Source organism: Thalassophryne amazonica, chromosome 6 (assembly GCF_902500255.1).
Source record: "Thalassophryne amazonica chromosome 6, fThaAma1.1, whole genome shotgun sequence".
In the NCBI taxonomy this organism is placed as follows: domain Eukaryota; kingdom Metazoa; phylum Chordata; class Actinopteri; order Batrachoidiformes; family Batrachoididae; genus Thalassophryne; species Thalassophryne amazonica.
In genome coordinates, this window is record NC_047108.1 from 103367383 (window position 1) to 103439471 (window position 72089).

General features: G+C 41.6%; 1 protein-coding gene and 1 long non-coding RNA gene across 2 annotated transcripts; one reads left to right on the forward strand and one right to left on the reverse strand.

Annotated features, from left to right (window-relative positions):
• Nucleotides 1-10096: 10096 nt before the first annotated feature.
• LOC117511699 lies at nt 10097-23885 on the reverse strand. The gene is made up of 3 exons (XR_004561047.1): nt 23873-23885; nt 21755-21760; nt 10097-10212 (listed from the first exon to the last, which is right to left on the reverse strand). It is a non-coding gene; the product is annotated as an uncharacterized LOC117511699 (long non-coding RNA).
• A 2159-nt stretch (nt 23886-26044) lies between these two features.
• slc52a3 (solute carrier family 52 member 3) lies at nt 26045-31122 on the forward strand. The gene is made up of 4 exons (XM_034171620.1): nt 26045-26130; nt 27320-28362; nt 28866-28989; nt 30799-31122. Exons 2-4 carry the CDS (start codon nt 27365-27367, stop codon nt 31009-31011), a joined length of 1335 nt encoding a protein of 444 aa, XP_034027511.1. The 5' UTR covers nt 26045-26130; nt 27320-27364; the 3' UTR covers nt 31012-31122.
• Nucleotides 31123-72089: the final 40967 nt, after the last annotated feature.

Sequence of the window (72089 nt, forward strand, 5' to 3'; positions counted from 1 at the left end):
GCACCTGTTGAACATGCTTTTCTCTTTGAAAGCCTGAGGAAAATGGGATGTTCAAGACATTGTTCAGAAGAACAGCGTAGTTTGATTAAAAAGTTGATTGGAGAGGGGAAAACTTATACGCAGGTGCAAAAAAATTATAGGCTGCTCATCTACAATGCTTTAAAATGGACAAAAATACCAGAGACGTGTGGAAGAAAACAACCATCAGAATGGATAGAAGAATAACCAGAATGGCGAAGGCTCACCCATTGATCAGCTCCAGGATGATCAAAGACAGTCTGGAGTTATCTGTAAGTGCTGTGACAGAAGACGCCTGTGTGAAGCTAATTTATTTGCAAGAATCCCCTGCAAAGTCCCTCTGTTAAATAAAAGACGTGCAAAAGTGGTCACAATTTGTCAACGCATCAACTGGCCTAAAGAGAAATGGAGGAATATTTTGTGGACTGATGAGAGTAAAACTTATTTTTGGGTCCTGATGAGAGTAAAACTTATTTTTGGGTCCAAGGGCCACAGACAGCTTGTGAGACGACCCCCAAACTCTGAATTCAAGCCACAGTTCACAGTGCAGACTGTGAAACGTGGTGCAAGCATCATGATGTGGGCATGTTTCTCCTACTATGGTGTTGGCCTATATATCGCATACCAGGTATCATGGATCAGTTTGGATATGTCAAAATACTTGAAGAGGTCATGTTGCCTTATGCTGAAGAGGACATGCCCTTGAAATGGGTGTTTCAACAAGACAATGACCCCAAGCACACTAGTAAACCAGCAAAATCTTGGTTCCAAACCAACAAAATGAATGCCTCGCAGATGTGAAGAAATCATGAAAAACTGTGGTTATACAACTAAATACTAGTTTAGTGATTCACAGGATTGCTAAAAAAAAAAGCAGTTTGAACATAACAGTTTTGAGTTTGTAGCATCAACAGTAGATGCTACTATTATTGTGAACACCCCCTTTTTTACTTTTTTTTTTTACTAATAGCCCAATTTCATAGCCTTAAGAGTGTGCATATCATGAATGCTTTGTCTTGTTAGATTTGTGAGAATCTACTGAATCTACTGTTTCCTTGTTTACCATGTAACAAGAAATATACTCAAAACCTGGATTAATCTTTTTAGTCACATAGCATTAATATTATTCTGAACACTACTGTAAGTGCTGTTTCTGAGGGAAAACCAAGAAATAGAGGAATTGTGGAATGTAGTCCAGTCGTCCTGAGCTGGAAAACCTGTTCACAGGTGCCAGATGTTGGTTGACTCCATTCAACACAGATGTGAAGCAGTTCTCAGAAACAGTGGTAACAACTAAATATTAGTTCAGTGATTCAAGGGAAAGATAAATCTTCAAGCATATTTCAATCTATATAGTAAAAGTTTGTTTGTAAAGAAAAACACACTTTTAACTGCCTAATATTCCTTTTTATTCACTTTTTGTAAAGTAATACATTTGTCATAGCCACCATTGTTACCGTGATATCTCAAGAACCACTTGACCAATTTCTTTCATATTTAGCATAAGGGTGCACCTCCGACACCAGTCAATTACAGTGACCTTGGGGTCAATTTCAAGGTCACAGCGAAATATTCAAGATATTGTCATTGCTAGTCTTGTTAGCGCAATATCTCAAGAACCAGTTGACCAATTTCATTCATATGTAGCATAACTGTGTACTTGTTTGATTCCTGACACTTTGTATTATTGATTGGTGTAGACGGGGGGGGGGGTGTGTCATCTCCTTATGACTGTTTAACACACTGCTATTGCGTTGAACTGTAATTTGATCTGAAAGTTAAAATCCTAACTCACATTGAGGAATAACTACCTGAATTGCAATGGATTACAGTTTTGAAATTGACCCCTAAAAAATGAATCTGACAGTGAAATATATTCTGTAAAGTTGGTGGACACATTTTGATTGAACACTTCAGTTGTCACGTGCACGTCATTGTAATTATTTGGTAATTACTGTTTAAGTTGTGTAAAGACCCACAAATTGCTGAAGGGCCCCACCTTTAATTCCCTTCATGTTAATGTGTGTCAATATTTTGATGAGAGAACAAAGCAGAACTGTTCATGAAAAGAAAAAGAGGGGGAAAAGATGAACTGTTCGAACATAAATCAAATAAATAAGTATTTTCTCCAAGTTTGATGCCAGCAAAAAAAAAACAAAAAACACATTAAGTTGATGTGCTTGTTAGTGAGACAGTCTACTCATTAGAGCCACAGGTGGAGCAAACGATTTTAAAGAAGGGATGGACTGTAGCAGCAGTACAGGGGTGTCAGGTGTGCTTACGTTGTCTTTGACTTGAGCTGAATTGTTCTGCACTTGAAAGTCACTTTAGATCAAAGTGTATTTTTGTTACGTGCACGGAGATGCAAAGTAAACGATATAGTGAAACGAAGCAGGATGCTCTGTTCTGATTTGTGCATATTATCAAGGAGAAACAAAACAATAGAAAATAGACAAATGGATAAAAACATACCATTAAAAGTAGGACAATGGAGCTGAGTGTAGGATCTTCACTGCAACGTTACGAGTTAAATATATAAAAGCTATGTAAAGTCAAGTATGACGTTCAATTGGAGATTATTACAACCCCTGGCAAAAATTATGGAATCACCGGCCTCAGAGGATGTTCATTCAGTTGTTTAATTTTGTAGAAAAAAAGCAGATCACAGACATGACACAAAACTAAAGTCATTTCAAATGGCAACTTTCTGGCTTTAAGAAACACTATAAGAAATCAAGAAAAAAAGATTGTGGCAGTCAGTAACGGTTACTTTTTTAGACCAAGCAGAGGAAAAAAATATGGAATCACTCAATTCTGAGGAAAGAATTATGGAATCACCCTGTAAATTTTCATCCCCCAAATTAACACCTGCATCAAATCAGATCTGCTCATTGACATTGACCCTATGTGTCTTTTTGCAAGGAATGTTTTTGCAGTTTTTGCTCTATGGCAAGATGCATTATCATCTTGAAAAATGATTTCATCATCCCCAAACATCCTTTCAATTGATGGGATAAGAAAAGTGTCCAAAATATCAACGTAAACTTGTGCATTTATTGATGATGTAATGACAGCCATCTCCCCAGTGCCTTTACCTGACATGCAGCCCCATATCATCAATGACTGTGGAAATTTACATGTTCTCTTCAGGCAGTCATCTTTATAAATCTCATTGGAACGGCACCAAACAAAAGTTCCAGCATCATCACCTTGCCCAATGCAGATTCGAGATTCATCACTGAATATGACTTTCATCCAGTCATCCACAGTCCACGATTGCTTTTCCTTAGCCCATTGTAACCTTGTTTTTTTCTGTTTAGGTGTTAATGATGCCTTTCGTTTAGCTTTTCTGTATGTAAATCCCATTTCCTTTAGGCGGTTTCTTACAGTTCAGTCACAGACGTTGACTCCAGTTTCCTCCCATTCGTTCCTCATTTGTTTTGATGTACATTTTTCGATTTTTGAGACATATTGCTTTAAGTTTTCTGTCTTGATGCTTTGATGTCTTCCTTGGTCTACCAGTATGTTTGCCTTTAACAACCTTCCCATGTTGTTTGTATTTGGTCCAGAGTTTAGACACAGCTGACTGTGAACAACCAACATCTTCTGCAACATTGCGTGATGATTTACCCTCTTTTAAGAGTTTGATAATCCTCTCCTTTGTTTCAATTGACATCTCTCGTGTTGGAGCCATGATTCATGTCAGTCCACTTGGTGCAACAGCTCTCCAAGGTGTGTTCACTCCTTTTTAGATGCAGACTAACGAGCAGATCTGATATGATGCAGGTGTTAGTTTTGGGGAAGAAAATTTACAGGGTGATTCCATAATTATTTCCTCAGAATTGAGTGATTCCATATTTTTTTCCTCTGCTTGGTTTAAAAAAGTAACCGTTACTGACTGCCACAATCTTTTTTTCTTGATTTCCTATAGTGTTTCTTAAAGCCAGAAAGTTGCCATTTGAAATGACTTTAGTTTTGTGTCATGTCTGTGATCTGCTTTTTTTCTACAAAATTAAACAACTGAATGAACATCCTCCGAGGCCGGTGATTCCATAATTTTTGCCAGGGGTTGTAATAACCTGATGATCAAGTGACAGTAGTATGAATAAGAACAAGTATTCACATAAATTTTTTTTTTTTTTTTATTGATTTAAAAAAAAACATTCAAAACAAAATGAACAAAAACATTTCTCTGCAAACTACAGGGTCAAAAACAATGGAAGTAATGCAGAAAGAAAAATAAACACAATAAGAAGACAGTAAAATATACCATCAGAGGTCATGAGCATGGCTGTCAAAATTTCAGTTGGCTAGCTGAGCGAGCTCAAAGATACATCAGTCCACATAGGCCCCTGTAAAGGGCCTGAATCTCTTCATTCCCAATGTCGTCAATAAAGGGGTTCCAAATGTTGAGAAATGTGAGGGGCTTGTCCTTCAGCCAAAAGTTTATTGCCTCATAAGGGATGAAGCCCATGATGGTTCTTTTTTTTTTTTTTTTTTTTAACTTTATGTTTATTTAAGTTTTAGTTTTTTTCAAACATAAAAAAAACACAAATTATAATTAAACAACATAATAGACCGACTCGACCAAAAATGAGATACATTCAGAATTGAAGCTATTGAAAGCCACAATGCATTGCGTCTTCTCTATGTATGTATGTGTATTTAAACAAATGCTTACATCAAGAATAAATATATGATGTCCATTTTTCCCAAAACAGTTTCCCTTTGTCCGAAGATTGTCTCAAAGAAAAAGTTATTTGTTCCATCTCGTATATTTCGTTAACAATGTTTGTCCATTCTATAAGGGGGGGGGGGTTCTTCTCATAGCCATTTTCAGGTTATTGCTTTTTTGCTGGCTGCCTGTAATATTTGAAGGAGGTAACGGTCCTTTTTTCTCATCCCGGTAGGTATATTTCCTAAGTAAAATACACTGAAACTTTCATGTATTTGAAGTCTGGTTACAGTCTTGATTGTTTTTATTATGTACCAGTAGGTGGCGATTTTGGGGCATTTCCAAAATATGTGATAATGTCGAGCTGATGACTGTCCACATTTCCTCCAACAATTGCCCTGTGTATGGCTTTTGGTCTGATGTTCTTTGATTTTAGGTGTTGTAAAGTTTATCACTGTGTTCTTTCATATATAAATTCTCTCCACAAATCTGAACTTGAGGTTGTTGTGATAGTTTTACATATATTTAACCAATCATCTTCTGTTAAATTAATTCCGGCTTCTTTTTCCCATTTCTGTTTTATGTATATAGTTGAATTTGCTCGTCTTATTTGCAGAACAGAATATGTGGAAGAGACATACTTTTTAGTAAGTTTCCCTTTACATACATCCAAAATAAGCCCAACCAAGTCATCAATTTCTTGTTTTGTATTTTTGATATTGTCATTGAAGTGATGTCATCCTTCTCCAAGGCGTAATCAATTGCTAGTTGTTGAAAGCTTTTTATATTGCCATCTGATATTTTCCAATATGCAGTTATCCCTTTGTTACACCAGTATTAGAATTTGCTATCAATTTTGGAGGGAGTAAACTGTGTATCATAAGCAGGCCAGCACAAAATTCATGCAGCTTTTTCAAAGGCCTCTTTTCTAAATTCTTTAAACCAAATATTTAATGGTGTTCTTATGTAAACATTTACACTGTTTAAGAGTGATTTAATTTTCTGTCTCCCAAAATAGAGGGAAGAGGAACACCAATCTCTGCTTGACCATTTGGCATTCTCAGTTGAGTCACACCAGAAGACCAAACCTCTAAGCTGTGCGGCTTTATAGTAACTTTCGAGACAAGGGAGAGCCATGCCTCCTTCGCTCTTACTTAATTGCATGGTTTCGTATTTTATTCGTGGACGTTGTTTATTCCAAATGAAATTAGAAATCATTCTGTTCCATTCAACAAATTGCCTGGAGGACATTTCAATTGGTAATGCCAAAAATAGATATAGTAATTTAGGTAATATGGTCAATTTTATCATTTCAATTCTGTGATAAATGTTCATAGGGAGGAGCAACCATCTCTTTAAATCTGCTTTAATACTGTTTGTCAGCGGGTCATAGTTGTATTTAAAAAGATCATTTGAATCCTTGGATATTTGGACCCCTAGGTATTTAATTATACAGTTGTTCCAATTACACTGTAAGCATTTTAGGACATTTTTACTCAGTTTATAATTGTAAGTGAGGATTTGAGTTTTGTGGAAATTTAATTTGTAACCAGTGTATGAGCCAAATGTGTCAAGTAGGGTTATTAATGTGGTTAGGCTGGTTTCAGGTTTGGTAAGTGTAAGCAAAACATCGTCAGCGTATAGACAAATTTTATATTCTGTGTCTTTTACAAAGACGCCTTTGATATTATCTGTTTCTCTGATTGCTTGGGCTAGGGGCTCAATGTACAATGCGAATAGGGTTGCGCTGAGGGTGCATCCTTGCCTGCATTCCCTTTTCAGTGAAATTTCAGCAGAGAGATCCCCATTCATATTTATCCTGGCTGTGGGGGAGTGATATAGTGATTTGAGACACTGGATAAATTGATCATTAAAACCAAAACGTTTTAAGGTCAGAAATAAAAACTCCCATCGGACAGAGTCAAAAGCCTTTTCGGCATCAAGGCTTAGGACAACTGACTCTGTATTTGTCATGTATTTTACAAGGTGAAGGGCTCTGCGGATGTTGTCGTGTGTCTATCTCCTTTTCACAAATCCCGTCTGATCAGTATCTATTAGTTCTGGGATAATGTGTTCTAGTCTTTGCCAGGATTGTTTTAAATATTTTATAATATGAGCCACATTCAGTTGCATTTTTCCCTGTTTTAGGTATTACAGAGATAAGGGCTTGATTCCAGGATTTAGGTATTGTACCTCCTGTAAGCACATAATTAAAGCAAGATTTAAGCAAAGGTATAATTTTTTGTCTAAAATATTTGTACCACTCTGAAACCCATCAGAGCCAGACATTTTGTTTCCCTTTAGGTTTGAAATTGCTTTATCGATTTCTTTTTCTGTTATTATTTGTGTAAGTTTTTTGTTTTGTTCTCTTCCTATTGAGGGTAAGTCTAATTTTGTAAGAAAATTCTCTACTATGGTTACATCTGCTGCAGGTGGCTGAGAGTATAAATTTATATAATAAGTAATGATGGATGTCTGAATCTCTTCTAAATTATATTGTACTGTGTTATTAGCTGGGTTTCTTATCTTGTGAATATTGCGGTTGGCTTGTAGTTTTCATGTCCTCCAGGCAAGTAATTTTTTTAGCTCTTGGACCATTCTCATAGTAATTTTGTTTGATAAATTTTGCTTTCCTTTCTATGTGATCATCATATAAATTGTTTATTTGCTTAACTGAAAGAATTTTTTGCAGCGTATCATTGTCGTTTCACGTGTTCTAAGAATTTTAGCTCAGCAATCTTGTCTCAAATTAGTTTCTCTTTCTCTTTCTTTTTAATTGATGACCACATTATGAGCTTTCCTCTCAAAACTGCTTTTGCAGCGTCCCATATCACACTAGGTGAAGTTTCTTCATTATCTTTATGATATATGTAATCTGTTAATTGTTCTTCTACATATTTTTTAAGGTCTATATCATTGAGGAGGCTATTGTTAAGTCTCCAAAGGGTTTCTTTTCGCTTAGTATCTAAATGTAATGTCAAATATACTCCTGCATGGTCTGAAACATCTCGTGCTCCAATTTCAAATTGAATAATTCTGTGCCTGTCTGAGCTGAGCATGAAAAAATAGTCTAGTCTGGATAACATAGTATGTGAATGGGGAAAAAAAAAGGTAAAGCATTTCTCATGTGGATGGAAATCTCGCCATACATCTTTCATACCCACTTCTTTAAGCAATTTGTTAATCAGTATTGCTGGAGGTTGTATCCTCTTATTTGTAGAAGAGTCAAGAGAAGGAAGTAAATGAGCGTTCCAGTCTCCAGCACACACTAGTACTCCAGATATTTCAGTACATATTAGGTTGAATATTTTTTTAACAAACTGCTTATCATTTCCTGGAGGGTGATAAACATTAAGTAATGTCACTTTTTATGATCAATCAAACCCTTTACTAGCACATATCTTCCTTCAGTGTCAGAAATTTGCGAAGTGAACTCAAAATTGATTTTGTTTGACATAAGAATTGCCACTCCTCTCGCATTTCCTTTTTTAAAAGAAGAATAGTAAGTATGTTTGAACCATTTTTTTATTTTTTTCATGCTCAGTGTCATTAAGATGCGTTTCTTGCCAAAATATCACATCTTGTTTCTCACGTTTAATTTTACTGATTATTTTACGACGTTTTATTGGGTTATGTAAGCCGTTTACGTTAAGGGTAATGAAATTATACTTTTGTCTATTAATTTTACTTAATCAAGTCAACACAATATACATTATAGAGTGTATGGCTAAGCATAAATAAAAGGGTCGGTCTGGAAGAACAGTAACAACAGTAATAACAGTGATAAACAACATAATATAACAGTGACTTCCACAAGTGAAGTGAATTATCCACTTCGGAGTTCAGAGGAGAGTCCCTAAGGAACAAGGGAGCCCCTGACAGCGTGGGCTGAAGGTCAATAGCAGTGCGCATAACAGAAAACAAGCAATCGCTATCCAGTGTCTGGGTCAAGATTGCCGTATAGATGAGGAAAGTGTCGTGTTGTTTCACGTCGAATAAAGAAAAAACTCTTAAGAAGCATCTGCGTCACGTTCAAATTCCTTTAATCTTTCTTGGATACTTTTGATTCTTGATTCCTGTGTGCGTCGTGGAGAATCAACTTTTTGCCAGTGTGGTTTGGACATCCTTGTGCCCGCTGGTCTTCCCGTCGTTGTTTGGGTCGTGACGCCTCCGTCTATCACTCCTTTTTGCTTCAGGTCTTCTGCCGCGTCTCCTGTGTTGTTGTAGATCTCGGTGCCGGTTTGAAGGTGAACATGTAGTCGTGCAGGGTGCAGTGTCTGGAAACGGATGTTTTTTTCTTTCAGCGCTATGGGGATGGGGATTTTCTTTCCGTATGGGGATGTATGCTTTTCTCTTTGACAGAGTATCTCCTGTATAGTCATGTTCAAAGAAAACACGTCTTTCCTTGAACATAATGATTTTCTTGTTCCATGCTGATCGAAGTACAAGTTCTTTAGTCTTGAACTCGAGGAAGCACATTACTATAGATCTTGGGTTGGAGTCCCCAGGAGGCTGAGGGGCATTGGAGCGGTGGCAATGTTGTATTCCCAGAGTGGTATGGAGAAGAGACAGCTCAGTTTTAATGAAATTCTCGATGAATCCCAACATATCAGTCCCTTCAGCTTGCTCGTTTATTCTGTGGATCCGGATGTTGTTTCTGCGAGAAAATGCTTCAAGTGATTCAAGATGAGTTTGAAGCTCGTCCTGAAGATCAAGTGTGTAGGATAAGGAATCTTTCACATCCGCGCTGAATTCCTCCATCTCTTACTCGCTCCTCAGTTGCTTCGATTCTGTCTTTCATTTGGTTAACATTGTTCTCCACAGTGTTAAGTCTAGAGTTCATTTCTTCTCTGAACTCAGAGAGGTCATTCTTGAGTTGTCCGGTTTTGTGACTGAGCTCTTGGACCTCCGTGTGTACTTTTTGGATTTCGGTGATAATGCTAGCTCTCATAGCCTCCATATTATCGGTGCTTAGCTTGTTAGCTTGCGTGCTATGCTCGCCTAGCTTGTTGCTATCACTCTGGTCTCCGTCACTTTCACTCGGTGAAAAAGTCTCTTCGTCTTTGTCAACTTGGATATTTCCTCTTGTCTTTTGTTGCCCCCTGGCATACTTGTTAAGCTACTTTCTGATTATAATTTAAGTATATAGATGCCAGGGGAAGTTGGACCCACTGGAAGATGTAAAATTAAGCGGCCGCTCATCTATCCGTCATACCAGAAGTCCCAGCCCATGATGGTTCTTATCCATAATGGAACAGGGACAGACCCCCATGAAATTTTGTGGAGTTTCTTAGTTAGGGTTTTGCAAGATCCTTTCAACTAATGAAATGGAGAACCTGTTGGGGTGCAATTTAACTACGGAGGTACGCACCTGCAAATGTCTTTAAAGAAAAAAAGAAGTGATGTTGAGGAAGATTGTATTTCTTAAGCTATTCAAAAAGACTTCACGATGTCATTCTCCACTACATCTCCTACAGTCTTAATCTCTTTAATGGCCCACAGGGAAAAGGGATGATCTTCTAAACCAGGAGGGACAACAGAATTTTAGTGGACTGGAGTGAGGAGAGAGAGGAAGCCCCTCTTAATTTTCTTACTTCTTTGTCAGCCTCCAGGTTTTAAGGGAATTTGACAAAAGAAAGTTCTTTTTAACATTCAGACTAACCTATTTCTTAGAGATGTATAAAATGCTATGGAGAGGGATGGGAACACTGGGGCAGCCTCCAAGGTAAGCCAAGTTGAATGAGGGTCCTCTATAAACCAGTGCCAAAAATGGCTGCACAGGTATGCAATTTGATAATGTTTAATATCGGGTGCTCCGAGACCTTGCCCACAATATCTGGACTTGTCATCATATAACGGGTCCAGTTAGGTCTGAGCATGTGCCACTGTTGTGCATCATCATATACGCCACGCAACAAAATGTTACAGTCCTGGATGACAACCACCCAGGCAGGCAACTGCCTCTCGAAAGTAGCCATCTATTATTTGCATCCTGGTGAAGTGAAGGTGTCCCCTTGACCTCCTCCAGTTGCTGGGATTCTCCACCCTGAGGCGCATGTGCTGGATTATGCCAAGTACATGGCCAAAATTCTTAGCTGAGGTTCTTCATTAGGCAAGTGGTACTCTTCATATGAATCGAAGTTTGGCACAAAGTCTTTCAAGTGGTAGCCGAGGATCCACTGAAAAGACAAAGTACAAAATACATCCAGTTATCTTTGGTCACTGGCTGCTGTCGAAGTCTCACAACTGTACAGTAAGACAGGATGCACAAGGACCTTCAAGACTTGGATCTTCGTTCTCATGTAAAGGTATCAGGATGACCAAACATGTTGGGAGACCTCATGATCCATAAGCTCTTCCCAGGCAACTCTAGATCTCAGAGACAGAAGACGCACAGATATACAACCCCTGACAAAAATTATGGAATCACCGGCCTCGGAGGATGTTCATTCAGTTGTTTAATTTTGTAGAAAAAAAGCAGATCACAGACATGACACAAAACTAAAGTCATTTCAAATGGCAACTTTCTGGCTTTAAGAAACACTATAAGAAATCAGGAAAAATAATTGTGGCAGTCAGTAATAGTTACTGTTTCAGACCAAGCAGAGGGAAAAAAATATGGAATCACTCAATTCTGAGTAAAAAATTATGGAATCATGAAAAACAAAAGAACGCTCCAACACAACACTAGTATTTTGTTGCACCACCTCTGGCTTTTATAACAACTTGCAGTCTCTGAGGCATGGACTTAATGAGCGACAAACAGTACTCTTCATCAATCTGGCTCCAACTTTCTTTGACTGCTGTTGCCAGATCAGCTTTGCAGGTTGGAGCCTTGTCATGGACCATTTTCTTCAACTTCCACCAAAGATTTTCAATTGGATTAAGATCCGGACTATTTGCAGGCCATGACATTGACCCTATGTGTCTTTTTGCAAGGAATGTTTTCACAGTTTTTGCTCTATGGCAAGATGCATTATCATCTTGAAAAATGATTTCATCATCCCCAAACATCCTTTCAATTGATGGGATAAGAAAAGTGTCCAAAATATCAACGTAAACTTGTGCATTTATTGATGATGTAATGACAGCCATCAATCAATCAATCAATCAATCAATTTTTTTTATATAGCGCCAAATCACAACAAACAGTTGCCCCAAGGCGCTTTATATTGTAAGGCAAGGCCATACAATAATTATGTAAAACCCCAACGGTCAAAACGACCCCCTGTGAGCAAGCACTTGGCTACAGTGGGAAGGAAAAACTCCCTTTTAACAGGAAGAAACCTCCAGCAGAACCAGGCTCAGGGAGGGGCAGTCTTCTGCTGGGACTGGTTGGGGCTGAGGGAGAGAACCAGGAAAAAGACATGCTGTGGAGGGGAGCAGAGATCGATCACTAATGATTAAATGCAGAGTGGTGCATACAGAGCAAAAAGAAAAGAAACAGTGCATCATGGGAACCCCCCAGCAGTCTACGTCTATAGCAGCATAACTAAGGGATGGTTCAGGGTCACCTGATCCAGCCCTAACTATAAGCTTTAGCAAAAGGAAAGTTTTAAGCCTAATCTTAAAAGTAGAGAGGGTGTCTGTCTCCCTGATCTGAATTGGGAGCTGGTTCCACAGGAGAGGAGCCTGAAAGCTGAAGGCTCTGCCTCCCATTCTACTCTTACAAACCCTAGGAACTACAAGTAAGCCTGCAGTCTGAGAGCGAAGCGCTCTATTGGGGTAATATGGTACTACGAGGTCCCTAAGATAAGATGGGACCTGATTATTCAAAACCTTATAAGTAAGAAGAAGAATTTTAAATTCTATTCTAGAATTAACAGGAAGCCAATGAAGAGAGGCCAATATGGGTGAGATATGCTCTCTCCTTCTAGTCCCCGTCAGTACCCTAGCTGCAGCATTTTGAATTAACTGAAGGCTTTTTAGGGAACTTTTAGGACAACCTGATAATAATGAATTACAATAGTCCAGCCTAGAGGAAATAAATGCATGAATTAGTTTTTCAGCATCACTCTGAGACAAGACCTTTCTGATTTTAGAGATATTGCGTAAATGCAAAAAAGCAGTCCTACATATTTGTTTAATATGCACTTTGAATGACATATCCTGATCAAAAATGACTCCAAGATTTCTCACAGTATTACTAGAGGTCAGGGTAATGCCATCCAGAGTAAGGATCTGGTTAGACACCATGTTTCTAAGATTTGTGGGGCCAAGTACAATAACTTCAGTTTATCTGAGTTTAAAAGCAGGAAATTAGAGGTCATCCATGTCTTTATGTCTGTAAGACAATCCTGCAGTTTAGCTAATTGGTGTGTGTCCTCTGGCTTCATGGATAGATAAAGCTGGGTATCATCTGCGTAACAATGAAAATTTAAGCAATACCGTCTAATAATACTGCCTAAGGGAAGCATGTATAAAGTGAATAAAATTGGTCCTAGCACAGAACCTTGTGGAACTCCATAATTAACTTTAGTCTGTGAAGAAGATTCCCCATTTACATGAACAAATTGTAATCTATTAGACAAATATGATTCAAACCACCGCAGCGCAGTGCCTTTAATACCTATGGCATGCTCTAATCTCTGTAATAAAATTTTATGGTCAACAGTATCAAAAGCAGCACTGAGATCTAACAGAACAAGCACAGAGATGAGTCCACTGTCCGAGGCCATAAGAAGATCATTTGTAACCTTCACTAATGCTGTTTCTGTACTATGATGAATTCTAAAACCTGACTGAAACTCTTCAAATAGACCATTCCTCTGCAGATGATCAGTTAGCTGTTTTACAACTACCCTTTCAAGAATTTTTGAGAGAAAAGGAAGGTTGGAGATTGGCCTATAATTAGCTAAGATAGCTGGGTCAAGTGATGGCTTTTTAAGTAATGGTTTAATTACTGCCACCTTAAAAGCCTGTGGTACATAGCCAACTAACAAAGATAGATTGATCATATTTAAGATCGAAGCATTAAATAATGGTAGGGCTTCCTTGAGCAGCCTGGTAGGAATGGGGTCTAATAAACATGTTGATGGTTTGGATGAAGTAACTAATGAGAATAACTCAGACAGAACAATCGGAGAGAAAGAGTCTAATCTCCCCAGTGCCTTTACCTGACATGCAGCCCCATATCATCAATGACTGTGGAAATTTACATGTTCTCTTCAGGCAGTCATCTTTATAAATCTCATTGGAACGGCACCAAACAAAAGTTCCAGCATCATCACCTTGCCCAATGCAGATTCAAGATTCATCACTGAATATGACTTTCATCCAGTCATCCACAGTCCACGATTGCTTTTCCTTAGCCCATTGTAACCTTGTTTTTTTCTGTTTAGGCGTTAATGATGGCTTTCATTTAGCTTTTCTGTATGTAAATCCCATTTCCTTTAGGCGGTTTCTTACAGTTTGGTCACAGACATTGACTCCAGTTTCCTCCCACTCGTTCCTCATTTGTTTTGTTGTGCATTTTCGATTTTTGAGGCATATTGCTTTAAGTTTTCTGTCTTGATGCTTTGATGTCTTCCTTGGTCTACCAGTATGTTTGCCTTTAACAACCTTCCCATGTTGTTTGTATTTGGTCCAGAGTTTAGACACAGCTGACTGTGAACAACCAACATCTTTTGCAACATTACGTGATGATTTACCCTCTTTTAAGAGTTTGATAATCCTCTCCTTTGTTTCAATTGACATCTCTCGTGTTGGAGCCATGATTCATGTCAGTCCACTTGGTGCAACAGCTCTCCAAGGTGTGATCATTCCTTTTTAGATGCAGACTAATGAGAAGATCTGATTTGATGCAGGTGTTAGTTTTGGGGATGAAAATTTACAGGGTGATTCAATAATTTTTTCCTCAGAATTGAGTGACTCCATATTTTTCCCTCTGCTTGGTCTAAAAAAAGTAACTGTTACTGACTGCCACAATTTTTTTTTCCCTGATTTCTTATAGTGTTTCTTAAAGCCAGAAAGTTGCCATTTGAAATGACTTTAGTTTTGTGTCATGTCTGTGATCTGCTTTTTTTCTGCAAAATTAAACAACTGAATGAACATCCTCCGAGGCTGGTGATTCCATAATTATTGCCAGGGGTTGTACTACTTCATCTTAGTCTAACATCTTGATCAACATTCTGAAGAAAGGTTTGGGTGGGCTCCAGACAGTTTTCAAATTTCAAAGTTGGCCCCCAGTATACTTACAGTACATCCATAAAGTATTGACAGTGCTTCACCATCAGATTTTATGTTACAGCCTTATTTCAAAATGATTTTTTTTACCCTCAAACATCTACACACAATACCCCATAATGAGAATGTGAAAAGTTTTTTTTTGTTGTTGTTTTGTTTTTAGATTTCTGCAAATTCATTAAAAAACACTAATGTAGCAGAATGAAGGTCCTGGGTCCTGATTAAAAAGACGTTCCCACTAGCTTGGGAATTCCCCTTTGGCTGACCTGGTAGATGAATGGTCTTTAGTGCAAACCATCCGGGGTTCGATCCCACTGCCGTCCCGGCCACAAAGGTCCTACGGTCACAACTGGTGTTGTCAGCAGGATGTGGGTAGTCACAGAGCATGCTTAAATGCACCTGTGACTTCGGGATGAAGTAAAAAATGGTGGGGAGATATGTAGCAGGATGAAGGTCTTGGGCACACTCTCACGAGTGCAACTAGTTTAGATTATGGCAAGCTAAAACTCTACTGGTGGTTGACTCTCACTGCGGTATTGTATCACTTCCTGTTCTGGAGCACAGCGGTGTTTTGCTGTATCTGTTAGCTGTTTAATCTGCGCAGTTAGATTGATCTAGTTACCTAGATAACGATTTGTTTCATAGTGTTATCTTCACGTGCCTTAACTAAAGCACTCCCTCTGCTAAATCACCTCTAAATTATTTACACGTTATTCACTTTGCGTGTTTTTAGGAATCCGCTAGCTTAGCGCAGCTACTAGCTCTTAGCCGGCTTAGCATGGCGGCTTCTCCTGTCTCTCCCGCACTTTTCTGCTCTGGGTGTGAAATGTTTAGTTATTCCTCGGCCTCCTTTAGCAGTAATGGTACTTGTAATAAGTGTAGCTTATTCGTAGCTTTGGAGGCCAGGCTGGGCGAATTGGAGACTCGGCTCCGCACCGTGGAAAATTCTACAGCTAGCCAGGCCCCTGTAGTTGGTGCGGACCAAGGTAGCTTAGCCGCCGTTAGTTTCCCTCTGGCAGATCCCGAGCAGCCGGGAAAGCAGGCCGACTGGGTGACTGTGAGGAGGAAGCGTAGCCCTAAACAGAAGCCCCATGTACACCGCCAACCTGTTCACATTTCTAACCGTTTTTCCCCACTCGGCGACACACCCGCCGAGGAACAAACTCTGGTTATTGGCGACTCTGTTTTGAGAAATGTGAAGTTAGCGACACCAGCAACCATAGTCAATTGTCTTCCGGGGGCCAGAGCAGGCAACATTGAAGGAAATTTGAAACTGCTGGCTAAGGCTAAGTGTAAATTTGGTAAGATTGTAATTCACGTCGGCAGTAATGACACCCGGTTACGCCAATCGGAGGTCACTAAAATTAACATTGAATTGGTGTGTAACTTTGCAAAAACAATGTCGGACTCTGTAGTTTTCTCTGGGCCCCTCCCCAATTGGACCGGGAGTGACATGTTTAGCCGCATGTTCTCCTTGAATTGCTGGCTGTCTGAGTGGTGTCCAAAAAATGAGGTGGACTTCATAGATAATTGGCAAAGCTTCTGGGGAAAACCTGGTCTTGTTAGGAGAGACGGCATCCATTCCACTTTGGATGGAGCAGCTCTCATTTCTAGAAATCTGGCCAATTTTCTTAAATCCTCCAAACCGTGACTATCCAGGGTTGGGACCAGGAAGCAGAGTTGTAATCTTACACACCTTTCTGCAGCTTCTCTCCCCCTGCCATCCCCTCATTACCCCATCCCTGTAGAGACGGTGCCTGCTCCCAGACCACCAATAACCAGCAAAAATCTATTTAAGCATAAAAGTTCAAAAAGAAAAAATAATATAGCACCTTCAACTGCACCACAGACTAAAACAGTTAAATGTGGTCTATTAAACATTAGGTCGCTCTCTTCTAAGTCCCTGTTAATAAATGATATAATAATTGATCAACATATTGATTTATTCTGCCTTACAGAAACCTGGTTACAGCAGGATGAATATGTTAGTTTAAATGAGTCAACACCCCCGAGTCACACTAACTGCCAGAACGCTCGTAGCACTGGCCGAGGCGGAGGATTAGCAGCAATCTTCCATTCCAGCTTATTAATTAATCAAAAACCCAGACAGAGCTTTAATTCATTTGAAAGCTTGACTCTTAGTCTTGTCCATCCAAATTGGAAGTCCCAAAAAACAGTTTTATTTGTTGTTATCTATCGTCCTCCTGGTCGTTACTGTGAGTTTCTCTGTGAATTTTCAGAACTTTTGTCTGACTTAGTGCTTAGCTCAGATAAGATAATTATAGTGGGCGATTTTAACATCCACACAGATGCTGAGAATGACAGCCTCAACACTGCATTTAATCTATTATTAGACTCTATTGGCTTTGCTCAAAATGTAAATGAGTCCACCTATCACTTTAATCATATCTTAGATCTTGTTCTGACTTATGGTATGGAAATTGAAGACTTAACAGTATTCCCTGAAAACTCCCTTCTGTCTGATCATTTCTTAATAACATTTACATTTACTCTGATGGACTACCCAGCAGTGGGGAATAAGTTTCATTACACTAGAAGTCTTTCAGAAAGCACTGTAACTAGGTTTAAGGATATGTTTCCTTCTTTATGTTCCCTAATGCCATATACCAACACAGTGCAGAGTAGCTACCTAAACTCTGTAAGTGAGATAGAGTATCTCGTCAATAGTTTTACATCCTCATTGAAGACAACTTTGGATGCTGTAGCTCCTCTGAAAAAGAGAGCTTTAAATCAGAAGTGCCTGACTCTGTGGTATAACTCACAAACTCGCAGCTTAAAGCAGATAACCCGTACGTTGGAGAGGAAATGGCGTCTCACTAATTTAGAAGATCTTCACTTAGCCTGGAAAAAGAGTCTGTTGCTCTATAAAAAAGCCCTCCGTAAAGCTAGGACATCTTACTACTCATCACTAATTGAAGAAAATAAGAACAACCCCAGGTTTCTTTTCAGCACTGTAGCCAGGCTGACAAAGAGTCAGAGCTCTATTGAGCTGAGTATTCCTTTAACTTTAACTAGTAATGACTTCATGACTTTCTTTGCTAATAAAATTTTAACTATTAGAGAAAAAATTACTCATAACCATCCCAAAGACGTATCGTTATCTTTGGCTGCTTTCAGTGATGCCGGTATTTGGTTAGAATCTTTCTCTCAGATTGTTCTGTCTGAGTTATTTTCATTAGTTACTTCATCCAAACCATCAACATGTCTATTGGACCCCATTCCTACCAGGCTGCTCAAGGAAGCCCTACCATTATTTAATGCTTCGATCTTAAATATGATCAATCTATCTTTATTAGTTGGCTATGTACCACAGGCTTTTAAGGTGGCAGTAATTAAACCATTACTTAAAAAGCCATCACTTGACCCAGCTATCTTAGCTAATTATAGGCCAATCTCCAACCTTCCTTTTCTCTCAAAAATTCTTGAAAGGGTAGTTGTAAAACAGCTAACTGATCATCTGCAGAGGAATGGTCTATTTGAAGAGTTTCAGTCAGGTTTTAGAATTCATCATAGTACAGAAACAGCATTAGTGAAGGTTACAAATGATCTTCTTATGGCCTCAGACAGTGGACTCATCTCTGTGCTTGTTCTGTTAGACCTCAGTGCTGCTTTTGATACTGTTGACCATAAAATTTTATTACAGAGATTAGCGCATGCCATAGGTATTAAAGGCACTGCGCTGCGGTGGTTTGAATCATATTTATCTAATAGATTACAATTTGTTCATGTAAATGGGGAATCTTCTTCACAGACTAAGGTTAATTATGGAGTTCCACAAGGTTCTGTGCTAGGACCAATTTTATTCACTTTATACATGCTTCCCTTAGGCAGTATTATTAGACGGCATTGCTTAAATTTTCATTGTTACACAGATGATACCCAGCTTTATCTATCCATGAAGCCAGAGGACACACACCAATTAGCTAAACTGCAGGATTGTCTTACAGACATAAGGACATGGATGACCTCTAATTTCCTGCTTTTAAACTCAGATAAAACTGAAGTTATTGTACTTTGCCCCACAAATCTTAGAAACATGGTGTCTAACCAGATCCTTACTCTGGATGGCATTACCCTGACCTCTAGTAATACTGTGAGAAATCTTGGAGTCATTTTTGATCAGGATATGTCATTCAAAGCGCATATTAAACAAATATGTAAGACTGCTTTTTTGCATTTACGCAATATCTCTAAAATTAGAAAGGTCTTGTCTCAGAGTGATGCTGAAAAACTAATTCATGCATTTATTTCCTCTAGGCTGGACTATTGTAATTCATTATTATCAGGTTGTCCTAAAAGTTCCCTGAAAAGCCTTCAGTTAATTCAAAATGCTGCAGCTAGAGTACTGACGGGGACTAGAAGGAGAGAGCATATCTCACCCATATTGGCCTCTCTTCATTGGCTTCCTGTTAATTCTAGAATAGAATTTAAAATTCTTCTTCTTACTTATAAGGTTTTGAATAATCAGGTCCCTTCTTATCTTAGGGACCTCTTCGTACCATATCACCCCAATAGAGCGCTTCGTTCTCAGACTGCAGGCTTACTTGTAGTTCCTAGGGTTTGTAAGAGTAGAATGGGAGGCAGAGCCTTCAGCTTTCATGCTCCTCTCCTGTGGAACCAGCTCCCAATTCGGATCAGGGAGACAGACACCCTCTCTACCTTTAAGATTAGGCTTAAAACTTTCCTTTTTGCTAAAGCTTATAGTTAGGGCTGGATCAGGTGACCCTGAACCATCCCTTAGTTATGCTGCTATAGACTTAGACTGCTGGGGGGTTCCCATAATGCACTGAGTGTTTCTTTCTCTTTTTGCTCTGTATGCACCACTCTGCATTTAATCATTAGTGATTGATCTCTGCTCCCCTCCACAGCATGTCTTTTTCCTGGTTCTCTCCCTCGGCCCCAACCAGTCCCAGCAGAAGACTGCCCCTCCCTGAGCCTGGTTCTGCTGGAGGTTTCTTCCTGTTAAAAGGGAGTTTTTCCTTCCCACTGTCGCCAAGTGCTTGCTCACAGGGGGTCGTTTTGACCTTTGGGGTTTTTACGTAATTATTGTATGGCCTTGCCTTACAATATAAAGCGCCTTGGGGCAACTGTTTGTTGTGATTTGGCGCTATATAAATAAAATTGAATTGAATTGACTTAAAAGTGGACGCTCTCATTTTGGCCGAACTTCTAGCCAGTTTCTGGGTATTCTGTGTTAGTACGTGCCCGCGGCTGACGTGCTTGATGAATTCCTACTCAAAAAGTAGATCCCAGACCTGTGATGACAGTGTATTTTCATGGGTAACAAAAACATCAGGAGTATATTTAGCACAAGAACTTGTGTATCTCGTGTGTTTTTACGCCTAAATGATCGTAAGTCAGTACTCACACACTCATCCAGCAACAACCGCAAACTGGGTCAGGCAAAAGTAGTCCAGCGAGCTCAAGCTGTGTGCGAGCTATCCCACAATTCCATAATAGCAGAGATGTTGGTCCAATGGGAGCGGCACTCTGAGCAGGGTGGGTCCTGATTGAAAAGACGTTCCCGCTAGCTTGGCTAATGGGGAATTCCCCCCGGTAGAGGAATGGTCTTTAGTGCAAGCCGTCCGGGGTTCGATCCCACCGCCGTCCCGGCCACAAAGGTCTTACGGTCACACTAAGAAATCTCATGTACATAACTATTCACAGCCTTTGCCATGAAGCTCAAAATTGAGCTCACATTTCCACTGATCTACCTTAAGATGTTTACAGCTTAATTGGAGTCTATCTGTGATAAATTCAGTTGGTTGGACATGATTTGAAAAGGCACACACCTGTCTACATATTTCATCTTTCAGCAGGTCAATGACCCTAAGCACAAAGCCAAGATATCAAAGGAGTGGCTTCTGGACAACTCTGTGAATGTCCTTGAGTGGCCTACCCAGAGTCCAGACCTGAACCCAATTGAACATCTCTGGAGAGATCTGAAAATGGCTGTGCACCGACCGACACTCCACATCCAACCTGATGGAGCTTGAGAGGTGCTGCAGAGAGGAATGGACAAAACTGCCCAAAGATAGGTGCACCAAGCTTGTGGCATCATATTCGAGAAGACTTGAGGCTGTAATTGCTGCCAAATTATTGAACAAATACTTATGTACATAGTATTTCTCTTTTTTTTTTAAGTTTTAACAAATCTACAAAAAACAAACAAACAAAAAAGTTTATGTTATCATTATGGACTGTTGTTAGTAGAACTTTTAGGGATTTTTTTTCTCCATTATGGAATAAGGCTGTACAGTGAGGCAAATGTGGATCAAACACTGTATATGTATATGTAAACATTGTATATGTAGCTGCAGCTTTTTCTTTCACACACATACACACCCCAACATATTTATTGCCGCAATTTCTTGCAGATGATAGCCGACAGCAGCATGCATGCACACACACACACACATATATATATATACATATATATATATATATATATATATATATATATATATATACATATACATATATACGAGGGCTGTCCGTAAAGTATAGGTCCTTTTTATTTTTTTCAAAAACTAGATTTTTTTAATGAAACACGTGCGGACGGGTCCGCGCGTTGGGACACAGCCGACGCGGTGCGGCGGCACAGGAAAAACACCTCCGTGTTGATAACCATTTGTTAAAATCCAGTTGGCTTTTGATGGCTTTCAGTGGAGTGAGTATATGAGAAATTGTTTCTCAGCTGGAGATGTTCCAACTTGTCCTCAAGGCTTCCAACAGAGGTGTTTTTCCTGTGGCGGAGCGTCGCGGCGGCTGTGAGCCGACGCTGCAATCCGCCCGCACATCTTTCATTAAAAAAATCTCCTTTAACAGTGGAATATCCGGATAAAATGCTGAAACCGACTTCTTCTGAAACTTCTCTGTTCTCTCACGACGTCCTGGATCAACAGAGCCTGAAATGTGGAGGTTTTAAGCTTGAAACAGGCTGACGACGGCGCCTGAGAGCGCTGCGCAACGTCTCGCACCGTGAAAAGTCCTTAAAGCAACAGAATCACCTCAAAATCTCTCATCAGCTGTTAAAATTTTCACTGAAGACCAGCTTAATTTTTCGAACCATGTCCACTTCGATGTGTCTCACAGGTTTAGAAAAAATTTTGATCAAACAAAGCGCCAGTCTCTCAGCAACTTCTCAGACAAAGGAATTCCGACAAGGGGCTGGACGACTCCTCCCACAAGGAGTGCTCACAGGCGAATGACGTCACCGACAGGCGTGGAAAAACTCACGCATGCGCACGAGGGTTCAAGCATGTCTGACGTAAAAACATATGAATGAAATCCATATAGTTTTTGAAAAAAATAAAAAGGACCTATACTTTACGGACAGACCTCGTATACATATACATATACATATATATACATACGTATATATACATATATACATATATACATACGTATATATATATATATATATATATATATATATATATATATATATATATATATATATATATATATATATATATATATATATATATATATATGTATTTGATCCATTGTCGATTTTGCAAGTTTATAATTTGCAAAATTTGCAGGTCTGTATTTTTTTTTATCGTAGGTACACTTCAGCTGTGAGAAACAGAATCTTAAAAACAATTCAGAAAATCACATTGTAGGATTTTTAAAATAATTAAATTGTATTTTATTGCATGAAATAAGTATTTGATACAACAGAAAAACGGACCTTAATATTCGGTACAGAAACCTTTGTTTGTGATCACAGAGGTCCGACGTTTCCTGTAGTTCTTGACCACGTTTGCACACTGCAGCTGGGATTTTGTTCCACTCCTCCATACAGATCTTCTCCAGATCTTTCAGGTTTTGAGTTTTAACTCTCCAAAGATTTTCTATTAAGATCAGGTCTTGGGATTGTCTAGGCCACTCCAGGATCTTGAAATGCATCTTACCAAACCACCAGGTCCCCCTGTGTAGTTTTGGGCTTTCTCAGAATCATCATTACCCCACAAGGTGAGATCTTGCGTGGAGCCCCAGACCGAGGAAGATGACAGTCATCTTGTGTTTCTTCCATTTTCTAATTAATGAAGTTGTTGCTTTCTCACCAAGCTGCTTGCCTGTTGTCCTGTAGCCCATCCCAGCCTTGTGCAGGTCTACATTTTTGTCCCGTGGTGTAGACAGCCCTTTGATCTTGGCCATGTTGGATAGGTTGGAGTTTGTTATTTATATTTATCTGTTTAAAATGTAGGACTTTGGACCGGGCTGTGGAAGGAGGCCCTGCTGCTTTGCTCTGGTGCTCTGCTGGAAGATTTCGTCCTGTGAGACCAGTGGATGTGCCGTTTGCTTTGGCTGCTTTTTTATACACTCAGTGTGGTTTGGTTGTCCATTCGGCTGCTCCCGTTTTGTGTTCGGGGTCGCCACAGCGGATACAACCAGATCCGCATTGATATTTGGCACAGGTTTTACGCTGGGATGCCCTTCCTGACGCAACTCCAGTGCTACCTGGAGAAACACACACAGCCGTTGGTGTTCCAAAGAGGTCTCCCATCCAAGTACTAACCAGGTCCCGCACTGCTTAGCTTCTGAAATCTGACGGGATCAGGCTTACGCATTGTGTGTGCTGCCGCTTGATGCAAGGGCGCCCTCATGTGGATATGAACAGTGGTGTTTTAAATTAGTATTTATAAATTTGTCTTTTTAATTAGAAAGCTCATTGTTAATAAATTCCTTTTTTTTGTATTTGGGAACCACTCCTCTGTCTCATTTGCAACAAACCGGTGTGTCTTGAGTTGAAATTATTCAAATTGTCAAATTCCCTGGGTGAAACTCCCAGGGTGGTGTCAGAAGTCTGACATATCATGTTTATTCATGATTTTTAATTGTTTTGACGATCTGGAGTAACTTGTCAGCTTTGCTACACACACACACACACACACACACACACACACACACACACACACACACACACACACACACACACACACACACACACACATATATATATACTATATATATATATATATATATATATATATAGTAGTGTTCAGAATAATAGTAGTGCTATGTGAATAAAAAGACTAATCCTGGTTTTGAGTATATTTCTTATTGTTACATGGGAAACAAGGCACCAGTAGATTCTCACAAATCCAACAAGACCAAGCATTCATGATATGCACACTCTTAAGGCTATGAAATTGGGCTATTAGTAAAAAAAAAAGTAGGAAAGGGGGTGTTCACAATAATAGTAGCATCTGCTGTTGACGCTACAAACTCAATATGTTCAAACTGCTTTTTTAGCAATCTTGTGAATCACTAAACTAGTATTTAGTTGTATAACCACAGTTTTTCATGATTTCTTCACATCTGCGAGGCATTAATTTTGTTGGTTTGGAACCAAGATTTTGCTGGTTTACTAGTGTGCTTGGGGTCATTGTCTTGTTGAAACACCCATTTCAAGGGCATGACCTCTTCAAGTATTTTGACATATCCAAACTGATCCATGATACCTGGTATGCGATATATAGGCCCAACACCATAGTAGGAGAAACATGCCCATATCATGATGCTTGCACCACCATGCTTCACTGTCTTCACTGTGAACTGTGGCTTGAATTCAGAGTTTGGGGGTCGTCTCACAAACTGTCTGCGGCCCTTGGACCCAAAAAGAACAATTTTGCTCTCATCAGTCCACAAAATATTCCTCCATTTCTCTTTAGGCCAGTTGATGTGTTCTTTGGCAAATTGTAACCTCTTCTGCACATGTCTTAATTTGCGGGGGATTCTTGCAAATAAATTAGCTTCACACAGGCGTCTTCTAACTGTCACAGCACTTACAGGTAACTCCAGACTGTCTTTGATCATCCTGGAGCTGATCAATGGGTGAGCCTTTGCCATTCTGGTTATTCTTCTATCCATTTTGATCATTGTTTTCTGTTTTCTTCCACGTGTCTCTGTTTTTGTTTTTGTCCATTTTAAAGCATTGGAGAACATTGTAGATGAACAGCCTATAATTTTTTGCACCTGCGTATAAGTTTTCTCCTCTCCAATCAACTTTTTAATCAAACTACGCTGTTCTTCTGAACAATGTCTTGAACGTCCCATTTTCCTCAGACTTTCAAAGAGAAAAGCATGTTCAACAGGTGCTGGCTTCATCCTTAAATAGGGGACACCTGATTCACACCTGTTTGTTCCACAAAATTATATATATATATATATATATATATATATATATATATATATATATATATATATATATATATATATATATATATATATATATATATATATCAGTTGTCAGTAAGTAGATGAGTAGCCAAAAAGTAATCATGGTTGTTTGAGTCCCAGCATTCCTGATAAGGTCACACCAACTTATGTAACAATTTAACAATGTCATTTGTCAGTGAGTGGGTGAGTTAGTCCATCCCAGCTGGGTAAGGAATAACTCAAACAATAAATGCTATGCTTTCAACTCAACACTTTAAAAAAGTACATTAAAGGATGAAGTGATTACACTGCGGTTCACTGATGTACCAAATCAAATCAGCTGCAAGACCAACTTTGCAACTTTTGTATGCAATATCCTGTACATGCGAGTGCCACCTGCAGGATGGTTTGTGAATGCGTGATGGATTGTAGAAAATTAGGAACAGCTACTGTTGAATTTTCTTGTAGATTGTAAACTGCCACGTGCTGAACGCTGGGCACGTAGGTGCACAGGTCAGAGTGCTTTGTGCACTGGTGCCCTCCTTTGTGTCACTTAACAAGTTAACTTTGCCACTGTTGGGGAGAATTGTGACGCTCACTAGAAAATATACAACAGAACAAGAAAGTGGTTAATGAACAATCAAACTGACTACTTCACTGCCAAGATGTTCTGTTCTGACATGTGCTGCTGCCTTTCTTGACCAGGTCACCCTTGTAAAAGAGGTTTCGATCTCAATAGGATTTTATCTGGTTAAATAAAGGTTATTATAAAGCTGTAGGGGGCACTGCAAAGAGAACTTCCAGCCCACTACAACCACAACACATTTTTTTTCCCTGCTGGAGTGGTTCAAAACAATGTACCTGCCAACATCTGGAGGTGTGATTTGTTTGCTGACTGAACAGACTGAACACTTGATCCAAGTGAACAAACTGGATAGAAAGTTATCAGCTTTCTGCAGTGGACTTTAACCTTCCAAGGAACCTTGCAGTGTGTGTGTGTGTGTGTGTGTGTCTTCTGTGTAAGACTTCACATCCAAGGAATCCAAACACTGAACACACTTGTAAGTATTTGCACACACCTCTAACACCTTTTAACTCCTGTGTAATTACACCTGCTTGTATGTGTTTTATTCCCTCTTGTAAACTTTAGGAATGGGCTCTGCAGGCATACAGCATGTGCTGTTTACACATCTTCAAACTTGTTTTATCATCATGGGATCAGTGTGGAAGCGTGTACCAGAGTGAGAATGAGGCCCTTATGGTTTGTTGGACTGATCAATGGTGTGAACAGGATGTGAAAATGGTATCATCTGCTTGAAGCCTGAGCAACACACAGTGGGCTTGAATGAAAGTTTTGGTATTTTGATGGCTTCTTGTTGCACGGCTGTCTTGATTTGTGAAGAAAGGCTAGTGTCTGGATTAGTATTTTCACAGCAGCAGTGCTAACAGCACTTTAAAAATACAAATTTGTCAGGTTACAGGCAGTCAGTCATGCATCATATCACTTGTGAGCAAATTAACTTCATCTATACAGGCTGAATTGTCACTAATCATATATGCATTAGGCATAATGACCACAAGAAGCGTACTGGTTTGGGGTCAAAAGGTCACATTCACTGGCGCGTACTTTGTAAAAAATCTTATGAGCAGAATAACTTTTTTTGTAACTGCCAGATTATCACTAAACCTGGCCTGTGTGTTCCGTATATTCACCACAAGAAGACTCTTGGCCTTGGGATCCAAAGTCCAAAGGTCAAAGGCCCTGAATTGTATTTTTGTAAAAGCCTTCTACAGAAACTTGTCAATAGTAAGCTCATCACCGTTTGTCCACGCCGTCATGGCTCAGTGCAGACTGCGCACTTGTTTGCAGTAATTATTCCATAAAATGCTCAGTAAAAATCACAGCGTATCCTGTGAAAAGCTGCTCAGCTGTGCCTTAAAAACATGCTTGGTGTGCTCGTGAAAGTTCCTACATCTGGTGGGTATTTGTTCAGTGTCCTATTAATATGAATAATTAACTGCAGATCGGATGCCAGCTGAAGGTTTCAAAGAGTTATGAGTATTTCAGAAGAAAAATGGGAAATGGCTGCAAGAGGAATTGAAAACAAAAATAACAGGGTACAGAAATACATACTTCTCAATTATGAAGTGAAACTCGTGTCAGGAATTTTACTAAATATAAGTTCTTAAAATCTGCTGTTTCTATAGTATTTAAAGACCCGATCCTTGTTTTGTTGTTTGTTTCCCAAGGAGTAACAGCAGAAGCGGAACGATTGGAAGACCTGGTTTGGCGTCATGGCTCTGCTCGTCCACATGTTGGCCTGTGCCTTTGGGGTTGGATCTTGGGTGGTGGTGAACGGCTTGTGGGTGCAGCTGCCTCTCATCGTCAACACTCTCCCAGAGGGATGGGACCTCCCGTCTTACCTGACAGTTATCATCCAGCTTGCTAACGTGGGACCGCTGGTGGTCACTCTCATGCACAAGCTGTGCCCACACCGTCTCAATGAGCGTTTTGTCATTTATGCCATCCTCTCCATCGGTGTCCTGTCCTGCGTCTTGCTTGCTCTCTTCTGGGATAAGACTACAACTGTGGCTGGAGCATCACGTAGCACTGCATTCTTCGTCATCTCCTTTTTTCTCTCTCTGGTGGACTGCACTTCCTCAGTTACATTCCTGCCTTTCATGATGCAGCTTCCTGCCAAATACGTCACTTCCTACTATATTGGTGAAGGCTTGAGTGGTTTCCTTCCTGGTGTAGTGGCTTTGGCACAAGGTGTTGGCATGTCCAAATGCGTCAACTCCTCTGAGACCTCTGGAAACCATACAGGCAACGAGGATTTGCACACCGAGTATCTGCCTCCGAACTTCTCCATTCAGGGGTTTTTCTTCTTTTTAACAGCCTTGATGTGTGTAAGCCTGATTGCTTTTATTGCACTCAACAGGCTTATTCCAAAATTCAAGCACACCAGTGAAAACCTTGTCGCAGACACCGTGGAATCTTCCAGATCTGGTGTGGATAATCCCGGAGTAGAGAAGGATGGAGAAGGAACGGAGTGCCAGGGTGAAGGGAGCACAAGGAAAAGGCTTCCACTGGCCATAACACACCACGTGCACCAGCTAACCTTTATCTACATTTTGATTTTTTGGGTTAACGCTGCAAGCAATGGCCTGTTGCCATCTGTGCAGACATACTCTTGTATGCCATATGGCAACCTCGCCTATCACCTGTCTGCTGCCCTGGCATCAGTGGCCAACCCACTGGCTTGCACCATTGCAATATTCTTCCAAAATAGGTAAAAAAAAAAAATGCTCAAATTTAGTAAAGGAAAAATAAAGTTGCATATGTGGGCTGTTCCACAACACTGCTGCTCAAAAAGAAAACGCAGGATCACAAAGAATGCGGCGGTACACATGGCTCATTGTTCTAGACATTGGTGATGCACCAGAACAATCCAAAAACCAACTTATTTTGCTAATGTAATATAACCATATAACATTGTCTCTTACGTGCTGAACATTGCCATCTGCTGGATGGCTGGTGGAAATTAAGAGCATAAGAGTGTATTTGAACTTGAATTTTTTTTTCTTTCTTTCATTTCCAAAGCCTAGGTTTGGTCACCAACAATGCCACTAGTGCTCGTTTTAATAACAAACAGCTAGAAACGTGTATACGGTATCTTCATTCTGCTCATTTGTAGCTTTTCATGTCATTTTTTATCATCAAATTTAAAAATATATAATTTTTTAAAAATGGATAAACTTCTTTTTACAACAAGTTCTGCTGTTTGATTATCAGGTCGCTGGCCTTTCTTGGTGTGCTGACTGTTATTGGGACAGGATTTGGCAGCTATAACATGGCTATGGCTGCTATGAGTCCATGTCCTTTGCTGCAAGGATCTACAGCAGGAGAGGCCATCATTGTGAGTGACACAAAAACATCCTGTCAGAGACATGGCAGAAAAATAATTTTAAAAATATTGGTAATAGTACCTGTGGGCATGAGGACAGTAACTGCTATGGCAATCTGACATTTGACCCCGGTGACCATGACTTTCACATAAATGTTTGACCTCTTCCTGACCATATCAGGGCAATTCTGAAATCAACTTAAGTATGTGTCACATTGGTCCAAATTATGTTAAAAGTCAAATTCCTTGACCTTGATGTTTGCCACAATGAATTTCTTAACAGCAGTTTTGGGAGCAACATTCACTGATATATCAAATTTGATAGAAATCAGCAAAAGGACCTGGGAGGTGTCACCAAACAGATAGGCAAACATGCTCTTGACCCCAGTGATTGGCCTTTGGCAAATTTGATCTTGCTAGGCAACTCTGGAACCCACTTCTATATGTTGGCCAAGTTCAGTGCAAATTGGACTGAAAAACTTAAATTTGAGTCATTGACTTCAATGACCTCACTCCCAATGATTGACCTTTGACAAATGTGACCTCATCTGGGCAATTCCAGAACCCACCTACACGTGTGTCCCAGGTTTGGTGACACACGTGTCACCAAAACATCAATTCTGACCTTTGAACCCAAATGTTCTTGACCCCAATGATTGACCTTTGGTAAATTTGAGGTCAATTGCCAACACCCACCTACAACTACATATGTGTGCTATGACACTGGAATGGGGGAAGAATCACAGTTCTGACTTTGAAATTTGACCCCAAATGACTCTGACCTTCACCAAAACAAACCCTTTCAGGGCAGTTCTGGGGTTGACAGTCATCCACTTGTTAACCCAGATCTTAAATAGTGCTGTTCTAAATGGTTAAAAAAAACTCTAAGTACAAAAGATACAGTATATTTAAAATCACTTGTGAAGTCAGACAGATCTGGGTTCTTAATGAACTCTTTCAAAAGAACCCCGAACACAGAATACAGTAATGTTTTATAGACAGTCGGAGACTGTTCTCATTACAATGGGTGGACCCACTCTTGCAGCCGTTTTCTATTGGCTCACAGCAACAAAGAGCTGGTCCTCCCATGCCGTGTGCTTAGTGCGTGATCAAAAAAAGGTTATGTCATGTTAGGCTATGTGCTAACCAGGTCAAACTGGAAAGACGCAAAAGCAGGACCTTGGGTTGGTGGCTGAATGGTGAACCACTACGCCTGTTGTTATGCCTTTCACATAATAACAAGATAGCAGTTAAATTGTGCTTTTCTGAGCAGATAAAAACTCTAAACAAGAACACAGTGACTAACTGTGCAGACAGAGATTTTAGCAAGAACGTACTGACCCAGTGAAACTTGACCTCATTTAACCTTATTAGGAATGCATGACTTGATATGACTTGACTCGACTAAAAGATCTGGGAAGCATAAGGGAAGAGACACATAAACTTATTTTGACCATTGACTCTAATGACCTTGATCTTTGCCAAATCAAACCCCTTAATGACAAATCTGGGATCACTGTACATGTGCACAGCAAGTTTGGTGGATACTTGGCAAAGCACCTCAGATGAGTAGTGGAACAAACAAATGTTTCTCAAATTATAGTATTATCAGTCCAATTTAATTCATTCATACAGTGCTCAGTCTAAACAGAAGTTATTGGAGCGATATCTACAAAGTGTTTTAAGCTACTCTGCTCCATGCTGGCATGCACCCGAGGTATTGCTTGATGATGCATGAAATTATGTTTCATCTGCAAATCTGAACATTTATCATTGCACAGATGCACTGCTGAGTCTTATTTATTGTTTTGCATTCACCAGGTGCTCTCCTGGCTCTTCTTCATTGGAACTCTGTCGTATGTGAAAGTAATGGCGGGAGTGATCCTGAGGGACCGGAGTCACAGCGCCCTGGTCTGGTGTGGAGCTGCAACACAGATGGGGTCATTAGTTGGCTCAGTCACCATGTTCCCACTGGTTAACGTCTACCGGCTGTTTAAGTCGGCAGACTTCTGCAACACCAAATGCCCCTTGTGAAGGTTAATTTGACAGCTGAGAGGCTGCAGATATTCTTTTGGATCAGAATTCTGTGCTTGAATCCTTAATAATATTTTACATGTTTTTTTCATTTAATTGTTTTTGTGACCATTAGCCCTTATAAGCACAACATGGGCCTTTTTGAATGGCATCAGTACTTTTAATGGTTGTGGATCTGTGAGGGGGTTTGTTGAGACTATACGGGAAAGTATTCTTAATTAGCGACATGCAAAATAACCTCTGCTGATCACAAGGATGGATGGATCCGGTCGAGCTTGTGGTTGTTTGTAGACAAAACATCAGTCTTTCCATTGGTACCAAGTATTAGCTTATTTGTGCTGATTACGAGAAACGGTGGCGCAAATACTGCAGCAGTGATCTGGAACTGGGCAAGTGACTGTATATGTAGCACCAATTCAAATAAAGCACATCCATACCAGATAATGTAATTTAATTTAGTTGGGAGTACATATATCTATTAGATGGAAATTCAATCCAATGAGGCAGTTTTTTTTAGTGTATCACTCAAACAAATGATTCATTGGATGAACTAATAAATATATGTAGTCCCAACTAAATTCAGTTAAATTATCTTGCATGGATGTGGTTTATTTGAGCTGGGACTACATATTTTTTTTAGATGCAATCTGCTCATAATTGAATTAAGTTCATCCAATGCATCAGTTTTTTGAGTGCAGTTTGCTTTAGAATGCAGTATAAAGGCGATACAGATTTTTTAAATACAGTATTCCAGTATTCACCTGAACCTACATCCACCACTTGTTTAATGCACTATTACTGAAATTCATTTTATTTATTTAGAAAAAAGCCATTTGTTCCCAATTTCTCAAATGTGTATTCTACTACTCTACCACTAGATGGCTACAGAACACTTGTATAAGAATAATAATAAAAATAACAATAATAATAATAATAATAATAACCCTTCTACTGAACCACAAACATGCACAATTTCAGATAATTTACAGTATTTTTATGAAATAAATAAGCAAAGAATCCTATAAATTCAAACGCACATACTGATATAACCCGTGGAAATGACACAAGACGTGACCAGTTACGTATGTTCAGCTTCAACAACAACAATTTAAGAAAATCCAACAGGCTGTGCATCAAAATTATATTTGAATTACAGTAAATAGATAAAATATACAAAAGCCACAAACAGAAGACATGCAAGGTAAAGCTTTCTGAGACTGCACCATGAAGATGGTGTTTAATTGTCTGCATTATATTACATGATGCACCTTATATTTGAATTAAATCTCTTAAAACTGACCATGATAGAGTTTCAGGGACACACGTGTTGATGTGAATGTGACAAGCTTCCACCGAGGGTGATTTATGGGTTATGTGGTGAATGTGTGCTGTATTCTTTCATTAATACACCACCAATGAAAAGCAGTGATGATGTGTGCTGGTGCTCTTCCTGTGAGGACACAGGTCATCTGTGAGAACTGGAGTGTGGTTTCCCATCAGCAGCTGTGCCTCCTCTCTAACCCCCAATGGCCCTCAGAGGGAGACGTTCCCGACCAGGACTCCGCAGGGAAGAGTAGCGAGGAGGGGGGCGTCGGGTGGGAGGCCTCTAATTACCGAGGCTCAGAGGGGGCGATTGGCTGTTGGTCCTGTCGCTGGTCACTTGGGAGCTTCTTTGACCTCGACACTGAGGAAAAACAAAAAGATAATGCTCAGAAATGGGGCGACAATTAGCCCTTTGTTGCCTCTGAGGCCCAGAATCAGCGGATGGGATTTTCTCACTTGCATTTGTTGAGTCTACATCGCTGTTTATTGTTTGATTTGATTGGTAGTTTAGTAGGAGCACCTGAAATGATCCTGATCTCCTTCTAAACAGATGGTGAGGTGCACCACCTGCAGCGTGCATGCCACCAACACCACTTTGACTATTTACGCACAATCAAAAGGATTTTTGCTTGGCTCCGTTCGCTGAATTCCATGATTGCCTCTGGCCTTTTGTGTCGAGGTGTTTGGGCAAAACAAAGCCGCGACGATAATTGTGTCATTTTCCCTGCGAGTGTCAGATGGTCCCATCGCTCCTCCAGCTGGTCAGGAGGGGCCGGGGCCACCTGGATGCTGCGTCATGGTCCTGTGAGATCCTGTGGTCTCCTCTGTCACATGAAGACTCCACTCACTGTGACGCTGAGAGGTCCATCTGCTCAGGACGTCACCTCTCAAAGAGCCCCCCAACCCAACCCCACACAGCCCACCCAGCCCCGTGTCCCCAACCAGCCACTGTGCTTCTCAGCTATACGAGCAGCGTGTCTAATGAAAGCAGGACTGAGCCTTTCTGCAAGATGACAAATTCACAGCGATGCAATGCCATGAATGAATGAATGGGCCCACCTAGCTGCTGAATTGACACCTTTGCATGCTCTTGAGGATCACTCTCGAGGAGTGTGCTACATCTGAGAGAGAACAGTGTAACAGCAAAGGGAACACAGTGTACAATTTAATTTTTTTGGTGATAAATAAGCAGAGAACTCTGAGGAAATCTGCTTGAGAGGACCCGGAGGCAGGCAGATTTTGGCAGCTGATTTTCAGGTGAACAGCTTGCGGGTAAACCATTTGCTGATGTGTGCAGACAATTTAGAGGCGGGCCGGAGGTACAGCTCAGACAGCACCTCACTGCCTGTCTCCCATCAATTTCCACCCACACACGCACACACTCCATTTAATAAATGCCGTCCATTTATTTGAAATTGGATGTGACAGCCCCATGTCATTTCACTATAGTTTCTTGGAGCGGACAGCCGTGCACACGGGCCCACTCCTCGTTTTCTATCAGCAGGTATTGATGTTGCTTTAATGAAGTGCCTAGCACTCCACCCGAGGACAAGACGGGTCTGTCAGCATATGTAAATGCTTCCTGCCTGTCATTGTTGTGGAGGGTTCAGCATGGGTCAGCATGGATTCCCCCTCTGGGAACCCTTTGTTCTGGGACCCGACTATGCCACAGGAGGGGACCAATTACAGAGCTGCACTGCAGGAAGGGGGTGCAAACTTGTTACCCTGCTGTAGTGAGCTAATTATTACCTCCACACTGCGGGCACTGTACAGCCACAGACGGATGACAAAAGCGTCTTCTTTCCTTGATGCATAGATTCTTTAAAAAAAAGGTTTACTTTTCCAGCATCCAGGAAGATACTTCACTTTGATGAATTAGTTTCTACTGAAGACGCCATTAACACATTTTGGGAAAAGGTCATACTAATTTTCTACCCATAAATAACTAATAAACTAGTAAGATCCCAGTGGTGCTCCTTCACATTGTCAGTGCAAAGGTGATTTACAGGCTGCTGGCTGCCAAACACATAACCTTGATGTAGTGTCAAGAACTGACTGATGAAAATGTGTCCCACTCTCCCCATCCCCAACGAGACCTGACCAGATTTAGTGGGGTGACACAAAGGTTTGCAAATACAAACGTATATAATAATATCCAAATCAGGTTTTGCTGTTCTGGTGAGATAGCATCAGTGTAGTTTGTATATATGAATATTTGGCGGCTCTAAAGAAGTTTTTCTAGGTGGATGCATGATTATTTGGCAGTGGGAGCAGCAGAATATATATTCCATTTTAAAATACACATTTTAAAGTTAAATTTCAAGTGCCTCACACATACACGATAATTGACATCTATAATACAAAAATCTGGGAAAATTTACAGGCTGATTAATGACACATTCAGGACAGAAGCTGCTCTCATCTAGGTGCCACTATTCTCCTTCACTTTCTCTGAACATTGAACTCTTGTACAGTTTGCCATTTTCACCTGGTTCTGTTTCATGGATGGAGTTGGACAAGGAAAAGATCCATTTTTAATCAATTTAGCATATCAAATCAAAAGTAATAATCATAAAAGTACATCTTATGTTAGTATGAGGGTAAAAAAGCAATGGTTGTGTTTTCTTATCAGGCCTACTTGTTGTGGAACAGTCAACTTACTAAGATTAGACAGTTTAAAATGTTGAGTCATTTAATTAGACCCCATTCAGATTGTGGTCGGCAATTAGGACCCAATTTTAGGATTTGGGTTGGCAATTAGGATTTGTGGTTGCAAATCATCAGACCCTGTTGTGTCTGATGATTTGCGGACGTTAATGCTGGATTTTACGGTCGCAAATTGAGCTTTACCAGCGTAGTGTTAGCGGAGCTGGTAAAACGGATATTTGCGACTGTAATCCATCAGAAACGTCCGCAAATCATCAGACACAAGGGGGGCTATTCCCATTCTAATCCAATTCCATCATTTGCACGGTTTATTTTTCTGTAGGTAATTTGGTTGGCGAGGCTTACCGTCGAGGCAGCGTTGCTCCAACAGCGGTCAGGGCGTGGAGTAATCCATCAAATGTGAAAATCCATCAAATGTGAAATGTTAATTCTGTGACAGAATCCACATCAATACTTTCGTATCTTTTATTAAAAATCTGAACAGTGCTATTCGGTTTTAAGCCAAACTGAGTTGGGTTGAGCAAGATCTGAGCCAGAGACACTGAGGTCTGAATGGAGATTTGACTTGAATCGGGCAAGCTAGGTGATCATGTGATCATACCTCCAGGTTCGCGGGTCAGCATTTGAGTTGTTTGCAACAGCGGTGCACAAACTCCAGCCAAATTCAGAATCAAACTTTGTATAGCATCTTGTTTGTTTTGGTAGTTGTACTTGGTGATGGCCGCAAAATAATCCGGAGACCAGGAAATGCAAAACAAGTTGGCCGAAATGTATTGGAGCCAGAACGTATTCGAGTACATCGCTGCCACACCAGGGTAAGCCAGTGCCATGGCAAGAGAATCAATCTCAAGGCCAAGTACAAAAAAGTGAAGGATCAAGAAGTGGAAGAATTCAGCTTGAGCTGGATTGACTCTGGACATGTGTGTAAGACAAACCATATTTGAAAAACAGGTCTGAACGCTATCTGACTAGAAAGCAGTCAAGATTGATCACGACTGCAAAACTGATCAGCTGAAAAACAAGAAACATGAAATAATACTTGATGTTCTTTTTCTAATTCATGGTTATTAAATATTTCTATCTTTATCATCACATCCACGCATTGTAGTATACGTGGGGGGTTTGGGTTGTGTAAGTGGTAAATTGACTGCATTTATATCGTGCTTTTCCATCTGAAAAAAGAAGCTCCGAATGCACACGCACCCACCCTGATGTCAGGGTGCTGCCAAGCAAGGTGCTCAATGTCAACAATTGAAGCACCTGGGGTTTTAAGGACCTTGCCCATGAGTCCTTAATGATTTTACAGTCTGGCAGGGATTTGAACTGAGGATCCTCTGGTCTCAAGCCCAACCATTGTCAAAAAGCAGGTAAGCATATAGTATTTTCTGCCCCCTCTTCCTCTCCCAACCCTCATGGTCACACTCTCCTAAAATTGGGTAAACTTGCACAGCTTTCTCATAGACACACGTAGAAATTAAACGTAGATGCCAGATGCTGCAAAGCGACACCGCTCACTGTGTGAAAGTGAAAACAAAACAAAAACAGGTCGATGATGCAATTTATTGGGTTGATTTTTTTGCTGATAGAGGATATTTAGAATCTCTGTTTTTAGCAGCTGTTTCCGTCGACACCTATATTTACTATCTGTGGCAATTCTTCTGTGGAGAGGAAGGTTGTCTCTCGATTGATTCCCAGACGGGGTGGTGGATGCGGAGATGACTGAAGAGGCCCAGTCTTCACGTGCAATGCTTTTGACAGAAGCTGCACGTGGTTGCTGCAGGAAGCTTCTGTCGGTCAGGATCTTGCTCCCTCTTCTTCCTCTCCTTCCTCTTTCTCCTCTGTGTTGTTTGTCTGCATTGTTTTGGACGACTTCCACTCCCGTGTGGATTATTGCTCGACAGCTGGCTCGGTCCCTCACTGGATCTTCCAGGTGATGTAGCAGTTCTTGGAGTTGTGCTTCAGGTGGTCCTTGTGTTGTTTCTTCTGCCCTCCTCTGGACTGCTTTCTTTCACTCAGCTGGGTGCAGAAGATCTGCTTTGGAAGTCAGCTGTCATCCATCCTAATGACGTGGCCCCACCCACCGTAGCTGGCTCCTGATGATGACACACTCTACGGTCTATAGCGTAGCTTCTGCCAGGACTCTGATGTTGGTATGATAATCTTCCCACCTGATGTGGAGGATACTCCTCAGGCAGTGTTGGTGGAATCACTTGACTGTCTTTAGATGGTGGCGGAAGGTGGAATAGTTACTATTAACACTGATATGATGACATATATGAAAAGTGTAGCTGCAAAATGCTTTTCCTCAAATGGAGAAAATGAAATTGAAAATGTGAATTCATGGAAAAATGCATTAGAAAATACACACATTTACATAAATAACTATAAAACTGACGTCAACGCCGCACACAACTATATGTTAATATAAATTATTAATCTGCACAAATCTGTAAGGCGCAGGAGTTGCACGCTCTGAGATTAATTCATTTTTTGTTGCTTTAATTACATATTCTATTCTTCGGTTTCTGTTTATCTTGTGTTTTATTGTCTTCTTGTGATGCTGTGTGCTATACAGCATTTTCTAAAGTGCTATGCAAATAACATTATTATTTTGGACACGCCTCTTGACGCACATGCCTCTCCTTCCTCGCGATTAGCCCCCTCCCATCATCTTACATCCAGCCCATTCATCTCCTGCTCCCTACCCCCAGTGACCAGTCCAGCCCAGCTGCTGGGGGCTGCTGGGCCCCCTCGTGTGTGGGGCCAGTCAAGTGGAAAATGGCTGCAACAGAGAGAGCCCACTTTAGAGAGCCATCATCCTTTGAAGGAGCATGATGGCCTTTGACAGCCACAGCGTTAACACGGAGCCCACACGGACACAGCACTGCTATTATCGTGTTTACTAAAGCAAGAGCAGAAGAAAGAGGATCAAGTAGAGACCCTGTTAAGGTGATGTTTAAATCCAGGGGTAGCAGGGTGCGTGTGTGTGAGCCACGCTGCTGTGGCACTGCAGAAAAACATGACTCGGGACCACTCAGGCAGGTGGGGATTGTATTTCAACATATCCGCAGAGCTTTTAGTGAACAAATAACCCAGTGTGACATATATGATGTGCTGTTGTTGGCATGTTTCTCTCAAGCTTTCTTGTTTTCATGCAGTTTATGACCTTTGCCCCACCCGTAATGGAGTCTCATATTATGTGTCCATTTGCAAGCACAGTAAAGTTTGCAGTGTTAAATTAACACTGCAGTGAGCACACATGGTCCCAATCCAGCCCAGTCTCGCATTATTAGATTGTGACACCATCATGAAATGTCGTAGATTTTTCAGCCCAGTCTCATGTTTTTTTTTCATCCTCCCGTCACGAAATAAGTCAAATTTTGGTGACGGGGCTTTTTTTTTTTTTTTTTTACTCACTATTACTAACCCTACTCCTTCCCCCAACCCTAACCTTAACCATAACCTAATCTTACTCTTTGCCCCCACCCTAACCATAACCACCTCGACCCGCCCGCTTCACTTTTAATTTCGCACAGCCATCACAGAATGAATTAGAATGAATTTGTGCTGCCGTGATGAAAATGAGGCACTTTTCATCACAATATCAAGAACCAATAAATTAATGTATATTTCGTGCTGCTGAATCACGACTTGCCGTGAGACCAGGTTGAGATTTTCATGATGGGGTCATATAACCCTAACCCTAATCATAACCGTAACATCCCATGGCAGGTCTGCAAAACAGGCCCGCTCATGATCTATTAGATCATGACGTCCTCATGAAAATCTATTACATTTTGTGAGGATACGCAGTAAATTTTTACAGATTAAAATGTACTCTGCCCAGATAACATTTGGTCCTAGAGTGACATCAGCTCTGCTGTCTTGTCAAATCACATTTTTCAACTCCAATAAGTGTCATTCACAGCATGATAGAGTTGATTTTACCCTGTGATAGAATTGATTTAGCACTGTGATAGAGTATACAGTAGTGTTCAGAATAATAGTAGTGCTATGTGACTAAAAAGATTAATCCAGGTTTTGAGTATATTTCTTATTGTTACATGGGAAACAAGGTACCAGTAGATTCAGTAGATTCTCACAAATCCAACAAGACCAAGCATTCATGATATGCACACTCTTAAGGCTATGAAATTGGGCTATTAGTAAAAAAAAAAAAAAAGTAGAAAAGGGGGTGTTCACAATAATAGTAGCATCTGCTGTTGATGCTACAAACTCAAAACTATTATGTTCAAACTGCTTTTTTAGCAATCCTGTGAATCACTAAACTAGTATTTATGTTATGTGTCGGACGCAGCTCGGAGAACCGACCAGCGTTTGAAGGACCCAGTATGAAATAAGCAGAGCACGGTTCAAAGGATAACTGAATTTAATACATAACAGTGATAATATAATAAAAAGGTGCGGCCTGGCGTGGTGCGCTCCCAGCAGCGCTAACGGTCCGGAGCCAGAAGCTGTTTCGGACCCAAGGACCCCGCCGACACCCCCCAGGTGGCCGCAACAACCGAGTCTCAGGAAGTGTGCTGACGAGCGTGAGACCTCACCCCCTCCTCTTTCACAGACTGTGCATCAAACCTGGACGTTCTCAGCATCCGCTGCTGATGAGATGGCTCCCGAGACGACGATCTCACCCGTCTGGTCACAAGGTCGAGTCTCTGGCAAATACACACTGTGCACTCCAGTCTTAAATGCCAACATGTTCCAATCCATCCAGATGCACTACAGCTGTGAGTCCTGACGAGTCGCAGGTGATCAGGGTGAGGTCCTGACAGCCTCAGCAACACAGCCACTCAGTCCCAAACGCACGCCACCTGGGAGGAAAACCAAAAAACAGAAACAAACCGGCAGCCAGGCCCCCCCAGCCATATAACAGTACCCCACCCTCACGGGAAGCCTCCCGGCGACCACACACACCTGGCCCAGGAGAAACACCCCCCTCCAGGGACCATGGCTGGAAACCGCGTCTGTGTTCATCCTCCAACAGACTGGTTGAACTGGCTGCATCTTTGCCCTTGTTTCTGACAGTCTCTTAGCACAGGTGTGGCCAGGAGTTCTTACACCTGTGCGGTCAGCCTTTATCCAAACATGTGTGATTAGTCATAAAACAAAACAACCAAAACACCCCCCCCTCCCCAGGGGACCGTCCCATCAAACCCCAGGGAAGGGGAGAAAGGAAAAACAACCCAAACCCAAGCCTACAAACAAAAATACTAAAACCCCCCCCCCAGAGGACCGTTCCATCAAACCCCAGGGAAGGGGAGAAAAGAAAAACAACCCAAACGTGAGCTCACAAACAAAAATGCCAAAACACCCCCCCCCCCCCCCCCCCCCAGAGGACCGTTCCATCAAACCCCAGGGAAGGGGAGAACAGAAAAACCCAAACTTGAGCTCACAAACAAAAATGCCAAAATACCCCCCCTCCTCCCCCCAAACGACACGTAGGGACCAACACCCCCCAGAGGGCCACCCGCCAGCTCCAGGAGTAATAACCACGGCCGAGGTCCCTCTGGGATCCAACGTCACCCACGGGGACTACCAGCGCCTCCCAGAGGACCACTCGTCAACCCCAGGAGACGCCTCCCCTCATGATCCATGGACCCAGCCCCGGCCGTCCACGGCTAGATGGACCCAACGCCCTTTCCCCCCCAGAGGACACCACAGTCAAACCCTGAGGGCGGAAACTGGGGGGGGAAAACAAAAAGACACCCCAAACCCCCCCCCTCCCCTCCCGGGTGCAGAGGCTACCTGGGAAACGCCCAGCACAACCTAACTGCACCCCTCCAGCAATGCCGACACTACGGCACACCCGGCTGGAGTCAGAGGAGAAGAGAGGGTATAACAAAAAACAAAGAGAAAAAACAACCCATCACCCCCCAGGGGACCGTTCCATCTAACCCCGGGGGATGTGAAACAAAAAGAAATAAAAGAAAAAACAAACAGACCAACACACAGTTGGTTGGGTCCTTTTTTTTTTTTTTTTTTTTTTGTTCGTTGTCAAACAGGCTGCAGGGTCACAACCCCAGACAAATAGTGGACAACGAAAAAAAAAAAAAAAATCCCACACAAAAACCACCCACACAAAATGAACTAACACAAAACAAATCAGTGAGTCATACCGTCAAGCTCAACCAAATGGAACACACCTGTTCCTACTCAAGAGCTTGACGTGATTCAGTCACCACAAGGGGGAACCAGAGTGCAAAAAACGAAAAAAAAAACCCTTTGGTGACAGAAAAAACAAAACGAGCTGCTCTTATGTGCGCAGCTGAGTGCAACACACAACCAAAATGTGCTCAACTAAATAACGCCGGAGCTGATACAACAGACGCAGTAGTTACCTTTGTCCGGGGAAACGGGGCTACGACTGTAACACAGGAAGCCCAGCGACCCGTGCTAACAGAGCTCCGCCGTGCGCGTGAACCCATTACAAACGCACTCTTGCAGCTCCCGTTTACACCTCTTATCCGGTCGGAGTGTGACGCGAAGCCGTTGCCAGTCACACTCCACCACGACCCACGGATAAGGCACAACACAGGAACACGGCTGCAAGAGAGCACAAATCAGTATCCAGTAATGGGTCTCAAACACGCACCTTCCGGGCGGAGAGCCCCGCAACTGATCCGGATAACCACTGAACGTCTGCTGCCGCCTTCCCGGCGCGTTACCGTCTCTGCTACCGCTGAGTCCGTGATGTTTGGCCAGAGACTACTGTTATGTGTCGGACGCAGCTCGGAGAACCGACCAGCGTTTGAAGGACCCAGTATGAAATAAGCAGAGCACGGTTCAAAGGATAACTGAATTTAATACATAACAGTGATAATATAATAAAAAGGTGCGGCCTGGCGTGGTGCGCTCCCAGCAGCGCTAACGGTCCGGAGCCAGAAGCTGTTTCGGACCCAAGGACCCCGCCGACACCCCCCAGGTGGCCGCAACAACCGAGTCTCAGGAAGTGTGCTGACGAGCGTGAGACCTCACCCCCTCCTCTTTCACAGACTGTGCATCAAACCTGGACGTTCTCAGCATCCGCTGCTGATGAGATGGCTCCCGAGACGACGATCTCACCCGTCTGGTCACAAGGTCGAGTCTCTGGCAAATACACACTGTGCACTCCAGTCTTAAATGCCAACATGTTCCAATCCATCCATATGCACTACAGCTGTGAATCCTGACGAGTCGCAGGTGATCAGGGTGAGGTCCTGACAGCCTCAGCAACACAGCCACTCAGTCCCAAACGCACGCCACCTGGGAGGAAAACCAAAAAACAGAAACAAACCGGCAGCCAGGCCCCCCCAGCCATATAACAATTTAGTTGTATAACCACAGTTTTTCATGATTTCTTCACATCTGCGAGGCATTAATTTTGATGGTTTGGAACCAAGATTTTGCTCGTTTACTAGTGTGCTTGGGGTCATTGTCTTGTTGAAACACCCATTTCAAGGACATGTCCTCTTCAGCATAAGGCAACATGACCTCTTCAAGTATTTTGACATATCCAAACTGATCCATGATACCTGGTATGCAATATATAGGCCCAACACCATACTAGGAGAAACATGCCCATATCATGATGCTTGCACCACCATGCTTCACTGTCTTCACTGTGAACTGTGGCTTGAATTCAGAGTTTGGGGGTCATCTCACAAACTGTCTGCGGCCCTTGGACCCAAAAAAGAACAATTCTACTCTCATCAGTCCACAAAATATTCCTCCATTTCTCTTTAGGCCAGTTGATGTGTTCTTTGGCAAATTGTAACCTCTTCTGCACATGTCTTTTATTTAACAGAGAGACTTTGTGGGGCATTCTTGCAAATAAATTAGCTTCACACAGGCGTCTTCTAACTGTCACTGCACTTACAGGTAACTCCAGACTGTCTTTGATCATCCTGGAGCTGATCAATGGGTGAGCCTTTGCCATTCTGGTTATTCTTCTATCCATTTTGATGGTTGTTTTCCATTTTCTTCCACGTGTCTGTTTTTTTGTTGTCCATTTTAAAGCATTGTAGATCATTGTAGATGAACAGCCTATAATTTTTTGCACCTGCGTATACGTTTTCCCCTCTCCAATGAACTTTTTAATCAAACTACGCTGTTCTTCTGAACAATGTCTTGAACGTCCCATTTTCTTTCAAAGTGAAAAGCATGTTCAACAGGTGCTGGCTTCATCCTTAAATAGGGGACACCTGATTCACACCTGTTTGTTCCACAAAATTGACAAACTCACTGACTGAATGCCACGCTACTATTATTGTGAACACCCCCTTTTCTACTTTTTTTTACTAATAGCCCAATTTCATAGCCTTAAGAGTGTGCATATCATGAATGCTTGGTCTTGTTGGATTTGTGAGAATCTACTGAATCTACTGGTACCTTGTTTCCCATGTAACAATAAGAAATATACTCAAAACCTGGATTAATCTTTTTAGTCACATAGCACTACTAGGTACTACACTCCAGGTATCATGGATCAGTTTGGATATGTCAAAATACTTGAAGAGGTCATGTTGCCTTATGCTGAAGAGGACATGCCCTTGAAATGGGTGTTTCAACAAGACAATGACCCCAAGCACACTAGTAAACAAGCAAAATCTTGGTTCCAAACCATCAAAATTAATGCCTCGCAGATGTGAAGAAATCATGAAAAACTGTGGTTATACAACTAAATACTAGTTTAGTGATTCACAGGATTGCTAAAAAAGCAGTTTGAACATAATAGTTTTGAGTTTGTAGCATCAACAGCAGATGCTACTATTATTGTGAACACCCCCTTTTCTACTTTTTTTTTTACTAATAGCCCAATTTCATAGCCTTAAGAGTGTGCATATCATGAATGCTTGGTCTTGTTGGATTTGTGAGAATCTACTGGTACCTTGTTTCCCATGTAACAATAAGAAATATACTCAAAACCTGGATTAATCTTTTTAGTCACATAGCACTACTATTATTCTGAACACTACTGTATTTAACTCTATTTGGACTGGGACCAAATGTTATCCTGGCGGAGTACATTTTACTCTGCACAATTTACTGTGTATCACCATCTAACAGACTAGATCACGCTACGTGATGTCATCATGAACTGCTGGGAGACTGCGTCAGAGTAAACTTACACTGTGAGAGAGCTTATTTAACACCATTTCAAATGGGACCACATGCATTCACTGCGGTGTTAATTCAACACTGCAAAATTTTCAATGAACTCTTTCTTATAAAAATACCACTTAAAGTGAATGTGCTTTGGTTCTCATTTCCAATGAACTTGTTATTTCTAACACACTGGCATGAAAATTGCACAGCAAAAACTGCAGTGTTAAAACGTCAGTCATGACAGTGTTGTTGATCATCCTTCAAGTGTTATTTTAATAGTGTTAAACCTTGCACACAGTAGAGAAGGATTGTAAAACAGGAAAACAGATTTGACGAGAGACTTCATTGCGTCAGTTCTGTTGTTTGTTCAAAAATCAAGCGACATGTGGGTGCCGCCACGCGACTCAGGCGAGGGGATGTGAACGGCTGCAAACCTCACACCAAAACTGTGTGAATTTCCTCGCGGATGCCGTTCACAGGCTGTCACATGCCCAGTGAGATATGAGCCTAACTCGTGATGCAACAGACAGAGAGAAGTTTCAGTGTGCACAGTTTCTCCAACCACAACCACAGAAACCACAGAAGAGTTGTCTGGGTGTCTTTGTGGCTTCCCTCACTAGTCTCCCTCCAGAATGGTCACTCAGTGTTTTGAGAACTGCCTACTCCAGACAGATTTACCACACAGTACCATACTGCTTGAATTTCTTAATGATTGATGTACATGAAGTCCAAGACACGTTCAGTGAAATGTTCAGGTATCCATCCTCCAACTTGTCTGAAGAAAACTGGCTGTAACTGTGATGATTTAGTTCTTATATTTAAAATAAATTGCCCTCTCACAACGTTTGTGTGGAATGTGTTACGGGTCTAAAATGCTGGAATGGATGTACAGTATATTAACATAGGAAATTGACTACATAAAACATGGTAGTGGGGCGGCATAGCAAAACAATTGTTCATTTTGTGATAAAAACATGGGATTTGGCGCACATATTCTAAATTAACTTATGTTTATTTTCAGATGTGGAGCCGTCCTATAGCTGAACTCTAATGAACTACAGGGGTCAATAAAGAATTACACAGGGGTCAAAATTTAAAAATGTTCCAATCATGTTGAAAACTATACCACATTGTTTGTCTGATCATAACAATTCCAAAAAGGTATAGTTTGGACTATCTGTGACTGAATTCCATGGAGTTATGGGTTAAAAACAGCAAAAACATTTACATTTTATTTATCTTTTTTATTTATCTATTTATTACTAGGTCTTATTCTACTTCTTCCTTTATTTCTATGTATTTTATGTATCATATCTTTGTTTTATTCGTGTGTTTGTATGATTATGTTTGTATTTTAGTGTTGTCTTTTTTGTGCTGGTGAGCCAAAGACAATTTTCCACATCGGTGGACAATAAAGAATTATTCTATTCTATTCAAAATGTTCACAGATAGTCCAAATGTTGATAGATAGTTGATAGATTAGTTAAGAATATGTGTGCCAAATTCCATGCTTTTATCACAAAATGAACCATCTATGGAAATTTTAGCTAAGCTGCACCATTATGGAATATCTTGGGTTCAAACTGTCTCCAATAAAATTGAAGTTAATTTATTTTTTTTTTTACCTTCACTTTCTGTCTCATCCTACCTTTTTCTGATTTGGAGTTTTAGGTCAATGTCATATTTGTCTGTTTGTTGGCCTATTCCTCTCAAGTCCTTTGGCTAATTTCAACCAGTGCTTCAGAATATACGTCTTTATGATGTATATTCTGAATAAAGGTCTTTATTGCCTTTGCCAAGATCTTTATGACCTTGGCAAAGGTCAAGGTCTTTATGGTCAAGGCAAAGCAAATTTTTTAAAAAGCCAATTTCAGCCAAACTTGATGTGGAACTGTCTTGCTAGATCAGCCAAAAGCCAATAATTGAGGTGAAGGTCAAGGTCAATGGTGTCAAAGAGTTAAAATTTCCAACAGGGAATGAATGGTGCTGTTTACCAGGGAATTCTATGGAAACTCACAGGGAAAAGGAATCTCTATAACATGACAAAAATGAATTGAAAACATAAAATCCAAAACAAGTCAAGGGATGGATACATGAACATTTCCATGTCACGGAATATCCGGTGGACTTCACTTCCATCAAACATTAAAAAAAAACAAAAACAAACGGTGCATGTATGGCAAATCAGTAAGGAGTAGGCAGTTCTCAAAAACTGAGTGTGTAAGAAGGAGACTTGTGAGAGAAGCCACCAAAGTACCTATGACAACTCTGAACAGGTGATAGGCTCCTGTGGCTGTGACTGGAGAAATTGTGCACAGTGCAACTCGGAACTGTTGTATCGCCAGGCAGCCCAGTTCTTGTTTTTTATTTTTTGTGATGCCATCAGGAAAAGTGTCACATCTTCATGATGTGGTCAAGCTTCAGTCACTATTTTTAATTGTTGGTTCCAAAAGCAAAACATTAATGACACTCATTACCTGATTCAGTGCTTTGACCTTAAACAAAGCACTGCCCACTATATGGATACAGGTTGGATCAGCAGTAAGCTGAAACCGCTTCATCCAGACTGTGACACTGAGTGAGTGCTGATCTACGGCGGAAACCAGAGCGAGCCGCTTTCACGGCTCTGGCACATGTTGCTAGAGGACACACACACACACACACACACACACACACACACACACACACACACACACACACACACACACACACACACACACACACACACACACACACACACACACACACACACACACAGCATGAGCAACAGTGATTTTAACTGCAACAAATGGTCGAGGTATGTCATTATCCAGATTTTTGGCAAAGGGAACATTACCTGCCACAGATGCCGCTGTTGTTTTGTGTCTCCATTTGTCCTGAGGCGACTCTAACCCTGATACTTGAAAAGAGCAGGAGGTGCTTTTGTGTGGAGGAACACCTGATCTTTCCAATCAATTGGCAGCTCTACCCTCGTCTCACACGGCTCTGCCTCAAGGCCGTCCATCTGTTGCTGTGAGGATGTGTGGATATGGGTGCGTGTGTCGGTGCATAAATCTGCACCGATCTGCGCGTATGTGCATGTTTGCATTAGCAGCGGGAGGAGGCGCATTGCGGAAATATGCGATTGCTCCTGCTGACACCTCTAATCTTGCAGGTGCAACTCTCTTGGTGTCCCTTGTGGTCACCAAAGTGTTTCGGAGCAAAAGGAGGTGACAGACAAATGTGATGCGCGTGTCATTTGTAAAGATACATCATTAGACCGCCGCAGAGGGATTTATACAATCCAGTGAAACAAACGCTCCCTCAGATGTAAATGTGAGGTGAAAGGGACAAAAAGCTTTTTCTAACACACACTGGGGAAAACAGGTTTTTATTTCCTGCTGAGTCTGCACTATGCTGATGGTGGTGAGTATCTTAACTTCCCTGACAATGTTAAAAAAAACCTTTTCATGGTGCTATTTAACGCATTCAGTATTTAAAGTACTCCCATCCATAGTTCTTCTACAGAGTTGTGCATATAATGAAGAAAAGCATATGATGATGTGTAGAAGAAGTTAAATAAACCTCACTCCCCAAGGCCAAAAGACACTCTGGCAACAGACGGTAAGACCATAGGTTTTAGTCTTGTGGTTAGAGTGGCTGCCTCCCATCCCGGGGGTCATGAGTTTGCACCCAGAGCAGTATGCATATTACACATACATACACAGTAAATTTGGCAGAGTAAAACATACTCTGCCAAGATAACATTTGATCCCAGTCCAAATAGAGTTAAATATACTCTCTCACAGTGTTAAATCAATTCTACCACTAAGTAAAATCAGCTCTATCATTCTGTGAATGACTCTTACTGGAGTTGAAAAATGTGATCTGACAAGACAGTAGAGCTGATTTCACTCTATAATAGAGTGTATTTAACTCTATTTGGACTAGGACCAAATGTTATCCTGACAGAGTATATTTTACTTTGCAAAATTTACTGTGCACATGCATCCGGCAGTGAGTAATCCTCACTCCCCAACGGCAAAAGATGTTCTCCTGAAAGACACTGGAGGCATTGGGTTTTAGCCTCGTGGTTAGCACGTCTACCTCCCATCCCAGTGACTGAGTTCAAGCCCAATGATGGACACATTCCAAGGCAAATGTACTCATTCACTCAAAATACTGCACTCAGTTTAGTGAGCGGTGGCACCTTGGCACAGCAGATGTTTGGATTCATCCGTTTTTGTGCCAATTACATGACAGAAATGTCATGAACACCTGCTCAGTGTGACGCGTCTTGACAATGACCGGGGGCTCCATTTATAAACTGTGTATGCACATAAACCAGACATATGCCTTTTCCCACACAAGAGCTAGAATTTAAAAGGAAGAATGTGCAGTGAGAATACACATTTCAGATGATGTCTACACACATTTTTTACAGCAAGTCCAGCCAGACATAAAAAGTAAGTCCCTTCGGCTTGTCCCTTGTTTTCACTCGGGGTCGCCACAGCAGATCTGAGGTTAATTTGGTGCATAGTTTTATGCCAGATGCCTGATGCAACTCCACATTACGTAGAGAATTGGGCAGGGGTGGAGTTTAAACCAGGAACTTTCCGCAGTGGAAACAAGCACATTAACTGCTTTATTTTTCTATTTTTTTAAAGGCAAAGGCTATACGCCCAACCGTTGGGCAGATAAGTCATACACTGAACGTTACGTGCACAACCGTTGGGCAGATAAATATAATGTCTTATCTTATTTGCCCAACCGTGATCGTGTATTTGACATGTTTTGTGCATCTAAACTACGTTTTTTACACCACTTTTTAAGGCTCTATTGCGGTGTATGTTTGACACATTTAACGGCGTCGTCTTTAATTACTGCGAAAACACCGCAATGGATGAAAACAGACAAACTTCATAAGCATTTTGAACGGAAGCCTGTTAACAACGACAAAACAGTTTTTGAACAAAATGCTGCTTGTTGGCTGTAAGATGGTGTTAGTTTGACACTGTTCCCTGGGTGTGATGAGCCAAACAGAACTGCTTTAGATCACAGCTCCTCCGCGGGGTGCGAACCCTCCCACAGCCGGTGAGAAAATATCCGCCTCTTTTTCCTCCCACGTTGAAACCGGAAGTGAGCTTACAAGCGCGCTGATTGGTTGGTTGTAGTTGGGCATATCTGCTCGCAAATTTACTTTATTGACCCAACGGTTGGGCGTATAGCCACTCTCTTTTTTAAAATGTGCTTTCGAGCACCAGAAGCAGGTTTTCATATCCAAATGATTATTTTAGGTCGTGTCTCTACATTCATTCATGGCTAAAGATGGGCGTGAAAAGCTGGCTCAGGTATGTACATACAATGTCCCAATGACTAAGATTTAAAAAAGGACAAGTTAAGGAGGGTTTTGGAGCTTGTGCTCGTGCCGTGCATTGCTGCATCCACCATTTGCATCCACCATCCACCACACCTTAGAACCTTGTGTCCTTGATTGCAACCACTCAGGTGATAAACCAGTCCATCGCCACGTCTCAAAAGTAGCCATCTTTGTGCTTCAGCCAGGTGAAAAGTGATCATCCCCTTGACCCTTCCCAGCCACTGGGTCCTCTTCACTGAGGCACCTAACTGCTGGATCATACACAGAGAAATGTTCCACATACACAAAATACTCCTCATCTGGGTCTCCCGAGATAGAAGCTAATCTGACACAGAGTTATTCCAGCTGTACCCAAGGATCCTCCAAAGAGACCCAGTACCAAAGATGTATGATTGTTGCCCTACATTACTGATTAATGACCAACTCTCACAACCATACAGTAAGACAAGTAACACCAGGACCCAAAAGACCTGGACCTTTATTTATATCAGCATTGCCAAAAACATCTATCCAGCAACCTCATGACTTCTCAAGCTCTTCCCCAGCTTCTCCTGACCTAAAAGGCAGAGGACCCAGGGATGTGAGAGTTACTCTGCCAAGATAAGTGAATGTCTCTTCAAGTTCAACACTTTGACCACATACAGATACGCTTCTGATGGCTGAGTCTAGGAATCAAAAGCCTGGATCTTAGTCTTGATCTAGGACAATAGTCCAGGACGATAATGGAGAACCATGTGCACCAAAGAAAACATGCACGAATGTCTGCCTTTGTGTGCACAGTTTTATTCATGAATCCACACAGAGTTTTATGCATGAGATGCTAGATTTCTTCAAAGTGGCTTATTGGACATTACACTGACTTTCTGTGAATGAGCAGGCACATTAAATATTGTTTAATGGCTGGTCCAACCCATCTGGACAACTGTGTTCTCACATACAGCTCCTATAGCATTATGTAGATAACTTCAAAGTTGCAGTGCATGTGTGTGAGGTGACATTTTTCTAAAGTTTCTTGTGTCAGGACCATTCAAAGAGAAGACCAGGGAAGAACAATGATTGTAGTGGAAAGATGGAACGCTGTCTGTTTGCTGTCTCCTCCACAATGGACTCAGCCTGTTCATCGCTCAGTGTGAAACATGGTCACAATGGTGGAGGCGAACAGGGTGAAAAAAAAAAAGCCTTCACAGCCAATAATTTACTCACCTGCACACCACAGACGACCACAGCACTATTACTGGGTGTTACCTTATTATCCCTGCAAAGGAAACTTGTTTTGCAGCAGTTATTGAAATACACAACATGCAGGATGTAATAAATGCACATAAAAATGTCAGAGCCAGTGACCACTGAGAACCAACAACCACTAATCCAAAGAGGCAGGAGACTACTGTGAAACAACAGTGTAAGTGAAGGAATTTATCAAGGCTGCAAATATGTGTGTGTGTGTAAAATTGTTTTTAAAAAATACTGTATACATCGTAGAGGTTATGTATTTGTATTAGCTTCACTGTTTGTTCGTAATAGTATTCAAAAAGTAATTCATTTGTATAAAAAAGGTTAGATTTGTTACAGAGCTTAATTTAGGTGGCGATCAACATGTAATTCAAATCCAATTACATTTGTTATGCAAATCTGATTGGTGAGATTGTATGAGATTTCAGACCATAAAATATCGCGTGGATGGTGGCAAAATATTCGACCATTTAACATTTGATGTATAACTCTACGCCCTGACCACATTGCCGTGTAGGTGTCAATAACGGCTAGTGCAGCGACGATGATGTCGAAATGCGTGGATTTAATGGATTTAACTGGATTGATTGATGGATTTAACTCAATGCAGCTGACGAGATGGAGAAATCTGTGGGTCTGCTCACAGAATTTCCAGTTTGGCATGAAGACGCTGTTGCTACGGTAAGCTTTGATGAGCCGATTCGTCAACTAAATTACTTACAGAAAAATAAACCGTGCAAACGATGGAATTGGATTAGAATGGGAATAACCCTGTTGTGTATGATGATTTGTGGACACTGATGCTAGATTACGGTTGCAAATGTCCGTTTTACCGGCTCCGGTAAAATGCAATTTGCAGCCGTAAATTCCAGTATGAACATCCGCATATCATCAGATACAACAGGGTTATTCCCTAATTATCCCTAATTTAAACAAAGCTATTATTTGTGCCCCAAGTTGACTGTCACTTTTAAGTCATTAATCTCTTAGAAATCTAGCCCTCATATTTGGCTAGAACTTCAGTCAAAGTAGTCATATCAATTGTCTTATATGCACTTGTTTTTATTCTCCTTCTTCGCTGAACAGTTCTAGCCTCAAGCACATTGTGTCCTGGTCTGAAATGGATTTGATCATACATGCATTTATCTCATCTGGTTTACATTATTGCAGTTCTTTGTTGTTCTGCCTCAGCAAGTCATATCTGAGTACAAGCAGTACAAAATGCTGCTGCAGGGCTCCTTATGAGGACCCACCCCACCAAAGTCCTATACAAAACCAATTTTGTCATCTCTCAAGGGATAAGGAGTTGGGCTGCTCATATGTGGAGATGGGTTTGATTCCCAGTCATGCTATCTGACTGTGTCCTTGGACAAGACGCTTCATCTGCATTGTCTCAGTCCACCCAGTTGGAAATGTGTGCTGGTCTTGGCTGGAAAAGTACCTGTGATGAACAGGCGCAATGCCCAGGGGAAGTCGTAGACTCTCATCTGCTTCATGCCACATTATACCACCCTATATTGGTGAACTTCTACCACACGAGATCTCTGAGATCTTTTGCCCAGACTCAGGAAGTTGTAAAAACTAAAGGAGGTGGTGTTTTCAGTTGGAGCTCTGATATTGGGATCCTCACCAATGAGGCACCTGTATGTTGGATCATGCTTGAGAAAACATGGCAGATGGCTGTTGTGTCACATTCAATGTGCCCTCACTCATGTGCTGTTAGAAAATGCAATCCTGTTTCTTATTTAAGCCAGTGAGTTTCCTAAAATGTGGGCCAAAACATTTCATGGCTCAGATCCAGTAAGGCCCTCAGGTATCATCTAATTTATCAGAAAAGTGTCATGTAAAGTACAAGATCTTCATTTCTGATTATTGGAAAATGAGGTGATCTTATCAAACAGCGGCCATGCCGCTCTGCACACACCTGATCCCGTCAAATCTCAGAAGTTAAACATGTTCGATGTACATAATACATAAAAAAAAACAGTTAAATAATAAATTGTTAATGGAAATAAGCATGTGTTTGCACCACAGGCTCACTGTGCACTATTTGCACTCTGCATTGTAGCAACAAAGTGTTTAATCTCCCATGTACCTGGATGAAATCTGCATGGCATTTACACTTTGTATTTCCAATTAATCAGCATCAAAGGCCTCATCAGCTGTTGGGCAGCGACCGCTGTGGGTTTAAGCTTTAATGATTAATTTTATTATCTCGTACAGATCATTGACCTCTTGTGTGCGAGGAGATAATAAACAGTAATATGCTTGTGCTCTCACACTTTAACATGATTTAGTTCATCATGGGGATTCGGTGCTAGAGAGAATGTCATATGCTAAGTTAACCTCTGTACGCTTCAGCACCTCTGTGCCGGCAATGAAAGGACAACAACACAGATGCACTCTCTTTGATGACGACAACTGGCAAAGTACCCAACCTTTAAAACAACCCAAGCTGCTGGTGGATGAATCCAATGGTGAGAGTGCACTCCATAAATCTGCGAGGGCCTGAGTCAGTCTCACCCACACACCGCCACTGCTGTCCTTGAAAGCAGATCACGCAATTCTGGTTCAGTAAACGCAAGATCTATCAGTGTTGCTACAAGTCTATGACTCATGGAGGCCATTTTTAATTGTGCACAGAGCAGGTAATGTCCATTCCATAAATATATTGAGTAAAATTCACACAGAGCGTGTATTTTCATTGGACAGCTCCCTGCAAGGACAGCCAATAATCCCATTGAAAAATTATCAGGGTCTTATGTGCTTTCCTCCGCATTTAATGAATAATTTAGCTGTTTGAGCGAAAACAGGGCAAGGAGACCTTGTCTCTGGCAACTGACTCAGCGTTCCGTGGCCTAAGTGTGACACTCTAAACCCGAACATGGCATCCTGCACTTACCAGAAGTGTTTCGATTCTATGAGGTTCAACCTGTTGGGTACACGATTATGCAGATGAAATTCAACCCCAAATCAGAAGAAGTTTGGACAGTACAGAAAATGCAAAAAGCAGTGATTGTTACAGTAAAAAGTAAGTTTCTCCCTTGTTTTGCACTCGGGGTCGCCACAGCAAATCTGAGGTGGATCTGCATGTTAAATTGGCACAACTTTTACATCGGGTGCCCTTCCTGATGCAACTCCATATTACACTGAGAAATGTGGCAGGGGTGGGGTTTGAACCCATAACCTTCCACACTGAAACCAAGAGCACTAACCACTTGTCCACCTGGTACAGGAAATGCAAAATGCAGTGATTCTTACAGTGCATCCGGAACATATTTACAGCACTTCACTTTTTCCACATTTTATATTACAGCCTTATTCCAAAATGGAGTGAATTACTTGTATACCTTAAAATTCTACTCACAACACCCCATAATGACAACATGAAAAAAGTATTTTTTTTTTTTATAATTTGTACAAATTTATTAAAAATAAAAAAACTAAGAAATCACATGTATTCACACCCTTTGCTCAATATGTCGTTGATGCACCTTTGGCAGCAATTACAGCCTCAAGTCTTCGTGAATATGATGTCACAAGCTTAGTGCACCTATCTTTGGACAGTTTTTCCCATTCTTCTTTGCAGCACCTCTCAAAAATCAAAATTGATCAGTGGAAACAGGATGCACCTGAGCTCAATTTTGAGCTTCATGGCAAAGGCTGTGAATACTTATGTACGAGGTCTATTAGAAAAGTATCCGACCTTATTATTTTTTTCAAAAACCATATGGATTTGAATCACGTGTGATTAAATCAGACATGCTTGAACCCTTGTGGGCATGCGAGAGTTTTTTCACGCCTGTCGGTTACGTCATTCGCCTGTGGGCAGTCTTTGAGTGAGGAGTGGCCCACCCTCTCGTCGTTTTTTCATTGTTTAGGAATGGCTCAGAGACTGCTGCTTTGTTTGATCAAAATTTTTTCAAAACTAAGGCACAACTGAGTGGACACCATTTGATAAATTCAGCTGGTTTTCGGTAAAAAATTTTAATGGCTGATGAGAGATTTTGGTGTGGTAGTTTCGCCGTAAGGACGGCCCACAGTGCCTGACGGCGATCTGCGCTTCGAGGCGGCAGCGTCTCGCCGTTTCAAGTTGAAAACTTCCACATTTCAGACTCTGTTGACCCAGTAAGTCGTCAGAGAACAGAGAACTTTCAGAAGAAGTCGGCATGAGGAGTTTATTCGGACATTCCATTGTTAACGGACATTTTGTAATGAAAGAACGTGCGGGCAGAGTCGCATGTCGGGCCGGACCCGACCGTGGGGGGTCGCGGCAGGAAAAACACCTCCGTTGGAAACCTTAACGGGCAAGCTGGAACATGCCCAAGCTGTTAAACAATTTCTCAGTTACTCACTTGTTGAAAGCCATCAAAAGCCGCCTGAATTTTACAAATGGTTTTCAACACGGAGGTGTTTTTCCTGTCGTGGCGCACACAGATTCGCAGAGTCGTCACGGAAATGACTCGGTGAATTTGCGCGCACGTCTTTCATTACAAAATGTCCTTAAACAGTGGAATGTCCACATAAAGTCCTCATACCGGCCTCTTCTGAATCTTCTCTGTTCTCTCACGACGTCCTGGGTGAATTAAGCCTTAAATTAGGATGTTTTCAGGTCGAAACAGGCCGACGTGGGAAGTCCTTACACCGACAGAAACACCCCATAATCTCTCATCAGCCGTTAAACTTTTCACCGAAAACCAGCTTAATTTCTCGAATAGTGTCCACTCGGATATTCCTCACAGGTCCAGAAAAAATTTTGATAAAGCAACGCGCGTCGTCTCAAGCAGCGTGTGAAACAAAGGAATTCAGCCGAGAGGGCGGGACCACATCTTACTCAAGGCCTGCCCACAGGGAAATGACGTCACCGACACGCGTGAAAAAACTCACGCATGCGAACGAGGGTTCAAGCATGATTGGTGTAATCGCATGTCATTCAAGTCCATATAGTTTTTAAAAAAATAAAAAGGTAGGATACTTTTCTAATAGACCTCGTACATGCGATTTCTTTGTTTGTTTGTTTATTGTTTTCATAAATTTGCACAAATCCCCCCCCCAAAAAAACTTTCACATTGTCATTATGAGGTAATACGTGTAGAAGTTTTTTTTTTTTTTTTGGGGGGGGATTTCATCCATTTTGGAATAAGGCTGTAACATATCAAAATGTGAAAAAAAGTAATGCGCTGTGAATCCTTTCCACATGCACTGCACATTATTTTGACTCTGTTTTAATGCAAGAATGGTCCCAGCAGTCCCAGCAGAAGACTGCCCATCCCTGAGCCTGGTTCTGCTGGAGGTTTCTTCCTGTTAAAAGGGAGTTTTTCCTTCCCACTGTAGCCAAGTGCTTGCTCACAGGGGGTCGTTTTGACCGTTGGGGTTTTACATAATTATTGTATGGCCTTGCCTTACAATATAAAGCGCCTTGGGGCAACTGTTTGTTGTGATTTGGCGCTATATAAAAAAATTGATTGAATTGATTGATTGATATGCATTGCATTCACCTTGGGACTCCGACGAGGGCGGTCGCATCTCCTCCACTCTCCCTTAACTCTTCTCTCTGCTTTAAACTTCAAGTCCCTACTTCACCAGACTGTGAATTCATCAAATTATATTGGATACTGGATCTATTGGACTACTATAGGATTAACCATGGAGTTGATCAGCTGGTCTCTGAACGCTATTGACACCATCTTTTCTACAAGAAGGTCAGGACCAGGGGATCCTACCTGCCCAGATGGAATGTATCCTGCGGGCTATGTTCTCTACTCCTGGGGGTCTTGGCATATTGCATGCTTGGCGCCTTTCTCCGTTGAGGACGTCGAGGATTTATTCATTTTTGGTCTTATGGTACCAGGGCTGGTACTTTTTGGCTTATGTGCTGCTGTTTCTTTAGGTGAAAGAAATATTCCATTCAACTCGGCTTCACCTCGTTGAATGGAATGGAATTGTCAAATGACAAGGATTTTTAAGGCAACATGACCTCTTCAAGTATTTTGACATATCCAAACTGATCCAGGATACCTGGTATGCGATATATAGGCCCAACACCATAGTAGGAGAAACATGCCCATATCTTGATGCTTGCACCACCATGCTTCACTGTCTTCACTGTGAACTGTGGCTTGAATTCAGAGTTTGGGGGTCGTCTCACAAACTGTCTGCGGCCCTTGGACCCAAAAAGAACAATTTTACTCTCATCAGTCCACAAAATATTCCTCCATTTCTCTTTAGGCCAGTTGATGTGTTCTTTGGCAAATTGTAACCTCTTCTGCACATGTCTTTTATTTAACAGTGGGACTTTGCAGGGGATTCTTGCAAATAAATTAGCTTCACACAGGTGTCTTCTAACTGTCACAGCACATACAGGTAACTCCAGACTGTCTTTGAACATCCTGGAGCTGATCAATGGGTGAGCCTTTGCCATTCTGGTTATTCCTCTATCCATTTTGATGGTTGTTTTCCATTTTCTTCCATGCGTCTCTGTTTTGTTTTTTTGTCCATTTTAAAGCATTGGAGATCATTGTAGATGAACAGCCTATCATTTTTTGCACCTGTGTATAAGTTTTTCCCTCTCCAATCAACTTTTTAATCAAACTACGCTGTTCTTCTCAACGTCTTGAATGTCCCATTTTCCTCAGGCTTTCAAAGAGAAAAGCATGTTCAACAGGTGCTGGCTTCATCCTTAAATAGGGGACACCTGATTCACACCTGTTTGTTCCACAGAATTGATGAACTCACTGACTGAATGCCACACTACTATTATTGTGAACACCCCCTTTTTCTACTTTTTTTTTACTAATAACCCAATTTCATAGCCTTAAGAGTGTGCATATCATGAATGCTTGGTCTTGTTGGATTTGTGAGAATCTACTGAATCTACTGGTACCTTGTTTCCCATGTAACAAAAAGAAATATACTCAAAACCTGCATTAATCTTTTTAGTCACATAGCACTACTATTATTCTGAACACTACTGTAAACAATGTCAAATGTGTATGTGCTGTCTTTAATTCTGATTTGTGCCATTATTACGGTAAACAAGTAATAACTGTGGACTAATTGCTGTCTGAGGTAACTGGAGTGTAACCATAATTTCTCCACTGTGAGATCAATAAAGTATATCTCATCTCATATTTCAGGCCTGTAACACATGCCAAAAAAGTAGGGATATGGCAACTTTGGGCTATTACAGTTTTGCCGATTGCTTACAGACATTTAGCAAAATTTGGCTCGCTGTGTCAAAACTCTACACACAAGCAAGATAAGACACAACACTTGTTCTAAAACCCCTCACAGCTCTGTCAAAATGAAACTCTACAGTCAAAACCTAACAATCCCTTCTAAAAATGTCATTCTAGCAACAAAATGATACACACATGCACCATTTTGAAACACTTTCAAATCAACACCACTGCACTGTGTTTTACACAAAACACTGAAGTCAACAAGCTACACTGAAAACTACACTAGTTAGTAACAAAAGTGTTATATCCCTGTTTTTTAAATTAAATTTTTTTTACAAAGAAACAGAAATTTCTTACAAATACCTAAAGAAAGCTAGAGTACCGTAGAGTTCAAATTCAAAACACAACACAAAACAATGAAAACAATTGTTTACAGTACTGTAGTTTACATACATAGATTTTCTTAAGTTATTTTACTGTAACTTCACTACGTAAAGTTATTTCAACTTACGTAACTAGAGAAGTCTTGTGGCTTTATGAAATAAATTGAAATAACAAAAGAAAAAAATATGCAAATTGTTACATCAATTTTTCTCATGGAGACAGCACCTTTTTAACCCCCAAGAATGGGAAAGAATTCCACCTACAAAGCTTCAACAATTAGAGTCCTCAGTTCCAAAATGCTTATTGTGTTGTTAGAAGGAAAGGTGATGTAACACAGTGGTAAACATACCACTGTCCCAGCTTTTTTGAAACATGTTGCAGGCATCCATTTCAAAATGAGCAAATATTTGCACAAAAACAATAAAGTTTATTAGTTTGAACATTAAATATCTTGTCTTAGTGGTGTATTCAATTGAATATAGGTTGAAGAGGATTTGCAAATCATTGTATTCTGTTTTTATTTACATTTTACACAACGTCCCAACTTTATTGGAATTGGGGTTGTATATAAAACGGCTCAGTGGATCCTTGTCATTTAATTGGTGCTTTGTATGTCACATGACATGGATTAATTCGTTCCATTTGTGTTGCATTGCATTTAAAGTGCAGTTTGGTTCCATTTAGAGTACAAATTTGGTTCTATATGTTTGGTACCATTGCACTCTGCACACGCGCACATGCACGGGCACACGTGCTCACGCAAGCACATGCTCGTGCGCGCACATGTACATGCGTGCCCACGCGTGCGCACACACACACACACAACGTGCGTGTGCATGCACACATAAAACAAATCCACTGTGCTGTCTGGAGGATGTTAATAGGAAGAAAGAATGAGAAGCTGGACCAATTTCTGACGTGATTTTTTTTTCGCTGCAATGAGGATGTACACAGTCTTTTTTAGTAGTACACGCGCACACAAGTGCTGACACGGTTGCGTCAAGCTCCTCTTTCCATGACAAAAACTCCTGTAACAGTGGAATGTGCCGTTCATTTCCAAACTTGGACGCTGTGTTTTATCCGGGATGTCGTCTGACTAACACAGGAATTGCGGAAGACGTGGACATCAGCACTTTTTTTGCACATTGAGACAGACGTGCGGAGGAATTCCGTGCGTCGCAGCGGTGCCACATGGCACAAAGCAACGCCGTGATGAAGCCTCACAGGACATGTTCTGGCATGTTCAGGCTCATCCACAATTTCTCACATAGTCACACGACTGAAAAACCACCGAAAGCCGTCTGAAAGCCATCTCAAAGCCATCCTGTGAGACCAACACAGAGGTGGTTTTGTGCCGCGCCATGAACGGCTCCGTGGCGCATCCCTCCGCTTCTCTTTCCATGAAAAAACTCCTGTAACAGTGGAATGTGCCGAAAAAGTACTGATGTCCACGTCTCCTGCCATTTTTGTGGAAGTCAGACGACGTCCCGGATCAACAAAGCCTTCACGTTGGAAATGATCTTGTTGATTCAGCCTGTCGATCGGCGCTCGGAGCACGGCGCGCTCTCAGCAGCTGTGGCTGGTCTTTAAACCAGCTGGAGCACTCCTTAATTTGTGTAATCCCCATAAAATCGTCGCTGAAAGCCATCTGAATTTTCCGAATGGTGTCCACCTGGAGGTCTCTCAGTTTCTGGGAAAAAATTGATGCAGCAAAGCTCCAAATCGTTCAGACATTTTATTCGCAATAAAAATCTGATGAGAGGGGTGGACCACTGCTCACACAAAGCCTAATCACAGGCGAATAACGCAACCGACAGGCGTGAAAAAACTCACGCATGCGCACGAAGGTTCAAACTTGGCTGATGCAATCACACGTGATTCAAATCCATATGGTTTTTGAAAAAAATAAAAAGGTCGGATACTTTTCTAACAGACCTTGTATATAATTTTCCATACATCCCATCTTCTTCTCATTTGGAGTTGTAAACATTTTTTACTCGTTATCATTTTTTCATTTCCCAGGTTATCCCTGCGTTTAACACCAGTCTTCATTCCTGAGTATTCCCTGCAATCATCTTTATTATTTCAACCTCTATTGTGTGCTTGTTGCCTGTAGCCATCTCTGCATTTTCAGCCTCTGGAGGAAGAACAGCATTTCGGCACACAAAAACAATAGATAGGTCCACATCCAGGGCACATCAGTCCCCTGGGTCATGTGCATTTGCCTCCGATGGACCACAGAGCTCCAAGCAAACATCTGTTTTTTTGTTGTAGAAACAACCATTGATGTCAGACTTCTTGTCAGATTTAAAAAAAAAGAAGAAGCAGACACAGAAATTGAAACTACGAAGTCTGTTTGATGCCTGTTACCCAAAATCCATATGGCTCAGAAAAAAATAATTGTACTAAAGTATTGCAGTTATTGTAGTAATAAGCATTAACTAATCAATGGTGTTCAGTATCTATATATAACATCAATAGTTTTGTTAACATGATCATGTTTAAAAAAAAAAAATCCTTCCTTAAAGCTGTACGGCCTCTGGGTCATAAAAATTTTTTCTTTGGAACCATTATAATTTTATTCTTTCACATCTTAATAAGGGATTCATAATATTATATTGCAATGTGATCAAAACTTGTGCTGTCTGGAAACAACGTAGAATTTCTCTCCCTGAAGGGGAGAATTTCTAGCGATCAGATGCCATGACCTATATTTAGCAGTGACATCATAGATCACGTGGGAGCTTCCCCCAATCTGCATGAGGGATGCTGGGAAAGACAAGGCGACTGCCAATCCGAGTAAAGAATGGCTGCGTGATGTCAGCTGGCTGCTCGCTTGAACAAAAAAACCAAGATGGTGGAAAAAGCTCCAAAGCAGCTCATTTCTTTATAAATCGAATAAGTTTCCCCTAAATTTGTAAAAGTCAGTGAGAAAATAAACAATTCTCAATCTAAAAACACTGTTTTTGAAACCAGACAACACCTCTGAAATGACTTACAAAACATCTTACGGATGTTAGCGTGCACGCCCCGGGAACATGCATCAAGTGAGTGGGTCAGGTCAAAGGTAACCTCAAAACCTCATGCATGTGCACACATGCTTTTTCCTGTAGTTAGTCTGCATGACACCATTAGAAGAAAAAGACAATATTCACCAATGACATCCTCCCCAGGTAAATCTATTCTCTTCATTAAAATGAGCTGTAATTTTGCAACATGTTACAAAAATAAACCAACATTATAATGCTTTGGATTGCAGTAGAAACTACATTTTTTCAGTTTTGTGAAATTTGAAAGGACATGCAGCTTTAACACCTTTCACTCTCAATGACCTGTTAAGTTAATTCTTATTACTCCATTAACTGACATCCCCTTACTTTAAAGTATTACCCACGTATCGTCAAAGCAGTGTGAATACTGTGAAGGTTGTGTGAAAGTGGGACAAAATAAAAGCAGCAGCAGCAGATTGTTTGCAGCAGGCCGTGAAGGAGCGGGGCCGCACTACCTGAGTGATTTGACATCAGCTTTGTTTTGGTCTATTATGGATGAAATGTAATCATTTGTATTTTCTGAGAACACTGTGACATCTATTTGCTGTGAGCTTCACAACCCAACAGACAAACACTGAAGTAGAAGAGCACTCAGTAGAATACTTTAGCCAGTAACTCCACCTCATATTATAATTGTACAACCACAGATTTTTCCTAAAAGGCCCCATCACACTTAGCAAGAGTGAGCACGAATCAAGCCGAATCAGGCGGAATGTCAAAAAAACAAAAAAACAAACAAAATCCGTGCCACATCTGGGAGGGAATAAGAATTGCGGAATACAGCCGTCCAACTACTCAGTCTGTGCTTCAACCCGCCCCGAATGATTCGTGCAAACAACGTGTGCATTAAGCCTCCAAATGCAGTACAAATGTAGGTGGAACACTTTGGGATAACCTAGACAGCTGTCAGAATGCAGTGAGAATACGACCAATGCACTTACACACCGTACAAGTAAGACCCGATTGCGGGTGGAGGGAATATATTCCAGCAGCATTCAAGATGCACTCGTGGTGCGTTCAGGCACGGTCGGGACATTCGGCCAGGAGCCAAAATGGCGTAACATTTCGAACTGCCCCTTGAACGAAATCAGAATGCTTCCAATGCCTTTTTCATGCCGTACGAATATTTAGATTGCGGTCAGACTTCGCTCTGACCGTTGTTCGATATTTTTCCACCTTGACTGTTTTGCACATGTGCAAAACATTCGGGTGGCCTCAGGAAGTTGCCTTACTCTTGCACCTCGACACTTCCGTAATGTGGGTCGAATTTTAGTTGGACGGCATTCGGCCTCTAGTGTGATCGGGGTATTAAAAGAAAAGTTCCATGCATATTTTTTTCTTTCATGAAACACAGAAGCCAGCTCACATCCCTGCTGGACACTAGTATTCACCAGGAAGATGTCAGAGGCTCTGCTCCTGCTCCACACGGCACTCGGAGTACCTGCAGTTCTGTATCATTCTGCCAACAATGAGCCATGTGGTCAGTGTTTCAAGAAGTACTGGAACATGCACTTAACCCATGTCCAAAAACACCTGAAAGCTTGTAGTACAAAAAGACCGAGTGAATCTTTGACTTTTGGCAGCTGATGTGACAACATTATGATCCCAAATGCTTCTGAAGAACAACACTGCTGTTTAATTTCATGAGAAAAAGCACTGAACCAATCATAAGTGATGTAGAGGTAGAGATTAAGTGACAACAGCACATAAAAAAAGCCTTTTATTGAGAATTCAAACAGGTGTCATACTGGTTTTCTGAGAGGGAAAACAAACGACAGACTACCGAGCTGTAAATAGCACAGCAGATGATGGGAGATTGGCCATATGTCCACTGTGTGTGTGTGTGTGTTTGTGTGTGTGCCAGCTCTACGGGGCTGGTTTGAGACAGGATTCTTTTGGGAACATCCAGTAAAAGCTCCACTGGGACAGAGACGGATTCAAATGCAGCATCCGTTTACTCAATTTTGGTCAGCTGAAATGCTTAACTCATCTCCTCAGAGGCTTGGGTGTATTCAAAATGACAATTTCACTGTGTTATCTGTCACCGCTAAACAATTAGCTGACAATCAAAACACTGTTGGAAGACAAATCATTGTTGCTAGGAAACAAATGTCAAATACAGGGGGGGGGGGAAGGATCATCTAATCAGAAATGTGCCAACGCACGATGTCAATTTGAAATTCATATTTCTGGGACTCGTTAGCTCGTGTTCCCCACTATCCAATACCAAGACAGAGCAGGGTCTAGAGCCTACTATGTGCATGTGTGGGTGGGTGCATGGGTGTTAGGCAAGGAGAGGGCATTCTCCGAGGAGCACACAGCTCCATCTGGGCCAGAGTAATTGGTCTGCTATTCATATTCAGCAGTGTAATAGCCTCTAGCTATTCATGCAGTCACACATGAACTAGTTACACCGAGGACAATCAAAAGATGGGGTGACCTATGTGTCACAGTTTTTCAGGAGGTGACATGGAGAGGAAACTCTGGTTTTGGTTCAATGGGATATGTAAGAACACAACAGCTACCATAAGTCATTTTATGGCTGAATGTTTCAAACATGTTGTACAGACTTTCAATGCAACATTTAGCAGCAACACTGTAGACTGCATGCTGTCATTGCTGCCAGTGATAACTTGTACATTCCTTGAGTTTGATACATTATGGTGGTGAGTTTTAACCGTGCAGACACATCAGTAGATGCTGTTTATATATTTTTTGTACTTTAATGTTGCATTGTCCCTTGATTTTGAAGTGGAATTAATTCCTGATTGGACCGCTCGAGTGCACATCAAGTACTAAACAACAATGAAGGTGAAAGAAAGGCAGTCTGTGAATCTTTCATTATGATGTGTCATTAATAGATCATGCTTGCACTGCGAATAAAATAAAAATCTGCCCTCCTTTTCTTGGGAAAGGCCTACAGCGGCCCCACTCTCTGAAATGTATGTCATGAGGCATCACTTCCAGTGGCAGCGTATGATGAATTATTCCCATCTTAAATTGTTACGTTAAAGGTGTAGTCCTCTTTCACTTTTCTGCAAACCTGACAAAATATATGTTGTTTTAAAATGTGGTTCTTAGTTTGCACTGTGCAATCTTGCAAAGGACATGGAAGAAGTATATGTGATAAGTCTGACATTTATGAAACTGGGACTTGCAAATTGAAAAAAAAAAAGTACTTCTAATCATTTTATGATAAAACTTTAGTCTTTCTACTGACTCGCTACGGCAAACTAAGTAAAAATGTAGCTCTAACCAACATTACTACTGACAACCAACCTAGTAGGCCTGTGTGGTTGTTGTCTTACTTGTTCAACAGATTTCCATCAAAACTTCCCAGCAGTTCTATTTGCCTACAGGCACCTTGACACTTGCACAAATTTAACCCCCGCACTGCCATGCAATTCGTTATGTCAATTGGACCTGCTTTGTCCCGCTGGATGCCGCACTCTGTGCCACTGGACAACACACTATATAAAATAATTTTGTGGCCGATGACGCATTTGCTCTCAGAACCTGACTGATCAAACATCTCTCATCTCTCCCGGAATCACAGAGGAATTATCTGTAGCTGCTGCTTCTCTCATGTGCTTCATGAGATGGAGAACGCATTTGGAATTGTCTCAAAGGTAATTATTTATAATATTTATTGTGTAATATATTGGTAAAACAGCTGCATTTTCATTGCTTCTTATGAGTTACATAATTATCTGTAAAATTATGTTTATTGTAGATGGAACATCTCGTCGTAATCGTTCAGATGCGCTGCGGCAATGACACGCAGTGTTTTCAAATAGAATGCACAATGTTTATATCTAGTTCACAAAATTCATGCGTGCCAGAGATTTTGAACATTTCTAAATTTTCTTTGCGCATTTGCATGCAGCCACGCACAGCTCATGCACAGTTTACAACAGTTTACAAGGAGTTTACTTTCTGGCACGCCAAATTCTGTGCCAGTGCTGGGATCAAATTTGTGCAAGTGTCAAGCTGGCTTATGTTTACTCATTATGTCCATTGCCTTCTTAGTCTTTCACTTTTCTTTCTCTTTATTTGATACTTTAAGTCATAACTGAACATCAACTGCATTTCTTCAGTTCCATGATGCTGACACCCCCCCCTCCACACACACACACACACACACACACACACACACACACACACACACACACACACACACACACACACACACACACACACACACACACACACACACACACACACACACACACACACACACACACACACACACAGTCATTGATTAGGTCATCACAGAAAGTGTGTGTGTCATAATGTTTTGTTGATGTTTTAACTCATATGGGTCAAAATTCTGAACTGTTGTGGTGAATGTTCATATTAGTAATACAAGACTGAATCCTTTATTTGTATACTACGGAACAAAATTATAGTGCTGCTGAAGAAAACGTTTTTTTTAATGACCTAAATGGTTTACAAAAAATTGAAAGTGCATAAAGTGTGCAAATGCACATGCAGAAGGGAATACACATTTCCTGTGCATCTACAAATTACAATAATAAACTGGATATATGTCATAACAATATTTTTTGACTTGATATTGCCAATCATGTGCATGTTTTAGGTCAAATATTTTGAACTGGCACAGCTAAAGAGTAACTAGGGCAGGTTGTGGTAAATGTATGTGCAGTTGTCGGTTGCAAAAAAATGGGTCAGTGTATGAAGAATCGGGAGGTTTTTCTTCACTGTTCACAGATTTACAGTGCACCCGGAAAGTATTCACAGCACTTCACTTTTTCCACATTTTGTTGTTTTTCCAAAATGGAGTAAATTAATTTTTTTCCATCAATATTCTACCCACAACACCCCATAATGACAAGATGAAAAAGTTTTTTTATTTTTTTAATTTATTAAAAATAAAAAAACTAAGAAATCACATGCACATATATATTCACACCCTTTGCTCAATACTTTATTGATGCACTTTTGGCAGCAATTACAGCCTCATGTCTTCTTGAATATGATGGCACAAGCTTGGTGCACCTATTTTTGGGCAGTTTTGCCCATTCCTCTTTGCAGCATGTCTCAAGCTCCATGAGGTTGGATGGGTAGCGTCGGCGCACAGACATTTTCAGATCTCTCCAGAGATGTTCAATTGGATGCAGGTCTGGGCTCTGGCTGGACAACTCAAGGACATTCACAGAGTTGTCCTGAAGCCACTCCTTTGATATCCTGGCTGTGTGCTTAGGGTTACTATCCTGCTGAAAGATGAACCACTGCACCAGTCTGAGGTCAAGAGCACTCTGGAGCAGGTTTTCATCCAGGATGTCTCTGTACATTGCTGCATTCATCTTTTTCTCAATCCTGACTAGTCTCCCAGGTCCTGCCGCTGAAAAACATCTCCACAGCATGATGCTGCCACCAACATGCTTCCATGCACCAACATGCAACATGCTTATTTCCTCTAGGCTGGACTATTGTAATTCATTATTATCAGGTTGTCCTAAAAGTTCCCTGAAAAGCCTTCAGTTAATTCAAAATGCAGCAGCTAGAGTACTGACAGGGACTAGAAGGAGAGAGCATATCTCACCCATATTGGCCTCTCTTCATTGGCTTCCTGTTAATTCTAGAATATAATTTAAAATTCTTCTTCTTACTTATAAGGTTTTGAATAATCAGGTCCCATCTTATCTTAGGGACCTCTTAGTACCATATCACCCCAATAGAGCGCTTCGCTCTCAGACTGCAGGCTTACTTGTAGTTCCTAGGGTTTGTAAGAGTAGAATGGGAGGCAGAGCCTTCAGCTTTCAGGCTCCTCTCCTCTGGAACCAGCTCCCAGTTCAGATCAGGGAGACAGACACCCTCTCTACTTTTAAGATTAGGCTTAAAACTTTCCTTTTTGCTAAAGCTTATAGTTAGGGCTGGATCAGGTGACCCTGAGCCATCCCTTAGTTATGCTGCTATAGACTTAGACTGCTGGAGGATTCCCATGATGCACTGAGTGTTTCTTTCTCTTTTTGCTCTGTATGCACCACTCTGCATTTAATCATTAGTGATTGATCTCTGCTCCCCTCCACAGCATGTCTTTTTCCTGGTTCTCTCCCTCAGCCCCAACCAGTCCCAGCAGAAGACTGCCCCTCCCCGAGCCTGGTTCTGCTGGAGGTTTATTCCTGTTAAAAGGGAGTTTTTCCTTCCCACTGTTGCCAAGTGCTTGCTCACAGGGGGTCGTTTTGACCGTTGGGGTTTTTACGTAATTATTGTATGGCCTTGCCTTACAATATAAGGTGCCTTGGGGCAACTGTTTGTTGTGATTTGGTGCTATATAAATAAAATTAAAAATTGAAAAATTGAATTGAAACATGCTTGACTGTAAGGATAGTGCCTGGTTTCCTCCAAACATGACCCCTGGCATTCACACCAAAGAGCTGGATCTTTGTCTCATCAGATCTGACAGTTTTGTTTCTCATGGTCCGAGAGTCCTTCAGGTGCTTTTTGGCAAACTCCAGGCAGGCTGCCATGTGCCTTTTACCAAGGAGTGGCTTCCATCTGGCCACTCTACCATACAGGCCTGATTGGTGGATTGGTGCAGAAATGGTTGTCGTTCTGGAAGATTCTCCTCTCTCCACAGAGGAATGCTGGAACTCTGACAGATTTGGGTTCTTGGTCACCTCCCCGACAAAGGCCCTTCTCCCTCGATCGCTCAGTTTAGATGGGCAGCCAGCTCTAGGAAGAGTCTTGGTGGAACAGATTTCCTCCATTTACGGATGATGGAGACCACTGTGCTCATTGGGACCTTCAAAATAGCAGAATTGTTTCTGTACCCTTCCCCAGATTTGTACCTCGAGACAATCCACTCTGGTCTACAGACAATTCCTTTGACTTCATGCTTGGTTTGTGCTCTTACATGCACTGTCAACTGTGGGACCTTATATATAGACAGGTGTGTGCCTTTCCAAATCATGTCCAATCAAATGAATTTACTCCAGGTGAACTCCAATTAAGTAGAAACATCTCAAGGATGATCAGTGCTAATAGGATGCACCTGAGCTCAACTTTGAGTTCATGGCAATGGCTGTGAATACTTATGTACATGCGATTTGTTAGTTTTTTTATTTTTAATAAATTTGAAAAAATAATAAAAAAACCCCCAACATTTTTTCATATTGTCATTATGGGGTAGTGTGTGTAGAATTTTGAGGAAAAAAAAAAGAATTTCATCCATTTTAGAATAAGGCTATAACATAACAAAATGTGGAAAAAGTGCAGCACTGTGAATACTTTCCAGACGGTCCGTTTATCAGACAGAACCAGAAAACCCAAAAACTGTCAGAACTGTATCACATCATTAAAAACAAACAAACAAACAAAAAAACTACAAGCAAATGAAAAGCTCAAAAGTGTTGTGGGCTGGGGTGTTTGGCTGGCTTGGTTTTTGTTTTCTGTTTCTCCCACCAGGTGGTATGCATTCAGGACTGAGTGGCTGAGCGTTAGGACCTCACCCTGAACACCTGAGGCTTGTTTTCATGTGCAGGTCATTAGGACTCACAGCTGTGGTGTATTTTGTCTTGATCAGGGATTGCTGCATTTAAACCTTGAATGCACAGTGTGTGATGGCCAGAGACTCGACCTTGTGAGCAGACGTGTGAGATCGACGTCAGGAGAACAATCTCACCATCACGGACGCAGAGACCGCTCCAGGTTTGACGCCACAGTCTGTGAAGGAGGATTGGGTGAGGTCTCACGCTCTTCAGCACACTTCCTGAGGTAATTTGGTTTTGGTGACTTTTATGAAGTAATGACAGTAGATTTGGTGTCCCTCACACCTTGTGTTATTGAGCTGTCACGTTATGCTAATTGTCTAATCAGCTTCTGGGGTATTTTTTTTTTTTTACTTCCCTGTCTTCTCCTCTGGCCCCAGCCGTGTGAGCCGTAGGTTGTCGGCATTGCTGGGGTGGTGCAGTTTGGTTGTGCTGGGCGTTTCCCAGGTGACCTCTGCATCCGGGAGGGGGGGGGGGGGGGGGGGTTCGGGGTGTTGTTTTTTTTTTGTTGATTCCCTGTTCCACCTCCGGCTTCAGCGCGCCTTTGCGCCGTACACCATCGGCGTAGCTGATGGCTGGTTTAAAAGTCAGAGGGGTGGCGCCGTCTTGTGCCGTACGGCATTACCGCTGTTCCACTCCTCCCGGTTGACTTTTGGGGTATAGTCGTGGTTGGTGACACTGGACGTACTTCCAGTTTCCACTGCGCTGAGGGGGTGGGGTTGGGGTTGTTTTGTTTGTATGTTTTTTTTTTCCCCCCAGTTTCCGCCCTCAGGGTGTGACTGTGGTGTCCTCTGGGGGGGAAAGGGCGGTGGGTCCATCTAGTCATAGACGGCCGGGGCTGGGTCTGTTAGTCATGAGGGGGGGCGTCTCCTGGGGTTTGATGGAACGGTCCTCTGGGAGGCGCTGGGAGTCCCCGTGGGTGACTTTGGATCCCAGAGGGACCTCGGCTGTGGTTATTACTCCTGGAGCTGGCGGGATGTCCTCTGGGGGGTGTTGGTCCCTACATGTCGTCCGGGGAGGGGGGGGGGGGGTGTTAGCATTTTTTTTTTTGTTTGCAAGCTTAAGTTTGGGTTGTGTTTTTTCTTTTCTCCTCTTCCCGGGGTTTGATGGGACAGTCCTCTGGGGAGGGGGGGTTAGGATGGTTGTTTGTGTTTGTCTTTTTTTTGTTTTATGACTAAGCAGACTTTAACACACAGTCGGAAGAAGGCTGAGTGCACAGGTTCAAGAACTCCTGACCAAAAAATTATGCAAAGTGAACAACTAAAGCAAGAGTCGACAGGAATGAACACAAAGGTGGAGACTCTAACAGGTTTGCTAAATGAAACAGAGGGCAAGACCATCAAAGTCAACAAAGGATATCTCTGCACTGGAGTGTCAGCTGCGGAGCAGTCTACTGCAGACAGGCTCAGGGTGAGAAAGGATGAGCTCCAGGATGAGAGTGATGGTCTCTGTTGTGGCTGGCGTGCCTGGCTGGCTTTTGTGTGTCTTCTGTTTCTGTCTTTTGGTTTTCCTCCCAGGTGGTGCGCATTTGGGACTGAGTGGCTGTGTAGCTGAGTTTATCAGGACCTCACCCTGATCACCTGAGGCTGATCACGTGCAGCTCATCAGGACTCACAGCTGTGGTGCATCTACACGGATTGGAACATGGTGGCATTTAAGTCTGGAGTGCACAGTGTGTGTTTGCCAGAGACTTGACCTTGTGACCAGACGGGTGAGATTGTCATCTCTAGAGCCATCTCCCATCAGTGGATGCAGAGAACGTCCAGGTTTGATGCATGGTCTGTGAAAGAGGAGGGGGTGAGGTCTCACGCTCGTCAGCACACTTCCTGAGGTACGTTTGGTTTTGTGACCAACATTTATACAGTCAGTAAATGTGGTGTCCCTCACACCTTATTATATTGAGCTGTATGTTAGTCGTTTAAATCAGCTTCCACTGCAGTGGAGTTTTGTGAACAGGGTGTTCTATGCCTGCAGGGTGGGAAGCTGATTTGCAATTAAGCCAGGAAGTGTTTGCTGTTTGTACACCTTTGAGTGGTCTCTCTGTGTGTTGAGTGTGGACTCACATAATGATTTCTTCTTTCACAGACTCGGTTTGTCGCGGCCACCTGGGGGGTGTCGGCGGGGTCCTTGGGTCCGAACAGTTTTCTGGCTCCGGACCGTTAGCGCTGCTGGAAGCGCACCGCAATCCACCACGCCAGACCGCGCACCCTTTTGTTGTTTTCGTATCACTTCACTGTTATGTTTATTAAACTCTGTTATCCTTTGTACCATGCTCTGCTTATTTCATACTGGGTCCTTCAAACGCTGGTCGGTTCTCCGGGCTGTGTCCGACATATAACAGTCTTGGCACAAAGTTCCCTGTTGACAGAGAAGAGGCGGCTGGAAGCGTGCATTATCCAGCTGAAGGAAGAACTAGAGAAGCTCAACATTGAGATGATCAATGACTGCATGAAGAAACTAACATTGCAGGTTGAGCAGCTGATGATGGAGCTGTCGTCAGAGCACAGTAACGCACAGCTCCTGGAGACGGGCCTTCCCCAGCTGGATCGTCAGCACAAGGAGCTAAAACTGAAGCTGCAGGAGGTGTTTTTTGTTCCCAGCCAACATTCCAGCCATGGTCCCTGGAGGGGGGCTTTGTTTTTTCTGGTCCAGGTCCGTGTGGTCGCTGGGAGGCTTCCCGTGAGGGTGGGGTACTGTTGTGGGCTGGGGTGTTTGGCTGGCTTGGTTTTTGTTTTCTGTTTCTCCCACCAGGTGGTATGCATTCAGGACTGAGTGGCTGAGCATTAGGACCTCACCCTGAACACCTGAGGCTTGTTTTCACGTGCAGGTCATCAGGACTCACAGCTGTGGTGTATTTTGTCTTGATCAGAGATTGCTGCATTTAAACCTTGAATGCACAGTGTGTGATGGCCAGAGACTCGGCCTTGTGAGCAGACGTGTGAGATCGACGTCAGGAGAACAATCTCATCATCACGGACGCAGAGACCGCTCCAGGTTTGACGCCACAGTCTGTGAAGGAGGATTGGGTGAGGTCTCACGCTCTTCAGCACACTTCCTGAGGTAATTTGGTTTTGGTGACTTTTATGAAGTAATGACAGTAGATTTGGTGTCCCTCACACCTTGTGTTATTGAGCTGTCACGTTATTGTTGGGAAAGTGTAGGAACACGGACCCACAACAGGGGGCGCAAATGAACGGACAATGGAGAAAGTCAAATCACAAAGTTTTACTGTTGTGAACTCACACAACAAACACAACAGATT

What these genes read in the sequence shown, in the direction of transcription:
- slc52a3 (XM_034171620.1), top strand. Translation starts at nt 27,365, where the DNA reads ATGGCTCTGCTCGTCCACATGTTGGCCTGTGCCTTTGGGGTTGGATCT. An exon ending in GCAATATTCTTCCAAAATAG is followed by an intron (nt 28,363 to 28,865) that starts GTAAAAAAAAAA and finishes TTTGATTATCAG; the next exon opens with GTCGCTGGCCTTTCTTGGTG. An exon ending in CAGCAGGAGAGGCCATCATT is followed by an intron (nt 28,990 to 30,798) that starts GTGAGTGACACA and finishes TGCATTCACCAG; the next exon opens with GTGCTCTCCTGGCTCTTCTT.